Source organism: Myxocyprinus asiaticus, chromosome 20, assembly GCF_019703515.2.
Source record: "Myxocyprinus asiaticus isolate MX2 ecotype Aquarium Trade chromosome 20, UBuf_Myxa_2, whole genome shotgun sequence".
Classification (NCBI taxonomy): domain Eukaryota; kingdom Metazoa; phylum Chordata; class Actinopteri; order Cypriniformes; family Catostomidae; genus Myxocyprinus; species Myxocyprinus asiaticus.
The window spans coordinates 42,859,482-42,931,570 of record NC_059363.1 but is presented as its reverse complement, the minus strand read 5'-3'; the positions used below and the strand labels follow the sequence as shown (position 1 = coordinate 42,931,570).

Genomic DNA, 72,089 nt, shown 5'->3' with positions numbered 1-72,089 from the left:
TTCTTACAATTTTCACTGATGGTTCTAAAGATCCTGAAACTGGTCGAGCTTCAGCAGCTGTATATGTCCCGCATTTTCAAGATAAAATTGGTTAAAGAGTATCTGACCAAGTAGGAGTTTATTCAACAGAGATGGTAGCAATATTATTAGCTATCAGGTGGATGGAGGACACTCAGCCAATGAATGCGGTGATATGCTCAGATTCATTCTCTGCTTTATCAAGCCTTATTAGTGGGAGATCCTCAAGACAAGACAATTATTTTAAGTATGTATAGAGTAAATAAGTTAGGAATTAAGATGTGTTTCCTGTAGGTTCCAGCACATGTGGGAGTGGATGGAAATGAGGAGGTTGATCATTTAGCAAAGCAGGCGCTGAAATTATTACATATAGAAATTAATATCCCACTAAGTAAAGAAGTTAAGGCCAAAATCAGAACAGCTATAAAAGGGAAATGGCAAGAACTTTGGAATGAGGTGGGAAGAGGAAGACATCTTTATCATATTCAAAATCAAGTAGGAGGTGAAAGAGGGAATTTTGGTAGTAGAAGAGAAGACACAATCATTACAAGACTTTGCCTTGGGCACACAGCTCTAAGTTATTCCCTATATAGAATGAACAAACATGAGTCTGGGAATTGTAGATTATGTGGATCAGCAGAAACTGTAGAGCATGTCCTAATATATTGTACTGCTTATGAAAATGAAAGAGTATTTCTGTTGGAAGAAATAAGAGAATTAATTAATTAATTAATTAATTTTCTTTATTTATCACACATTATACATTTGCACATATACGGTGAAATTCTTCTTTTTCACATATCCCAGCTAGGCTGGGGTCAGAGTGCAGGGTCAGCCATGATACGGCGCCCCTGGAGCAGATAGGGTTAAGGGCCTTGCTCAAGGGCCCAACAGTGGCATCTTGGCAGTGCTGGGGCTTGAACCCCCGACCTTCTGATCAGTAACCCAGAGCCTTAACCGCTGAGCTACCACTGAAATGGGGATAGGAAATCTTACTCTTAAAACACTGCTGCATAATGACTTGAATCATCATAAAATATATAATGCATTAATGAGATACTTACGAAAGGTAGAACTGTTTAATAGGATTTAGAAGGTAAGATTTTTTATTTTTTGTTTTTTTTTCATCAATGGTCCACACTCCAGCCCAGTAGGTGGCGGGAATGCACCTATGGTTTGTTTGCCAACCGCCATAAAATGCCAAAAGAAGAAGAAGAATCCCGGATGAGTGTATTGGAGCATAATGTGATTTTATCTCCAAGATGGAGATTTAATAAAGCAAACTGGGAAGCATAAAAATATCTAAGTGAGGTAGAACTAACAGCAGTAGAACTAAATACAATGGAGGACATAGATAAATGTAATGGGAAAATATGTAAAGTATTGTATGATGTAACGGATACTGTTATAGGAAAAAAGGGACAATGTAAAAAGAGGAAAGCAGTTCCTTGGTGGACAGAACAATGTAGTAATGCTGTACAAAATAGGAAAAAAGCATTTAGAAAAATCAAAAAGACATATTTATTTGAAGCTTTTATTAAATATAAGAAAGCACAAGCTGAAGTAAGAAGAATAGTCCGAGCAGCTCAAAAGAAGTACTGGAGAGATTGGTGTAATACAATAGGAGAAGATATTGACATAAGTGAAGTATGGGGTTCAATAAGAAAAATGGGAGGAATATATAGAAATCAAACTTTACCAGTTTTAAAAAATGATGAAGGAAGAATGGCTGTGACAGATAATGAAAAAGCTGAAATTCTGGCTGAAGTATTTGTTAAAGTCCATAGTGATGATAATGTATCAGAGGATATTAAAAAGTATAGAAATCAGAATAAGAATCAGCACCCAGATGTGATGACGAAAAGAAATCCTTCTGGAGACACTTTAGATGCAGATTTTACTATATATGAATTAAAGATGGCTCTAGGGGGAGTTAAACATACATCTCCTGGAAGAGATGATATATGTTATGCAATGATCCAACATTTATCAGATAGATCTTTAAAAATTGTTTTAAATCTCTTCAACAAGATATGGAATGCAGGAAAGCTCCCTTCTTCATGGAAGCATAGAACAATAGTACCAGTAGGCAAACCTGGAAAGGACAAATCCATTCCAATTAATTATAGGCCAATTGCATTAACTTCTAATTTATGTAAACTGATGGAAAATATTATTATACATAGACTAAACTATATATTGGAAATAAAAGGACTCATATCGCCATACCAGAGTGGATTTAGGGCGGGTCGGAATACAATGGATGCTGTTTTAAGCCTAGAAGCCGATATCAGGAAAGCTCAAGCAAATAAATAATTATTGGTAGCGGTTTTATTCGATATTGAGAAAGCATATGATATGCTTTGGAAAGAGGGACTTCTTATAAAACTTAAATGTATGGGAATTGGAGGAAAGTTGGACAACTGGATTATGGATTTCCTTCTTGAAAGAACAATACAAGTTAGGGTAGGAGTTGAGTGTTCTAAGACATTCAAGATAGATAATGGAACTCCTCAAGGAAGTGTATGCAGCCCAGTATTTTTTAATATTATGATAAATTATATTTTTAGTAATTTTAAAGGTGACATAGGAAGGGCATTATTTGCAGATGACGGGGCAATATGGAAAAGAGGACGTAATATTACGTATGTATCACAACGATTACAAAAAGCAGTAGATGAAGTGGAGGTATTGGCAAATAATTGGAGCTTCAGATTATCAGTGGCTAAAACTCAAGTTATATGATTTACAAAAAGGAAAAATGTACCAGAGGTTAAATTGAAGTTATGCAAACAAGAGCTGGAGCAAGTCTCAGTAGTTAAATATCTCGGTGTATGGATGGAACCTAGAATGACATTTGCAATGCATGCTAAAAAACTAATCAATAAATGTAAAACAGGAATAAATATTTACGATGTTTATCTGGGGTTGAATGCGGAGCTTGTAGATTATCATTGAAAATAATATATTGTACATTAATCAAATCAAGTTTGGATTATGGAAGTATAATTTTCGGATTTGCATCTGAAACCTTTCTCAAAAAGATTGAAGCAATACAGAATCAAGCTTTAAGAATATGCTGTGGTGCGTTCAGAACATCTCCCATTGCAGCCATGCAGGTAGAAGTTGGGGAAGCTCCTTTATACCTTCGTAGGTATAAACTAAGAATGAATTATTGGGTTAATATAAAAGGTCAGTTAGCCCAACTGTGATACAGTATTATCCAGTATTCCACTGTGGATATTTCCAATGCCAATAGTAGACTTTCAAATACAAATAAAAATTAAGAATGAGAAAGATACCCCTAAGAACATTATTGTACAGCAGTATTTAGATCAGACTTATTCATCGTGGTTACATATATATACTGATGGTTCTAAAGATCCTATCTCTGGAAGAACAGCTGCTGCATTATATATTACAAAGTTTCAAACCAGTATTAACAAAAGAATAATTGATCATGTATCTGTGTATGCAGCAGAATTAATTGCCATGATGGTAGCACTCCAGTGGGTAGAGGATGTAAAACCAAGACTAGTAGTAATATGTTCTGACACTCAGGCAGCAATCTCAAGCCTTGCTAGTGGAATAAAATCATCAAGGCAAGACATTATTTATGAGATTCTTGCAAGCTTGTTAAGAATAAGTAGTGTAAGCTTAATAATGTTTTTGTGGGTTCCTGCTCATGTGGGAGTGGAGGCTAATGAAGTGGTTGATAAGCTAGCTAAGCAAGCTCTAAAGCACACAGAGATAGATATTCAAGTGACTCTTAGCAAGAAAGAGGTTAGAGGGAAAATTAAAGAATTCATAAACAATGAATGGCAAGAAGTATGGAACTGTGATAGCAAGGGCAGACATATGAATAATATTCAGCAGCAAGTAGGAAATGGAAGAAGTGTTTTTAGGAATAGGAAAGTAGATACAATTATTACTTGCATCCGAATACGGCATACTAGACTAAATCATTCTATGTTTAAAATAGGAAAACGTGAAACAGGTCAATGTAATTAATGTGATCAGGCAGAAGAAATGTTTTAATAAAATTTAAAAAATATGGAAAAGAAAGATTAAAACTCATTAAGGAAGTAAGAAACATGGGCATTGAATCATTTAATATGCAAAGCCTTTTGAAAGAGCATGCAGAACAAAGTAAAATATATAGTGCTATTTTAAAATATATTAAAGAAATAGGATTAGATGGAATAATTTAGTGTTTTTATTTTTATTTTTAGCGGCTTATTAGTGCTCCACACGCACAGGAAGTTGGTTTGCCAACCGCCATTAAACATCATTAGAAGAAGAAGAAGAAGCCAGGGAGAGAGAGTCCGGGTCACACACTCACAATTTGATTGGAGTTAAATGCTGGAAAGCTGTTGGTTTTATTGTATCTGATGAGTTTATGTTGACTGTTACCCCTGAAGCTGATGTGTGTGAACTAAAGTTCCTACTGAAAGACGTAGTGTGAGTGAAACCTTGAGAATAAAGAGAGCACTTACGTGGACTGCGACGCCGACTCCGACTCCCTCTTCCTTCTTTCCATCCCACTCTGGGTACGTTACAACCAATTATAACAACACTTGAATTTAAACGTACCTCTGAATTTATGTGATGCTTCAGTGACTTCCAGGTTCTTTTAACTTGAGGAGAAGATCCTCCATCAACAGAGATCCATCATCATGTTGCCAGCGTCGGTCTGTGCACATCCCAAACTTCCCGCGCACAGCACGCGCGGTGAGTCAGTCCCATTGGACGAATTTGAATAAAGTCCTACACTGTGAAATTACTTGTTGCACTTGCAGCTCTTCAGTTTTTCTTGTTTAAAAAAAGTGTGTATTAATTGTGCATAAGAGTTTGTGTTCTTCCTTTGAATAAATTAAATGTCCAAAAGATCCAAAATTTAATGATTTTATTTAAAGAAACGGCTCATTTATTTTATATGGGATAAAATTGCATTGTTTCTAAACCTGTTTGTAATTTTAATTTGTTTTATATGTAAAATAATAATCATCATCTTGATGCTCTAAATATAAAAACAAAAATCCAGAGGTCAGATATGGATATTTATTTTAATTTTATTTATTTTTTTCACCTGTTGTATGTGACCAGAGAACATGACTTATTTTACTGTATAACATTTTATTTTTATTATTTAAGTTCATGTTGGTGTTGGGTGATTTCAATAAACATGCAACTGAAATTGTTGAGATCACGTATGGGACAATGAAGTGAATTTCATGCACTTGAAGGGTTTGGCAGACTTGAACCACCGCATCCCCCACCAGGCAAATCATTTGATCACAGTATTTTGTACCTCTATTGGGTGAAATGGTACATACATGGACCCTATGATGGACAGAAATGTATTTGTACCTTATCTATCCCTAAAGGGTACATATTAATACCTTAAGGTGAAACTTTGACCCAGTGAGGGTACAACCACATAAGCTGTACCCTATGTGATCACAGATGGACCCCGACCGTTTTTTTTTTTTCTCTGACAGTCTATGTAAACTTCTGACCCACTGGAATTGTGATATACAGTTGAAGTCAGAAGTTTACATACACTTAGGTTGAAGTCATTAAAACTCATTTTTCAACCATTCCACAGATTTAATATTAGCAAACTATAGGTTTGGAAAGTCATTTAGGACATCTACTTTGTGCATGACACAAGTAATTTTTCCAGAAAAAGTGTCTCAATAAACAATTTATACAAAATATATAATATATTTATTTGATCATAATATGCATAACTATATACTATTTATTAAAAACAGGCTTACATAAAAGAACAGGCTTTTGTGTTGATAAAGAATAAAAAAAAGATATACATTTTCAGTCCAAAGTTATATAACAAAGAGAGAGAAGCTACTATTCTTCTTTTAAATGGCTTACTCCAAGTAATACTGGATTTAGAGGGTGACAAAGCAGCAGACCCAAAAGGGCAACTATGGCAAATATACCAGGGGACTACATATAAGGCACTTGAAGACCCGTAAAAGCATGTGACTTCAAAATACATTGAAATGTCTCAAAAACAGTAGAAAATAATCAGATGGCTTCCAGACTCACTGGATGGTATCACTGTCAGATTCAGCAGTGGCACAGGAATAATTATTTCATAATGTCTCATTAAGCAATGATAAAGGAGCAGTTAGTAACTTCAAAAGGACCTGTTTAAAGACCTTTTTTATTACTTAAACAGTAGCAAAAGGATGTACTATCAGGCTATAATGATACTATAGAGAGGAGATTAGGTATGAACCCAGGTGCGGGACCTTTAATCAAAGAGTGCAGGACAACTGGGCAAACTTTATAAATGTCTTTACTGTCACTTTTGATCAATTTAATGCATCCTTGCTGAATAAAAGTATTAATTTCTTTAATTTCTCTCCCCCCCCCCCCACCCAAAACAAATTCTTACTAACCCCAAACTTTTGAACGGTAGTGTATGATGTTACAAAAGATTTCTATTTCAGATAAATGTTGTTCTTTTGAACTTTCTAAATTTGAATTTTTTTACACAACTGTTTTCAACATTGATAATAATCAGTAATGTTTCTTGAGCATCAAATCAGCATATCAGAATGATTTCTGAAGGATCATGTGACACTGAAGACTGGAGTATAATGATGCTGAAAATTCAGCTTTGATCACAGGAATAAATTCTATTTTACTATTGTATTATTATTATAATTTTAAATTGTAATAATATTTCACAATATTACTGTTTTTACTGTATTTTTGGATCAAATCAATGCAGGCTTGGTGAGCAGAAAAGACTTTTGAACCTTTGAACAGTAGGGTACATCCAGCAGAATAATTCTAGCATTATTTACCAATGTAGTATTTACTACCCTAAAAACAACTGGATGATTGATGTGACACTTTGTGATAATAATGTTTGTTCCAAAAGACTTGTTTAAAATGCATGAAACTAGTTTATTAGATATTAAAATATATAAATTGTGACGAGACTGGCTGTCAGTCTGTGTGTTAGTGTTGGTGGGGATTTTTCAACGATTTCAGTGCAGTTACATGTTACGTCAGTAGGTGGCGGCAAGGGACTGTTATGAGTGAGTCAGTCAGCAGACTATTCAACCATTTCAGTCAAAAAGGCTGCTTTATTCAGGAACAAACAATGCAATGGTTATCAATATGTCAATCATTGCTATTTCAAGAATGAATCCCACATTTATATTCGGATGTAATTCCCGAAACTTTGCAGCGTGTACGTGGCCGTTGGTCCTCTTAGCAGCATGAAAAACAAGTTTTATACAAATTCTGAATGGATTATATATATAGCATAGAAAGCGCACAACGGGCGCTCCCTTTATAATCACTAAAAAGCTGTCACTCATCTTCATCGTGATCTCTAGCACCCCCGTAGAACCAGGCCTATTAATAATGAAAAATGAGTAAGCCTAAATGTTTCCAATTAATGCAAGGAATACAAAAGCCCTGACATGGAGTGGATAGATATAGTAGAAAGATATATATAGAGAGAAAATTACCCCTCAAAAAAGTCAGTAAGAAGCTTTCTCTTCCCGACTGCGAGTGGAGGTTTATTATTCTCCATTTTTTAGCTAAAGTAAGCTTCACTGGAGCAGCACCAAGCAAGCAGTCTTGTCAATGATGTCGTGTGCTTAGCGGTCTTTAGATGTGGGGCAGGGCATTTACATTTTAAAGAGACATGACAACTAGCCTATAAACAAACTTCATATAAATTATTGTAAATAATTAATTCACTAAATTTACTGTATCCACTGCATGAATTTAATCAGATTTGTCATTATTATTTTTACTAAAATATAAGTATCTTTTTACTTCTTATGGGGGGTCCCTAATGCCTTATGGGGGGTCCCAGATCCCCCCCAGCCCCCTCAATTCGAGCACTGGTTCATCCTTGGGAGCAATTTCCAGATGCCAGAAGGTACCACATTCCGCTCAGGAAGGAGACGCATTCTGTCTCCTAGAGGTGAACGTAGTTTGGTGCAAAAAAGTGCAAATTAATCCCAGAACAACAGCAAATGACCTTGTGAAGATGCTGGAGGAAACAGGTAGATAAGTATCTATATCCACAGTAAAACGAGTCCTATATAGACATAACCTGAAAGGCTGCTCAGCAAGGAAGAAGCCACTGCTCCAAAACCACCATAAAAAAGCCAGACTACAGTTTGCAAGTGCACATGGGGAAAAAGATCTTACTTTTTGGAGAAATGTCCTCTGGTGTAATAAAACAAAAATTTTACTGTTTGGCCATAATGGCCATCGTTATGTTTGGAGGAAAAAGGGTGAGGCTTGCAAGCCGTAGAACACCATCCCAAGCATAGGGGTGGCAGCATCATGTTGTGGGGGTGCTTTGCTGCAGGAGGGACTGGTGCACACAAATTTTGTGGATATATTGAAGCAACATCAAGAAATCAGTCAGTAAGTTAAAGATTGGTTGTAAATGGGTCTTCCAAATGGACAATGACCCCAAGCGTACCTCCAAAGTTGTGGACAACAAAGTCAAGGTATTGGAGTGGCCATCACTACCCAAAATGTTTGACCCAAGTTAGGCAATTTAAAGGCAATTCTACCAAATACTAACAAAGTATATGTAAACTTCTGACCCACTGGGAATGTGATGAAAGAAATTAAAGCTGAAATAAATCATTCTCTCAACTATTATTCTGACATTTCACATTCTTAAAATAGTAGTGATCCTAACTGACCTAAGACAGAGAATGTTTCTAAGATTAAATGTCAGGAATTGTGAAAAACTGAGTTTAAATGTATTTGGCTAAGGTATGTAAACTTCTGACTTCAGCTGTATATGGTGCATTGTGTTGTTAGAGAAACTCAGAAGAAAGAAAAATCTCATAACAGTGTTATTAAAAACTTACAGTAAATTAAAGTGTAGATAAAGTAGTAACTATGATTAGCTTGAATGATTGTATAATTTGTTTATTTTAGTTTTATTAATAAATTTATTTGTATATCACCACAAGTCTGTGGTGGCTAGACTTGAGTGTGAGGGAGTAGTGCCGAGCACATAAAGTAACGCGGCACACACCTCGTGCAGATTTGAACGAGATGAGGCCCAGTAAGGGGGGGTTGGTGAGATGTTGTACATTATACTGAGATTGGAAATTACTGATGATTTAAGTGATTAGCTCTCAGGGCCCCCTCAAACTGCATGGCCCCAGTCAATTGCCTGCCTTGCCTGCCCTATAGCTACACCTCTGTATGGGGGATATCAGTTTGCAGGAGCAAAACACTGGTACTTGCCAATACGAAAGCAATGGGTGCCGGTTCTATGCACATCATTCCCTGTATCATTGCGTTTCATCCCACGTTGAGCACTGTTTTACACTACTCAAAAAGCTAACCCTTGATTACTATTACAGATAATGATTTTTTTCACATAACGAAGGGAAATAAACTGAAATTGGTTTGTCTATAATCATCCTTAATTCATTTAGCCTATTCATCTCTGTTGTCATTATCTCCATCACTTCCCTTGGCCTTTTTCCTCCTTTCCTCCAGTTCTCATGTTTTCTTCCTTTTCAGGCTGCCAGAAAGGTACGTATGTCCTCTTCATTTACAAGAATGAAAGTTTGCTACATTATGCACGTTTATTGGTATATCACAAGTCTGTGGTGGCTTGACTTGAATGTGAAGAGGTAGCGCCGAGCACATAAATGAGTCACGCGGCACATGCAGATTTGAACGAGATGGGCCCAAGCAATTGTCTGCCTTGCCTGTCCTGTCGCTACACCTCTGATTTTATCCTGTTTTGAGTAAAAAAAAAAAAAAAAAAAAAAAAAAAAAAAAAAAAAAACAAACAACGTTTTTTTTTTTATCTAACTAAAGTTTTAAAGATGAAAATTTCCACAGTCTTTACAAAAAAAAAATCAGAAGTGTAAGGAATTTCAGAGCTTCTTATCAATAAGATGTGAGCTTAGATGACAAAGATTCAAAACATCATTTATTCAAGGTAAGTTAAACTAAATACTAGGTCATAGAGTACTGTAATATAAAGTTTTAAAATAATAAAAATAGAAACTCAAGATTGCACATTGACTGTATACCTTCAATATCAGAGAATATTAAAATATTTCGTATGACAATAGTTTCTGTGCTCCCTACCAAGACTTTTTTTTTACCTTTTTAAAATAATCAGCATATTCATGTTGCACACATTTCTGTAAATGTAATATAACTAATGTAATGCAAAGCTCATTTAGTTTCTCTTCTTAACTCAGATTATTGTACTGTAGATCTGTCCTGTAATAAATATACATTGACAGATTCTTCTTAAAACCAATTTAAAACCGAAATCAACAATTAAAATATAAAAAGAAAATGTATATTATGATTTTAAATAATATTTTCACTTCGAATACATCCTTAAGTTATTATTTTTTTTTATGATAAAACAGTGTTGTCAACAAACAAAGGTTCACTGTGGATCTTGAAAAGTTCATGAATTCTAATTATTCTGTATCTGGGTTCAATTTCAGATTACTACCATAGCTATTTCTGGAAAAAGGTCAAAATTATGCATGACAGTAAGTTAAACAAAAGAACTGACAGAGGCTGTCATAATTAAAACATTCCTGTCACTCTGTTGGACATCAGAGAACCTTCACAAATACAAACATGCTATAATAGACATGTATATGATTGCTATGCTATTAAAGCTATAATTTAGAAAATACAAGATATATTTTGTTCTTAGTTTTTTGAATTTTCAAATTAAAATTTTTGCTTTAAAACTACAGGAAAAATAATAAATAAAAAAAATTACCAAAAAAATGACATTAGAAAATGGCAGTGTCATTATTTTATTTTTACACAGAGACAGGGAGGTATATTACTCTGTTGCATTATATGCCGATGGGGTGTCCAGAAGTATTAAAGATATCTTAATATACTTATAGATTCTGATTCAGAACAAATTTTTTGTATCTGCATTAATACAAATAGTTCAATCCCAGAGGTATGGGGCTCTCAATGTGGCTACATCTGTGAAAAGTACAATTTTAACCATTTTCAACAGTCTGCTTCCATTCTGAGAGATTAACTTCATTAAAGATAAAGTGTTCAGTCCCCATGAGTTTCTACAGGTGTTTTATCCTGAACTGAAATAGCTGTAAACAACTAAGTTAGATAAGAAATGTAATCTGGCATTAATATTTGATGAGTTGACTGGCTTTGAATTTTGACAACGGAATGCTGACGAGTTTTAAAGAAAGATCATCTTTAGATTTCTTTTTACAAACCTGGTCAAAGGGAGTTTGCTTCCATCAGCTCTCATCTGGGTGACCTCACGACCTGCAGCAGCCAGTCAAATCCCTCCTGTGTATGTTGGTTTGTTCACAGAGGTGCAAGGATTCACTGACAAACAGAAAGAGGAATACTTCAGAAAGAGATTCAAAGATGAGACTCAGGTCTCTAAAATCATCTCACAAATGAAGACATCTCGCAGTCTCTACATCATGTCACATTCCTGTGTTCTGTTGGATCATGGCCTCTGTACTTCAGAATAATCTAATTGAGAACAAGACAGAAAACATTAACACGACCCTCACTGAAATGTACATTCACTTTCAGATCATACAGATGAACATAAAGAACCAGAAGAGTGATGGAAAATTTGTAAGAAACTATAAAAAGTTCTTGGATGCAAATAAAACTGTGACTTTGAAGTTGGCCAAGCTTGCGTTTGAACAACTGAAGAAAACATTGTCTTCTATGAGGAAGACCTGAAAGAATGTGTAATTGATGCAAGTGAAGACTCAGAGTTTGCAGGTATGATCACAGAGATTTTCAAGAAGGAAGCAGGACTTCATGAGATGAAAGTCTTCTGCTTTTTCCATCTGAATGTTCAATAGTTCCTCGCTGCACTATGTGTTCCTCTGCTACTTAAACAAGAACATGGAGGAGCTTGTTTTTCTTTGAGAAGCCATACAAGCACATCACACTGCATGACTTAATTAAGGCTTTTGTTAAAGCTATGCAGTGTCAGAGAGGACACTTGGATCTGTTTCTGCAGTTTCTATAGAGCATTTCACTCAAATCCAATCAGAAACTACTCAAAGGCCTGTTCACACACACACTGAAGACACCAAACGGAGCATGAAAAAAAAAAAAAGAATACTTTAAACAAATAAAACCATTGAAATTCCAGTTAAAGCTTCAATCATCCACTTTTACTGCTTACTTGAGCTCAAGGATCAATCTTTATCAAAGGAAATCCAAGAACGCTTGCATTCAGATGTGCATCCAGGAAAATAAATCTCACCTTCGATGTGTTCAATGCTGACCTAGGTACTGCTGATGTCAGAGGAGGTGCTACATGAAGTACACCACATCACTAGAAGGCTACAGGAGACTAGTGCCAGCTGTGATAGGCTGCAGAAAAGCTGCATGAGTAACTTTGTTGACATCTCTGCCTTCCTTGAGGAGGAAGCAGGGGCTGGGTGAACGCTTCACAAAAGACTTTAAACACAGACACAACATAAGTGCTTTATCACAATAACGGCAACACACACTGCTGCATGCGTCTTTTTCTCTCTCTGGCGTCCCTGGCTTCTTATTTCCTCATGGTCTGGCCATGCCCTCCTCCACATCACATACCCCCTTGGAATTTGGTACTAGAAAATCACTTGCCATTATGTCAAACACAGCTGAAAGCTATTTGGTTCGTTAAATGAAGCTTAACATTGTCTTTGTTTTTGAGTTACCACAGTATGCGATAGACTGGCATGACTAATTTGCTGATAATTTACTCATCCTCAGGCCATCCAAGATGTATCTGAGTTTCTTTCTTCATCAAAACAGAATTTAAGACTTGTAGGATTTCATTTCAGGCCTCCTCCTCTAAACAATGCAAGTGAATCTCCTCCATTTTTTGACAGTCCAAAATGCATATTTAGGGTGCATCAAAATAATCCACACGACTCCAGTCAACAGAAGCTAGAACCGCCACTGTGCGTAGGGCACAAACCCCGGTCGTGGAACACTCGCTGTGTCTGAAATCGCCCCCTATCCACTATACAGTGCACTATTTTGGGTGTCTGCCATTTTGTAGGAGTGTCTGAATTCTGAGAGGGCTCCCTCTGGTGGTCAGCTGAAGGGATACCAGCCTCATTCATTACAGAACCCCCCCCCCCCTACGAACAATTCCCGGTGTTCTTCTTCTGGGTTGTCTCCTTGGTCGTGGTGCAGGACGATTCGGGTGCACTCGGTGGAAGTCATGGATCAATGATAGGTCCAGAATGTCTTCGGTGGCTACCCAAGAGCTCTCCTCTGGTCCATAACCTTCCCAGTCCACCAGGTACTGCATCTAGCCCCCTCGACGACGTGAGTCAATGATCTCTCTGACCATGTAAGCAGGTGATCCGTCGATCTCCAATGGAGGCGGTGGCTCAGGATCCGTGGTTCCGGGGCCAGATGTTGGGTGGACAAGTTTCAACAATGACACACGAAAGGAAGGAGAGATGCGGTAGTTAGCAGGAAGCTCCAGTCGATAAGTTACAGGATTGATCTGTCTGATAATTCTGAACAGACCAAAATACCTGGGGCTGAGCTTCCCGCAGGGTAGCTGTAACTTGGTCACGTGTAGATAGCCAGACTCTCTGACCAGGCTGGTAGTCGGGGTGGGGACGCCTCCGTCGATCAGCTTGGATCTGTTGGAATCTGACGTGTGCACCGTCCCAAAACCGGCTCGCTCCGTCTGATCCAATCATCCACCGCTGGCACCGTAGAGGGTTCACCTGACCAAGGGCACATTGGAGGTTGGTACCCCAGCACACATTGGAAGGGAGTGAGTCCAGTATAGGAGTGAGTGAGGGAGTTCTGGGCATATTCCGCCCATGGAAGGAAGTCGCTCCACCTCTGTTGTTCACGACTGCAGTAAGACTTGAGGTATCTGCCTATCTCCTGGTTTAGCCTCTCCACCTGTCCGTTTGCCTGAGGTAGGCGGTAGGTGACAGTGAATTGAAATCTTGTGAAGAAGAGTGACCATCGGGCTCCCTTGATGTATTCGAGGTTCTTATGGTCGGCGATTACTTGAAATGAATGAACAGATCCTTCAAGCCAGTGGTGCCACTCTTCTAATGCAGCCTTCATGGAGAGTAGCTCTTTGTTTACAACATCATGGTTTCTTTCAGCTGAGTTCAGTTTATGTGAAAAGAAAGCACAAGGATAGTTTTCCAGGGTCACCATGGCATTGAGAGAGAACTGCCCCGATGCCGCAGTCTGATGCATCCGCTTCCATGATGAATGGTTGGTTAGGATCGGGGTGCTTGAGAATGGGGGCGGTCGTGAAATCTTGAGGATTTCGAGGGCTTTTTGAGCAGAGTCACTCAATGGTAGTTTGGATGGTTTACTTTTAAACAAATTACATTAAAGGGGCAGAGATGAGACTGCAGTTGCAGATAAACCTCCTGTGGAAGTTCGTAAAGCCCAGGAAATGTTGTAGCTCCTTAACAGTATTGGGTCTTGGCCATTCTGTGACTGCCTGGATCTTGGAGTTATCCATATAGACACATCTATTACTGATTATATACCCCAAGAATGTTGTATGGGTAGTGTGGAACTCACATTTTTCTGCTTTTGCATAGAGTTGGTGTTTCTGTAGGCGTGAGAGGACCATCTTGACATCCTTGATTTGCGGTGCTTTATCTTGGGAGTAGATGAGTATGTCGTCGATGTAGGCAATGACACACTTGTTGAGGAGGTCTCTAAAAATCTCGTTAATGAATGATTGGAACACAGCTGGTGCATTGGCCAGGCCATAATGCATCACCTGTTATTCATAGTGCCCCCTAGTGGTTATGAAAGCGGTTTTCCACTCATCTCCTTCTCTAATACGAATTTGATTGTAAGCACTTAAAGTCAAGCTTAGTGTAGATGCGTGCTTAACGGAGTTGTTCAAGGGCAGATGGAACAAGAACATGACATGGTGACAGTAACATGAAGACAATTTGACTGACAATAGTCTGACCATTGTTTTAGCTCACCCTGGTTCCAGGAGATGATGGGATCGTGGATAGCCAGCCATGGATGACCCAGGATGAGGATATGCTTGGGTGAGTTGATGACATAAAGAGAGATTGTTTCTGTGTGAAATAATCCAACTCGTAGTGTCACTGGAATGGTTTGGTGAGTGATGCCTTTGCCTACAGGTGCATTATTCACAGCAGTGATGTTAATTATGGGTATGCACGGTACTGTTGAGATATTGAGTTCTTGTACAAGATCTTGAACAATCAAATTTACAGCAGCCCCTGAGTCGACGAGTGCAGAAACACATTTTACTTTAACATCAAAGGGGAGTTCGATGGGAAGAGAAAAACTGTGGTGTATGGGAGAGAAGATATTCTTGGTGCTCACATTTGTTCTAGAGTTTAGATATTTCTTGCCTTTTTGAAGGCATGCAGAGTTTCGATGACTCCTTTCACCACAGTAGTAACACAGTCCCTCCTTATGATGACGATCGCGTTCTTCATCAGAAAGTCTAGCATAGGCGATCTGCATCGGTTCAGGAGCTTCAGGGCATGCCTGGACTTGACTATGGACTGATGGTTGTGACTTGGAGCTAATCCTTGAACATGGTGAATTGTGCAGTAAATTATCAATCTTTATAGCCAATGAAATGAATTCAGTGAGCATTGAATCCTCACACTTGCATGCAAGTTCAGCCTGCAGGTTGTAGTTCAGTCCCTCTCTGAACACAGTTTTGAGTGTGATCTCATTCCATCCGCTTTGGGCTGCTAATTCCTGAAGTGTATGGCAAAGTCAGCTGCAGAACGTGAACACTGGCATACATGAAGCAGCTGAACAGAGACATCTTTACCTCCTGCTGGGTAACACTTCATGGATCTGGGAAGTGAAGTAATCGGATGACATTTGAATTTGTCTATCATTCTCCCAAACAGCTGAGGCCCAGTCTAACATTTTTCCGGTGAGTAATGTGCATTATGATGACATTTCTTTGAATCCTGGCTGAATGACTCTTGTTGATATTTTAAATTGACATTAAAATCCCTTACATTTCTCTGGCGAGCCATCAAACTTATCAGGAAGAGCAAATCTTACCAGTGTAGCTTGTGGGGATGGAAGAGAGCAGATGTAGTGGGTGAGGTTCTCATTTGCAGCTCTTAATTTGTTCAGTTGTTCTTGGTAACTTGTGAGAAGTTCGATCTAGTAAGCGAATGCAGCCTGGAGCTGAGAAACTTCCGCTGGATTCATTGGTGGCGAAATATTCTGTGAGGGAGTCGACATGGAGGCGAAGGTAGAATCCATATGCAGGAAGTTTATTAACAAACAGCAAACAAGTCCAAGACACAAGGCAGAGACGTAATCGTTGATGCAGGCAAAGCAGTCGTTAACAGGGAATCAGTCCAACCAGGCTAACAGAGGAAAACTGTAATCCAAAAATCTGTAATCAATGAAGCAGGCACAATGGTCATAACAAGAAGGCAATAAACAGGTAGTGGGAATAACGCTTGGTAAGGCAGTGAAACTTCGCAAAGTAACAATGGAAAAGCATGGCTATTTATATGATGCAAACAGGAAGTCACCATAGAAGAAACGGTACAGTATCAGTATTCGGGAGAGGGCTCCCTCTGGTGGTCGGCTGAAGGGATACCAGCCTCATTCATTACACATAAGAGCCCAGTTACATTACCACCCTGAAAATGTAACTGGGCTTTTCATTACACAGAAAAGCCCATGTTAGGATTACAGCCAAAACTTACCTCAGCGTGCTGCCTTAAGTTAGAGCTGTGATTTTAATCTTGAAATATCAGCTTGTTTTGGTGTTAAATGAAGGCACTGCATGACGAAACTATTATTTTTTTCAATGTGCGGAGTGAAGAAAGTGTTTCACTTTGAAGAGTTTGATGCTGCAGCAGTGATTGAGTGACAATCTGTGACAGCGGCTCAGCGCACGCAGCTGTGTGAACTTCCGCTCTCGTAAAAGTCCCATTCAATAATCTCTCAATAAATTACACATTAATTAAAATTAAACCCAGTAATTTATCGACAGGAATGCCACCCATTATAAAGAAGTAAAAGTAAAAAGATTTCATTAGAAATGTACTTGAGTGAGAGTAAAAAGTACCCACTTTTAAACCTACTCTAAAAGTAAATTTTTTGTTACTCAAGTAAATGTAACGGAGTAAATGTAGTGCGTTACTACCCACCTCTGAGTGTATATATCTATACATTCACTACCAGTCAAAAGTTTTGAAACACTTACTCATTCTTTATTCTAATTTTTTTCACATTTTAGAATAATAGTAAAGTCATCAAAACTATGGAACAACATAAATGGAACTATGGGAATTATGCTGTGACTAAACAAAATCCAAAACCGTGTTATATTTTAGCATCTTCAAAGTAATCACCCTTTGCCTAGAATTTGCAGACATGTACTCTTGACATTTTCTCAACCAACTTCTTGAGGTATCACCCTGGGATGCTTTTTAAACAGTATTGAAGGAGTTCCCATCTATGTTGGGCACTTATGGGCTGCTTTTCTTTATTATTTGGTCCAAGTCATCAGTTTCAAAAACTTTTTTTTTTATTAAATTTTAGTTTTATAATGAAATAAATTTCATAAAATAAAGCAGAAGGAATAAATAATTTAATATGAGGGTATTATTTAATATGAGACGACTGAATGGCAAACTTAACAGTGCAGGTAGTCTAGCGTTAGCTTACCTTTCATGAAACAAGAAAGGCTAACCTAACTAAGAAACACTGATTACCAACGTAGCTGACCAGCGTGCATATTTATACTATAAACAAATGTATAACGGTGAGTGATTTCAGAAAAAGAAATAAACATACCTTTATTGATATAACTAGCTCTTCTGATTGGCCAAAATTCTCTGATTTCTGAACAGTGCCCGCCGCTGCCTCTACAGATGCACAAATCACTTTTGCTCCATATTTTACATAGATATGTGGTGCAAAAGGGAGAGCACGCGAAACTTGTCATTTGCAAGCGAAAAACAGTGTTTGAGACTCGTAGCAGCAGATTCAAGCAGTTGTAGTTATGTACTTATGTTTGTGTTAGAAAAATATCCAAGAAAAAAAAAATTATTTGTGAGAAAATATTCTACAATTGTGCAAATCTCATTGGATGAATTCACATACTGATTTGCGGATGAGCAAAATTTGTCCGTGACTTCACGTTTTTTGATGCGGCTGTGTGAATGTGTTTTGCACCATATTCACTGCAGCAACTGTACCAAAAATGTGAGTGTATGAGTTTCTTAATTTTTCATTCGTAGAATAGGATTTGTGCACCTGCAATGAAGAACTTGAGAAGGTGTAACTGTTGTGTTTGTGGGAGAGAAAAAAAAAATCTACAAGTTTGCAACTCTTAAAATATTTTTCTCTGTGACTTCAAATTTACTGGTACACATGCGTGGCTAATCTCTACAACAAAAAATTCCACTGTCACTGGTGCTCAGTTGATTTGCTCCAAAAATACCTTCATAGGGATACTTTATCATTGGTAGCTTCAGATAGTGAGCCATGGTCACGCTCGAATGAGGCGCTCACCAGTGTTTCTCATGCAGGCTGTTGAGAGACTGAAGCTCGAATTGCCCATCCTGATGCCAACTCGATGCCATGAGCGTTTTTTATGAAGTTGGCACAACTCTGAGTTCCGTCGCCCAGTGCCGTTCTTCCCGGAGCTACACGATTAGCTTGTTAAGACTTGGCACTCTCCCTACACAGCAAGAGTGCAAGTCCCCGGTGCGGTCACCTTCACAGCACTTCACCGCACTGCTCAGAAAGGCCTGGTGATGCTGTAGCGCAGCCAGCTTGCGGTCCTCTTTGGGAAAGCAAGCCAAGAGAGTGTCTTGGATGCCTCAACTATCTCCTGGAAGGTAGAGACTGAGCCCCCTGTCAAACTACCTCAATAATTTTCTGCTGCTAGTGCAATAGGAGGACTTGGCATGCGAGCACAGGGATCTGTTGCTTATGCACTTGGAGCGTTTGGGTCTCAAGGTCAGGTTGAGCAAAGTGTACTCTTGTGTCTAGTCGGCAGGTTTTCCTCTAAGGAATGGAACTCGACTCCTGCATTCAGTACACCCTTCAGTGCTTGAAGAGGTTAAAACTGAGTGTATCGTTGCTGCTGAAAGTGTTTCAACAGATGTTGGGGTTGAGCCCTCTTGGACCCCTCTTGGATTACTGCACTTGAGGCTTCTCCAATGCTGGGTCAACTCGAGGGTGCCTTGACACAATCGCTAATGTCTCCTTGTGACATGCCTCTGTATAGCTGTGTTCACAGTATGGAAAATGGTGCTCATTCGTACAGTCCTCCTGGCTCTCGAAATTTTTTGGGCAGACATGCAGGGCTTTCCCGTTCTGGTCCGTACAGACAGTACTGCATTAATTGCGTACATAAATCGCCATGGGGGAGTACGTTTATGCCCGATGCTTCCTCTGGTGCATCATGTTCTCCTCTGGAGCAAGAAACATCTGGGTTTCTTCAAAGTAAATCTTTCTTAGATTAGTACACCGAACACAGAGCACATGTGTCACTCAGGGCAACAGATAGAATTTGTGAGAATGGAGCACAAAACCGCTCTGAAACCACATGGGTAATACACTGACCCCGTTTACATGTTTTTAAGAAAGCACTACACACTACAGACAAAACAGCCTTGCACATAGGTGCAGCACAGCGGGCAGCGTGTTGAGACTATTTATTTAATTAAATCACAGCCCTCATGGTTTGAAAATTGCACTGGGTCATATCGTGATTTCGATTTTGTTTTGGTTAATCGTTCAGCCCTACTTCTGGGCTTAGGTGAAAGGGATATACTTGGTTATGGTATACGGTTCCCATGATGTCAGCTATGGATTCTGTATCGAAGTGACCGATTTGAAAGGTAATGTTTCTGTTATGACTCTAACCTTGGTTCCCTGATAGGAGGGAATGGAGACACCGGAGAGAGGACTGAACTCCTCTCTTCAGTAGAACAATCCTGATGAAATGGCACGGTGCTCTGTGCTCTACGCCATTGATGAGGGGTGGAGTGTCTCACACCATCTGCCAATAGATTGATGTGATTCCATGGGGGCTTAATGCTGCCTTCATGTGCTATCGGAATTATCATACTTCCACTTCTGAAGTGGTAATTACGAGTTTGTCTTGTTCACGTGCTTTGTTGTTGGAAAAAACAGGAAAACACAGGTGATGCTATGTTCATTCATACATATTTCTTGAGGAACTTTTATTTTGACACCATAATACATATCATTTAGTTAGTTTGCTGATGATAATGGAATTTTGGTCAAACACAAGCTATTTTCACTGTGTAAAAATGTACAACATGCATAGAATGGTTGCTGATATTTATAAATGAACATGACCAAAACAGCAAGTGCTAACAATTAGCTGTATTTAGAAAAATGAACAAAACCTGTCATTCATGACAGAAACTTTACACTCCTCTGCCATGTTGAAAGTTTAGAACTCTTCCCATCTCGGAATATTGGGAATCAAAATTATCTCTGAGTTTCCCAGTAGTAATTATGACTTGAGGGGTCATTCATGTGCAACTTCCGAGAGAGAAAATTGTATTTACGATAACTCCGATAGCATGTGAAGGCAGCATAAGTGATCGTCACTCCTAAGGGAGTTCCCATAGCATCAGCTACTGATGCACTGTCTTATTCCCTTCTGTTACGGAACCAAGGGGCAGGTGCCCATTGAATATCTTGAAATGCCCAAAATGTTTTTCTGTTATTTCACATTAGTTATTTATTTACTATTTACTCTTAAGTTTTAAGGTAAGAGGATCTTTTTCTTTATTACATATTCAGTTTTAATACAAAATAAAGTTTTAGGAATCACTGGCAGCATTAGTATTTGTTTAACAGTTAAAGTAATAGTGAGAAACGCTAACTGGCTAATAGTTATGCATACAATCTAAACACTGTATATTTGCCACTATGATGTGGCTTCTATTCAGTGTACAATCACTCTATAAGAGCAAATGTAAGCATAATATAAATGGATCATAACACTGTAAGGGGGAAAAGAAATGAAAAATTAGCAAACAATTGTTGAAATATGAGACATTTTCAGCAGAACACATATCTAAGAGGTACTCATTTTTTCAGTCATTATACTGTATACTGAATGTGTGTATAATTATTTGTTCTGTTTTGTTCTGTTTAGACTACAAATTGTAATCTCACTGGTCATTGCTGTGAAAGTTTGGCTACAGTTCTACAATCATCAAACTCCTTCCTGAGAGAACTGGTACTGAGTAACAGACTGAGTAAATGACCTGCAGGATTCAAGAGTAAAGCTGCTCTCTGATGGACTGAAGAGTCCACACTGTAAACTGTGGAGATACTGAGGTTGAAATAAAAGGTATTTAACTGGTTGTGGCATGGGGGGCGTGGTCATGTGTCAGTCTGCAGGAGAGCGGTAAGGCTCATCACCTGGGTTGTAGTTATCTCTAACACCTGTCTCTCATTATAGTGATGGTGGAGAGAGACCTGAAAAGGCAAGCTAGAGCGTCAGAGGAGGGAGAGAGTGACCAGAAAGCATGACGACCATTAACTGAGAGAGTGTTTTCATTTACCTACAAGCTACAATGCTTCCAAGTACTGCTCCAGGCACAAGCGGAGGACCGGCAAGTGCTCTGGAGCCTGATCGCCAGGGAGGGGGCTGGTGCTGCAACCTCCCTGGAGCCTACCCCACCTGTGTCTCTAATGAAGATGGGGACAAATGATGATCCGGAGGCCTTCCTCAACCTGTTTGAGAAGACAGCTGAGGTATGGAGGTGGCCTCCCGATCAGTGGGCGGCCCGCCTGTTGCCCTTACTCTCCGGGGAGGCACAGCTAGCGACTAGCAACTTCCTGATGCCAGCCTCCTTGATTACAGCCACCTGAGAAAGGCCATTCAGCAACGGGTCGGTCGAACCCTGGAGCAGAGTTGGCAGCTATTCCGGTCCCTGAGCTTCGGGAAGCACGGCCGCTCATTCACTTTTGCGCAGCAGCTCTGTGACGCCTGCCGGAAATGGTTGCTGGTGGGGGGAACCTGCAGCGCCGTGGAAGTCGTCAATCTGGTGGTACTGGAGCAGTTCATCTCCAAACTTCCTCGAGGCATGTCCGAGTGGGTCCAGTGCCACCGCCCGGCATCGCTGGAGGAGGCCATCCAGCTGGCAGAGGACTACATGGCAGCGTTTCCGGGAAGCAGCGAAGCAGTGTCTTCTTCTCTCTCTTCTCTCTCTCCACCCCGTGTCTCACGTTCCACCCCCTCCCATCCCTCTCAGTTCCGCCCAGTTCTGGCTCCTCGGAGGTGGGAAAGTACCCCGCCCAAACCCCACCCCTGGTCCAGAGGACCCTTCCCCTTGTCTGTCCCTCCTACTCCCCCTGTCTCCCTCCGCTATCCCCCCCAGGTTGGTGAAACTGCCTCCACGAGTGCGGAAGGAATACCTGGGCTGGTCTGCTGGAGCTGTGGGGAAGCTAGACACAGTCAGGATTGGTGTCCGGTGATGGAGGTAGGGACAGTGGTCCAGATCCCCGATGCTCCACAGGCCACCCCTGATCAGGCAGGATCGTATCGGATACCGGTAAGAGTAAAAGGGATACACATCAAGCTTTGGTGGATACATGTTGATCTCAAATCTCAATCCACCTACGCTTGGTGCAAGGCAGGGCATTGGATAAGAATAAATGGGTGAGGGTGAGGTGTGTGCATGGTGACATTTACAAGTATCCAGTGGTTACCATTGAGATAGGATTCAGGGGAAAAAGGCATAGAGTCGAGGCTGCAGTTAATTCCCACCTCACCCATCCACTAATTCTGGGAACCAATTGGCCTGGCTTGAAATATCTATTAAGGGTAATGTGTGTGGATGGGTCCTGCAAAGTAGTGTTGCGGTGTGTGACATGCAACACTATGGCTGGAGAAGCGGTGCCAGGGCCGTCAACATCAGCTCTGCATCAGGATGATGCAGATGAGGAAATTCCCGTTCTTAGGGGCTTCCCTGAGGGGGATTTCCCTCTGGAGCAGTCGCATGATGAGTCCCTCAAGCACACCTTTGACCAAGTGAAAGTAATTGATGGTCAACAGCTCCAGCCTAAAGTTGCGCTCACATACCCGTACTTTTCTATTATCAAAGAGCAGTTGTATCAAGTGATGCAGGACACTCAGACCAAAGAGAATACAACTCAGCTGTTAGTACCAAAGAGCCGTCGGGAAACACTCTTCCAGGTGGCTCACTATAACCCAATGGCTGGCCACTAGGTCACGAAAAGACTTTGAACCGTATAATGGGCGTTTCTTTTTGCTGGGCATTCACGGTGACGTACGCAAAATGAGCATGCAGTCATCACTTTGTATTAGTTCTGGTGGAATATGCAACGTGATATCCGGAAGCAGTGCCCCTGCGCAAATCTCAGCACATAGTGTTGCGGAGGCACTCTTCAGAATTATCTCCCGAGTGGGTATTCCAAAGGAAATCCTCACTGATCAAGACACAACATTCATATCCGTACACTTCATGAACTGTACAAATTATTAGGCATTAAATCGATTCACACCAGCGTTTATCACCCGCAAACCAACGGGTTGGTCGAACGATTTAATAAGACCTTAAAAAACATGATTTGTAAGTTCGTACACAAAGACGCTAAGAATTGGGATAAGTGGCTCGAACCCCTGCTGTTTGCAGTACGAGAGGTCCCGCAAGCCTCCACAGGGTTTTCCCCATTTGAGCTACTGTATGGGCGCCAGTCACACACAATTTCCACAAGCAGTGGAGGATGCCGCAGACCACCATATTTGACACATCCTGCCGGGACTGTACAGCAACACTTTAATCCAGATACCAGCCCAATCAGCTGGAAGAGGGATAAAGAGGAGCTGGGGACGCCAGTTAGAGAGAGAGGGAGACGCATGCAGCAGTGTTCGTGTGTGTGCGCGCTTTTGCATTATGCTGGAAAGCAGCCTTATGTTGTGTGTTGTTTATTAAAAGTATTTTTGTTAACCCGGTTCCTGCTTCCTCCTTTCCCTACCAAACATGAGGCTTGTCTGCCACAAGTATATATATATATATATATATATATATATATATATATATATATATATATATATATACAGTTGTGCTCAAAAGTTTGCATACCCTGGCAGAAATTGTTAAATTTTGGCATTGATTTTGAAAATATTACTGATCATGCAAAAAACTTTTATTTAAGGGTAGTGATCATATGAAGCCATTTATTATCACATAGTTGTTTGGCTCCTTTTTAAATCATAATGATAACAGAAATCACCCAAATGGCCCTGATCAAAAGTTTACATACCCTTGAATGTTTGGCCTTGTTACAGACACACAAGGTGACACACACAGGTTTAAATGGCAATTAAAGGTTAATTTCCCACACCTGTGGCTTTTTAAATTGCAATTAGTGTCTGTGTATAAATAGTCAATGAGTTTGTTAGCTCTCACGTGGATGCACTGAGCAGGCTAGGTACTGAGCTATGGGGAGCAGAAAAGAACTGTCTAAAGACCTGCGTAACAAGGTAATGGAACTTTATAAAGATGCAAAAGGTTATAAAAAGATATCCAAAGCCATGAAAATGCCAGTCAGTACTGTTCAATCACTTATTAAGAAGTGGAAAATTCGAGGATCTCTTGATACCAAGCCAAGGTCAGGTAGACCAAGAAAGATTTCAGCCACAACTGCCAAAAGAATTGTTCAGGATACAAAGAAAAACCCACAGGTAACCTCAGGAGAAATACAGGCTGCTCTGGAAAAAGACGGTGTTGTTTCAAGGAGCACAATACGACGATACTTGAACAAAAATTAGCTGCATGGTCGAGTTGCCAGAAAGAAGCCTTTACTGCACCAATGCCACAAAAAAGCCTGGTTACAATATGCCCAACAACACCTTGACATGCCTCACAGCTTCTGGCACACTGTAATTTGGAGTGACGAGACCAAAATAGAGCTTTATGGACACAACCATAAGCGCTATGTTTGGAGAGGGGTCAAGAAGTCCAATAGTGAAAAGAATACCATCCCCACTGTGAAGCATGGTGTTGGCTCACTGATGTTTTTGGGGTGTGTGAGCTCTAAAGGCATGGAGAATCTTGTGAAAATTGATGGCAAGATGAATGCAGCATGTTATCAGAAAATACCGGCAGACAATTTGCATTCTTCTGCATGAAAGCTGCGCATGGGACGCTCTTGGACTTTCCAGCACGACAATGACCTTAAGCATAAGGCCAAGTTGACCCTCCAGTGGTTACAGCAGAAAAAGGTGAAGGTTCTGGAGTGGCCATCACAGTCTCCTGACCTTAATATCATCGAGCCACACTGGGGAGATCTCAAACGTGCGGTTCATGCAAGACGACCAAAGACTTTGCATGACCTGGAGGCATTTTGCCTGCAAGAATTTGGGGCCTCATAGACAACTATTACAAAAGATTGCATGCTGTCATTGATGCTAAAGGGGGCAATACACAGTATTAAGAACTAAGGGTATGCAGACTTTTGACTTCAGACATTTTTGTCTTTGTTGCCATGTTTTGTTTTATGATTGTGCCATTCTGTTATAAAATATGTAAAAATGGTACATATATTACCAATTCTCCAAGGGAATGCAAACTTTTGAGCACAACTGTATATATATATATATATATATATATATATATATATATATATATATATATATATATATATATAGATTTACACACCTTTCAATCAATATACACATCTAGTTATTGCTTAAAGAGCTCTAAATAGCTAGGACAAGTTATAATGATAAAACGATAGCTTTTTAATCAGGCATTACAAACGGCTACCCCCTGGGGTGTGCGGCGTGTTTCGAATGGAGGTGTTTAACAGCCAACCCAACAAGACGCAACATGCAAAATGCTGAATCGAGGCAAATTTATGGCCAAAATGATAGGGACGACGGAAGTCACTAGAGGAGTAATCGCAGGAGTACATCTTTCAATATCAATTGAGGAAATCAAAGAGGAAATAACTTAAAAGGCTAAACATCTAATATCATGCAAAGATAATAGGAGACAGGACAGTCTCTGTATAATGATACAGTTTCGAGGTCCGTTACCTAATTGGGTATTTTTAGGTATGATGATCTAGCAGGTAAGGGAATACATAACACTGTCCTTAAGGTGCTTTAAATATCAGCGGATGGGACATGTCTGCAAAAGCAAACAAAGAAGTACAAAATGTGGCGGAAAACATAAATATTAGCAGTGTAAGGGAATTGTAAGACAATGCTGTAATTGTGGTGGGTTGCACAGTGCTGCATACAGAGAATGTGAAGTGCAAAATCATGCAAGAGAAATACAAAAATACAAGATGATAAATAAAACGTCCTACGTTGAAGCAGTCAAAGCATGCAATAGAATGTGTGGTGAAACCTTATAATGCAAACATCGTATGTCTTCAAGAAACCCGGCTACAAGCACAATATGATTTTACAGTGAATGGATATTGTGTTAGGGCAGAGGAGGAGGAGAAATTACTTTTATTAGTAATAGCTTGGTTTATAGTTTATAGAGAAGTAAAAGTATCTAAGGACATAGAGTGTTATGTTGTGGAAGTATACTGTATATTGATGGTGGAAGTATCACTGTATTCAACCTATAGCCTATCATCCATGTAAACTCAGCAAAAAAATGAAACATCCTCTCACTTTCAACTGCTTTTATTTTCAGCAAATTTAACATGTGTAAATATTTGTATGAACGTAAAAAGATTCAACAACTAAGACATAAACTGAACAAGTTTCACAGACATGTGACTAACAGAAATGGAATAATGTGTCCCTGAACAAAAGGGGGGGTCAAAATCAAAAGTAACAGTCAGTATCTGCATTAAGTACTGCAGTGCATCTCCTCCTCATGCACTGCACCAGATTTACCAGTTCTTGCTGTGAGATGATACCCCACACTTCCACCAAGGCACTTGCAAGTTCCTGGACATTTCTGGGGGGAATGGCCCTAGCCCTCACCCTCTGATCCAACAGGACCCAGACGTGCTCAATGGGATTGAGATCCGGGCACTTCGCTGGCCATGGCAGAACACTGACATTCCTGTCTTGCAGGAAATCACGCACAGAACGAGCAGTATGGCTGGTGGCATTGTCATGCTGGAGGGTCATGTCAGGATGAGCCTGCAGGAAGGGTACCACATGAGGGAGGAGGATGTCTTCCCTGTAATGCACAGTGTTGAGATTGCCTGCAATGACAACAAGCTCAGTCCGATGATGCTGTAACACATTGCCCCAGACCATGACGGACCCTCTACCTCTAATCGATCCCACTCCAGAGTACAGGCCTTGGTGTAACGCTCATTCTTTCAAAGATAAACGCAAGTCCGACCATCACCCCTGGTGAGACAAAACCACAACTCATCAGTGAAGAGCACTTTTTGCCAATCCTGTCTGATCCAGCAAAGTGGGTTTGTGCCCATAGGTGACATTGTTGCCGGTGATGTCTGGTAAGGACCTGCCCTACAACAGGCCTACAAGCCCTCAGTCCAGCTTCTCTCAGCCTGTTGCGGACAGTCTGAGCACTGATGGAGGGATTGTGCATCCCTGGTGTAACTCGGGCAGTTGTTGTTGCCATCCTGTACCTGTCCCGCAGGTGTGATATTCAGATGTACCGATCCTGTGCAGGTGTTGTTACACGTGGTCTGCCACTGCGAGGATGATCAGCTGTCCTTCCTGTCTCCCTGTAGTGCTGTCTCACAGTACGGACATTGCAATTTATTGCCCTGGCCACATCTGCAGTCCCCATGCCTCCATGCAGCATGCCTAAGGCATGTTCACGGAGATGAGCAGGGACCCTGGGCATCTTTCTTTTGGTATTTTTCAGAGTCAGTAGAAAGGTCTCTTTAGTGTCCTAAGTTTTTATAACTGTGACCTTAATTGCCTACTGTCTGTAAGCTGTTAGTGTCTTAATGACTGTTCTACAGGTGTATGTTCATTTATTGTTTATGATTCATTGAACAAGCATGGAAAACATTGTTTAAACCCTTTACAATAAAGATCTGTAAAGTTATTTGGATTTTTACACAATTATCTTTAAAATACAGTGTCCTGAAAAAGGGAGTTTATTTGATTATCAACCATATCTAGTGCAGATTACGAAGTCTAAATGTCTAGAAGTCTGGTGTTTTAACGCACGCAATACACTTTGGGGTAGTACTTACACTAACACAAATGGGGTAGCATTTGAGGATTTTATGGAAGATCGCATATTGGTATGTTTAAATGATGAAACTGACACAAGGATTAATATAAACATAGCTAAGATGACAAGTCTGGATCTGACACTAGTGTCTGCCTCTTTGGCGAACAGATGTGAATGGTATACACTAGAAATTTAAATGGGTAGTGATGATTTTCTAGTGTGCTGAACAACTGGTGTAAATGTATCACATCATAATATGTCATATGGGGTAAATGGTGCTTTAATAAAGCATATTGGGAGATGTTTGAATAATTTTGTATAACAAATATACAGTAAATATCATAAATATAAATGGTTCATTGATTAAAAAAAACATGCTAAACATGCTGATAGTATTTTAGCATGCATATACAATGCTGCAGAGTGTAGTATTCATAAAAGTGCAGGTAGTAAAAAAGTTAAAACTGTACCATGGTGGACAGAGTAATGTACAAAAGCAATTTGAATGAGAAATCATGCATTTAAAACCCTAAGAAAAAAATCTATTGATCTATTGGAAAATCAGAGATTCAAAACAGTTAGTCGTCAAATCATTAAAGTGGCCTAAAGGGAGACGATATAAATCGACCAGTTAAATTGATGTAAGGAACATGCTAAAGAGGATGGGTGGTGAAGTAAAGTTTAACTCTATACCTGTAGTTACAGAAAGTGGAAATTGTCATATAACAAATAAAGACAAAGCTAATGTGACTGGAAGATCATTTGCTGAAAATATATACATTGAATCCAGACAGTGCATTTATTAATTAAAGAGAAGAACTTTTAGAATGCTATCGAGACATTAAAGTGCCTATGAAACCATCTGAGGAGGTATTAGATGTAGATTTCAATATTTCTGAATTAAATGTGGCAATAAATAGATGCAAAAGTACAGCACCTCGGGAAGATCAAGTATGTTATATTATGTTTAAACATATGTCAACAGAAACTTTGATGGTGATATTAAACCTATTTAACAGGATTTGGAAAGGAAGTAAAATACCATCAAGCTGGAAGAAAGCACATGTGCTTACTTTTGTGAAGCCTGGTAAATATCCTACAAGCCCCAAAAGTTATAGACCAATAGCACTCACTTAAAACCCTAATAAGTTTAATTTACTCAATAATTTTAGTTGAACTGATGCAAATTTAGATCATACAATAACACATCTCAAATAAAGAAGATTATAACCGATTCTAGGTCAATCATTAAGTAAGGGATAATGTACAATCAGCCAGTTGTTATCGCAAAATAATAAATCAGGATCCCGACACGACATCAAAACTCCACGAAAGCTCAGGGGTCTGTGCACAAACTGAAGACGGTAGCCTGTCTGCACTGTCTGCAACACCCATTGTGATACTGCGCATGCGTGCCACCTGGGGAGAAAGGCAGAGAGTTTCCCTGCCTGATGAGACAACTGAGGGGGCAGACACTTTTTTTATCTCCTTTTCTCCCAATTTGGAATGCCCAATTCCCACTACTTTAGTAGGTCCTCATGGTAATGCGGTTACTCACCTCATTCCGGGTGGCGGAGGACAAGTCTCAGTTGCCTCTCCTTTTGAGACAGTCAATCCGCGCATCTTATCACATGGGCCGTTGTGCATGACACTGCGGAGACTCCGCATGTGGAGGCTCATGCTACCCTCCGCGATCCACGCACAACTTACCACATGCCCCATTGAGAGCGAGAACCACTAATCGCGAACACGAGGAGGTTACCCCATGTGACTCTATCCTCCCTAGCAACCGGGCCAATTTGGTTTCTTAGGAGACCTGGCTGGAGTCACCCAGCACACCCTAGATTCGAACTCGCGACTCCAGGGGTGGTAGTCAGCATCTATATTTGCTGAGCTACCCAGGCCCCCGGCAGACACTTTTTTTAATGGAAAAGGACATTCCACTCTTGTTCACTGTCTGACTTTTTATTGAACATTCTAGGGAGGGTGTTTGGAACAAGTGCTTTTGAGGCACATGATGAATGCAAACACATTTGGCAGGCAATGTCACAAGTGGTGGGGCTGCCCTTTTGCAGAATCCTGCATGCAAGAGGACCTGAATGCAGGTCCCGAACTAAAAGCCTCTTGTGCAAAACATCCAAGCCAGGGCTGCGGCTTCCTCTCCTTCACAGAGGAAGAGCCATTCGGGGCTGGCGGACAACGTCCCCATGCAGACTGCCTTTGCTTCGTTGGCTGAGGAGGCTTTTGGGCAGCATTGTTCTGACTGCCTGAGGCCAGACGTTTTGTTGCCGGGGAGCGGGAAGCTGGTTGAATGGAAGACTACCCGTGATAAGTCGCTTTTTGAGGAGTCTGCCTCACCACATCTTTCCGATGCAGTATAGTATCCTTTAGTGACTCCGCTCTCTTCTTTTTGTACTCAAAATGAGCTTGGAATGTCTCCAATTCGTCACCAAGCAGGCCAGATGTGGAAATTGGAGCACTCAAGAAGGCATTATGATCTCCTTCAGGTAGATCAGTAGGCAAGCATTAACCAGAGGTGCCTCTGTGCCACGACTGTGCTGGCCACAGCTCTTCCCAATGACACCACCGAATATCTCACTGTACAGAGAATGTTGGTTGAGCTCGGATTTCGCTGAGTACATTCTCACAGTTCTCCCCCACAAACATCTTATCGTGAAGCATGCATAAATGCAATGCCTGATAGGTCTGGAACAAGGTGACAGAACTCATTGATCGAGCCACGTGTGCCTGCGCAGTGGACAGCTACTTGTACGGACCCGAGGGGAGAGTAGGTGCACCCGTGATGCCGCTATTTTGAGCAGGGGCTAGGTGTGCAGCAAGAGAAAGCTCCTTAGGCTTCAGTGAGACTAACCCTGCTTCTGCCACACCATCAAAGTCCATATATTTTTTTTTAAATCCAGGAGCCAGCATGGGGAACTGTCACCGTAACCTGTACTGTCTCCTCAAACTCAGTTTGGGTGCCCACCCTGTCACCCCAGCTGGTCACGGGGTCCATTACCTCCGTATTGGACAGAGCAGAGTCCACACAAGCTGAAAGGAGGGGATTGTGCCTAATTATGGCGTAACCGAGTGTTTTCTCGACAAAAACCACACACCGTTCGAGAGTGGAGCAACGAAGCTGATGACAGTGTGCACATGCTTTGGGTTGTGTCAGAGCCGACCTGGCGTGGACTATGCCGAGACTCACTGGGCAAGACTCTTGATTATCCCTTTCAGAGATAAGAAACCTACATGCCATAGGACAGGGCAAGACTTAGGCAATTTGGTGTTAGGTTTTGGGCTGCCCATCTCAAACTGTTAGCTGTGCTAAACTGTTGAATTGATTCACAACCAAACAACATTGTGTTTTGCAGCTAAAATCCTCCACAAACAGTGCCCAAGGAAAGAAGGTGAGCTCATGACCAAGGACTGTTAAATTGCCAGGAAGTTTTTGCAGTACAGAAAAATTAGTGGAATATTAATAAGCTCTGGGTATATATATATATATATATATATATATATATATATATATATATATATATATATATATATATACTGCATTTAAGCAATATCACACAAGCATGAGTACCTATGGTTCTTCATCAGCACTGCTGTGATGCGGCCGCAGGCCGAGTGCCGTAGGTAAGAACAGTTCAATGAACAAGTAAATTTTTAAAAATGAGTCAAAACTGAGTACGGTCACATAAAACGCATTTGTGCATGGAACTACTTTGTTACGCGATGGATCAGAATCTGACATTGCTGGTTCAAACCAAATGATGCATCCAAGCCTCTCAAAAACATCACTTCAGAACTATTTGTATCACAGCTTGGGCTGTGTCTAACATGTTACTGGAGAAACAAGGAGTGTGTGTGTGTGTGTGTGTGTATGTGTGTGTGTGTGTGTGTGTGTGTGTGTGTGTGTGTGTGTGTGTGTGTGTGTGTGTGTGTGTGGAGAGAGAGAGAGAGAGAGAGAGAGAGAGAGAGAGAGAGATTGAGCATGTGTGATCACCTGTTGATGATGCTGTAGTCTGTTAGTCAGCTTTCTGAAGATAGTGTCATTTTGGTGAAATGCATCCTATTTTCTCAGTGGAAAAATAGCCGTCCAAGCGGGGGTATTCCTCCCTATTTCGCGGTAGCTGGTGCGAAGGGTTGGGAGCAATGGAATACATGTAACGGGATTATGTATTTAAAATACAAAATATAAGTAACTGTATTCCACTACAGTTACAATTTAAATAATTTTAATAATTAGAATACAGTTACATTCAAAAAGTATTTTGATTACTGAAGAGATTACTTTGCATTTTGTCATTTGTTTCATGTAATATTTAGTCCTTTCAGATGGAAAACATTTATACATATAAATAATGCGATCCAAAGAGCATTTGAACAGTGGTGAAACAATTTCTTGTGATGTGCTAAATTCATACGAGCAGACAGAGAGTAAGTTTGAAGTAAGTTTAGAAATAGAAATAAAACTTGTGTAAATTGTCAGCTTTACACTAAGCTAAAATGCTATTTCAAGCCATTTTACATGCACGTTACCAGGCACACGATCATATTTTTTATCAAGAAAATTCACGTTAGATCATAATTTCTTTTTTTCCAGTAAGACCTATGATATTAGGGCAAAAATCATAATCTTGATAATTTTTGTATTGTTTTCCTGTAAAAATATCTAAAAATTCTTAAAACAAGATCAATTTGATTAATCTTGTAATGTATTTTTAACGTGTATTTTGTCACTGTACTGGCAGAGTTTTTATACTCAAAACAAGTGAAAAAATCTACCTGTGCTGAAGAAGTAATCCAAAGTATTTAGAATACGTTACTGACCTTGAGCAATCTAACGGAATACGTTACAAATTACATTTTACAGCAAGTATTCTGTAATCTGTAGTGGAATACATTTCAAAAGTAACCCTCCCAACCCTGCCGGTGCGCAAGAGTCTTTCACCATACAAACCGCAATGTCCTCTGCCATTTTGTCCAGTGTGGAAACTCCGGTAAGAGGTAAGCGCCTTGAGTTTGTTTAATTAATCAGTCTGTTGTGTCTCTCAGCTGTGATGAGCCTTAATGCTGAAGTTGTTAGTTTAAAGCCATTTAAAGCTATTTCCTAGCTTAAGTAATGTAGTAGTAATACGAGCGATCATGGAATGCTGTTGAATATAAACACTGAGTGACGCTGACTCACTTCACGTCGCTAACTGGCTCATATTACACATAAAAATGGTCTTTTGCCTCCACCTGCTGGCTAAAATATGTAATGTCACAAAATTAAATGTAAAGAGACAGATGGCTCTTAACACATCTGCACTGCTCTTACACTTTAGTTTAGAACAGCACGAATACAAGCGAAGTGATACACACTGTGAAGCGTCCGAGTGCTGATGGTATGAGACCATCAGTTCTCATGGAATGTCTCTTGTCCAATCAGATTCAAGGACTGGAATTAACTGTTGTGTATATATATATATATATATATATATATATATATATATATATATATATATATATATATATATATGTATACACTGGCAGCCAAAAGTTTGAATAATGTACAGATTTTGCTGTTTCGGAGGGATATTGGTACTTTAATTCACCAAAGTGGCATTCAGCTGATCACAAAGTATAGTCAGGACATTACTGATGTAAAAAACAGCACCATCACTATTTGAAAAAAGTCATTTTTGATCAAATCTAGACTGGCCTCATTTCCAGCAGCCATCACTCCAACACCTTATCCTTGAGTAAACATGCTAAATTGCTAATTTGGTACTAGAAAATCACTTGCCATTATATCAAACACAGTTGAAAGCTATTTGGTTCGTTAAATGAAGCTTAACATTGTCTTTGTGTTTGTTTTTGAGTTGCCACAGTATGCAATAGACTGGCATGTCTTAAGGTCAATATTAGGTCAAAAATGGCAAAAAAAGGAACAGCTTTCTCTAGAAACTCATCAGTCAATCATTGTTTTGAGGAATGAAGGCTATACAGTGCTTGAAATTGCCAAAAACCTGAAGATTTCATACAAAGGTGTACACTACAGTCTTCAAATACAATGGACAACTGGCTCTAACAAGGACAGAAAGAGATGTGGAAGGCCAGATGTACAACTAAACAAGAGGATAAGTACATCAGAGTCTTTAGTTTGAGAAATAGACGCCTCACATGTCCTCAGCTGACAGCTTCATTGAATTCTACCCGCTCAACACCAGTTTCATGTACAACAGTAAAGAGAAGACTCAAGGGTGCAGGCCTTATGGGAAGAATTGCAAAGAAAAAGCCACTTTTGAAACAGAAAAACAAAAAGAAAAGGTTAGAGTGGGCAAAGAAACAGACATTGGACAACAGATAATTGGAAAAGAGTGTTATGGATCTTAACCCCATTGAGCTTTTGTGGGATCAGCTAGACTGTAAGGTGCGTGAGAAGTGTCCGACAAGACACATCTATGGCAAGTGCTACAGGAAGCGTGGGGTGAAATGTCACCTGAGTATCTGGACAAACTGACAGCTAGAATGCCAAGGATCAGCAAAGCTGTCATTGCTGCACATAGAGGATTTTTTGATGAGAACTCTTTGAAGTAGTTTAAGAAGTTCTGAATATTTTTTTTCAAATTGCAATAGTAATTTTTCATGTTATTAATGTCCTGACTATACATTGTGATCAGTTGAATGCCACTTTGGTGAATAAAAGTACCAATTTCTTTCCATATGAGCAAAATCTGTACATTATTCCAAACTTTTGGCCGCCAGTGTATATATAAATTATATATACTGAATATATGTAGAACAACATTAATTCTCTAATTTACAGATTTATACTGATGGATCTAAGGCCCTGGATACTACAGTACATGTATTGGTGTTGGTGTCTTTATTCCAGAATTTAAATCATGCATCATCAAAAGGTTGCCAAATGGATTATCAGTACATAAAATCGAATCAGTTGCATTGTTGGTTGGACTTCAGTGAGTTGAAAATGTTACAGACCAGACAGAGTGGTCATCTATTCAGACATGTCAGCCCTCAATAGTCTTGTATCATTTCAGGCTACTAGAAAAGAAATACTAACTGATATACACATGATTATGAAATCACTAAATAATATGAAAATTGATATGGGTCATTCTACAGGAGTGGTGCAAAATGCTGTCCCCCGCATATATATATATATATATATATATATATATATATACACACACAGTGTATATATATATATATATATATATATATATATATATATATATATATATATATATATGTATATATGCACACAGTATATATATATATATATATGTATATATATGCATACACAGTATATATATATATATATATATATATATATATATATACACAAGGGCATAGGGCATATATAGGCAACTGACACATATTTATAAAAGTCAAGTTGAGTTCTAACAGAGGTAGTAGAAATAATTTATGTAATAGCTTTACAAATCTTTAAAAATAGTGGTTTATATGTTCTTTTCTATTGGGTGGTACATGTCCCCCAATCTACCCCTGAAAAATACACTTAAAAATTAAACACCTCAATGATTTTTCATATTTTTTAAACACTTAAACATAATGCACCTTGTCAAGTCCTACTGATATTTAGTTGACATAAGTTTTCTGCCTTTAAAAAAATAAAAAATTATAACAATAATGTATTTAGAGTGAAAAATTGCTGTCCTACATTTTTTTTGTCAATACCGAAACAAACACAAAAAGTCTCTCTGGACTGAAGCAAAACTTGGCTACACCCCAAACTATGTGACCAGGAAGACAAATTATGCAATTTCCTCTCCCTGGACCATGTGGTGAGTAGATGTATTTTAACATTTTGAATAGTGTTGTAAAGTCAGAAAACCTGGATGTGTTTTTAAAAAGTGTCATTACCGAACTTATTGTTAGTCTTATAAAACACAAAATGTGACATTTGAAAAAATTACATTTGTGACTTTCCTGTTCAAATGAGTAATGTCTAGAATTCTACTGTGCTGACATTTTAATATAAGGGCAAGATTAGCTTGAATTGTCAAACCCGAAACAGTCAATACCGAAAATTTTTTTGCTATTACTGAACAAGCTATGGTTGTTTTGGTATTTACGTATTTGTTTTGGTAGTGATATTAAGTTGTTCTTTCAGATTTTATTTTTAAATATATACATAATTTATACATATAATATATACACTCACCGAGCACTTTATTAGGAAGACCTGTACACCTACTTATTCATGTGATTATCTAATCAGCCAATCATGTGGCAGCAGTACAATGCTTAAAATAATGCAGATATGGGTCAGGAGCTTCAGTTAATGTTCACATTAACCACAAAATGTGATCTCAGTGATTTGGACCGTGGCATGATTGTTGGTGCCAGATGGGCTGGTTTGAGTATTTCTGTAACTGCTGATCTCCTGGGATGCACAACAGTCTCCAGAGTTTACTAAGAATGGTGCCAAAAACAAAAACAAAAAACATCCAGTGAGTGGCAGTTCTGTGGACAGAAATGGCTTGTTGATGAGCGAGGTCAACGGAGAATGTCCAGACTGGATCGAGCTGACAGAAAGGCTACAGTAACTCAGATAAACACTCTGTACAATTTTAGTGAGCAGAATAGCATCTTAGAATGCACAACACTTCGAACCTTGAGATGAATGGGCAAAAACAGCAGAAGAATTAGTCTGACACTTAATTAAGACCATAATGTTCATAATAAAAACTGCTCAGTGAGTGTAAATCTATGTACAGTATGTGAATACTTGTAGACTGATACAGGCAGATAGACACAAGAGATGCAAATGTGCCCAAGAGTACAGCTGAGCTCCTATGTGAATACTGGCAGAGGAACAGGGATGACCCCATAAGCTTTCAGCAATTAACTTACAAAAAGAAAGAGAATAAAAATTTAAGACAAAAGCAAGAGGGAACATTTAAAAATGTAAAAGATTTTACAGACAGGGAGAAGAGATACACATGTGCAAGATGGAGCGCAAGTCAAAAACATCATAGGGCACGGAAGAAAGCACAGAAAGAACAAGGGACCTTCTGCAGGGTAACAACTCCACCTTGTACGTCAACTGAAGGTGTACGTACACCAGACCACAACATACTTGAAACCTAAACATACCTAAACATACTTGCTAAAAGTGTCATTAAGTGACTTGATGTGTAAAACAAATAAGTAAAGGGTGTTCCATGAAAATAAGGTCACTACCAAAACATCAAGGTCACAACCAAAACAGTTTTTTTTTTTTTTTTACAAAACAATTAATGTTATACCATGATTTATATATATATATATATATATATATATATATATATATATATATATATATATATATATATATATATATATATTTATATATATAGTGACCAGGATGGGACATATATTCTATGAATATCAATATGGTATCTTTAATATTTTACATTTAGCAAAGAAAAAAGTTATTGATTTTTACAGTAGTTGCATAAATTAAAGTATAATAGGGAACAGAAAATAGTTCTGAAATTACTTAAAAGTTAATATAGGCACCAACAAATTTCCTAAAAATGATTATTTTATGTTGAATCAACAAAAATGAAGAATACTTAGTTATTTCCTATTTATTACAGTTTTTTTGTTATGTTTCGGTATTGACAAAAATAGGGACGCTGTCTAAAATTAGGAATAATTGTGAAAATTCATTAAAAGATTTCAGTGTACCCATAGTGAATTTATGAATTCCAGATTCAGTGCAATACAAATGTAAAATACATTTGGGAAGAAATTATTACAAATTTGTAAAACTCATCCAACCCTGAATTTGCGCCACTTCTGTAGAATTACCCATATACAATTTTGTTGGGTGCCGGCACACATAGGAGTGTATAGTAATAAGATTGTAGACCAGATGACATTAAAAAGGAACTTGATATATATACAGATTCCTTAAGGGCGAGGAGAAATTAAATCAGTGAATGGCAGATGAAATTGGACTCATGTCATACAGGAAGAACACCGTTTTATAATATATAACCATCAGTTAAACACACATACTGTTGTGAATGTAAGTGTTATGCTAGGTGCGACCAGTAGATGGCGCCTCTAGGTTATGCTATGTGACCTTACCTCTGAGTCAGCCTTGTAGACGGAGTAGTAGTACCTCCCGTTTATGCATTGTGGTTGTGCTGTTGGTGTGTGCCGTTCTGAGACCAGGGAATGAAGTACAAAGTTAATTACACACTGTTGTATCATATCGTGGCTGCACAAGAAATATCACTAATATAAAAATATTGTAGCCTATTTTTAGGACTTATGCATTTCAATTTCATCACAAAATTACATGAAACTGAATTCTGTAATGTTTAAGAAATTTAATTAAACTTAAAATATTTAGTTTTTTACTCAATTCAATTTGTTGGAATTTTGTTATGAAATCAAAATGTGTAAATCTTAAAAAAAAAAAAAAATTTTTTTGTGTGTGTGTGTGTGTGTGTGTGTGTGTGTGTTTGTGTGTATAGAAAAGAGGAGGAGGTTTTACCTATATTGCATTTTGGGAATGCAGGACTTAAAGGAATAGTTCACACAAAAATTAAAATTCTCTCATCATTTTCTCACCCTCATGCCATCCCAGATGTGCATGACTTTCTTTCTTCTGCAGAAAACAAATGAAGATTTTTAGAAGAATATCTCAGCTCTGTAGTTCCATACAATGCAAGTGAATGGGTACCAACATTTTGAAGCTCTAAAAAGCACATAAAGCCAGCATAAAAGTAATCTATACAAATCCATTTATGTCTTCAGAAGTGAAATGATAGGTGTAGGTGAGAAACAGACCAATATTTGAGTCCTTTCTTACTATAAATTCTCCTCCCTGACCAGTAGGTGGCAATATGCACGAAGAATACAAATCATCAAAAACACAAGAAGAAGAATAATGTGAAAGTGAAAGTGGAGATTTACAGTAAAAAAGGTGTAGTGTTGATCTGTTTCTCATCCACACCTATCATATCGCTTCAGAAGACATTGATTTAACCTCTCGGGTCATATGGATTACTTTTTATGCTGCCTTTATATGCTTTTGGAGCTTCAGAATTTTGGTCACCATCCACTTGCATTATGGACTTACAGAGCTGAGATATTCTTCTAAAAATCTCTGTTTGACTTTTGCAGAATAAAGAAAGTCATACACATCTGGGATGGCATGAGGGTGGGTAAACGATGAGAGAATTTACATTTTGGGGTGAACTATTAAATGCATCTTTATTTTTAATAGGTAAACATGATACAGGTTGACATAGGGTTAGATAAACACTGATGATGGCAGGTATTATAGAAATAATGTACATTGTTTTAACACATATTGCACACAAATGATTGGCAGATATGTGGTGTGGTCTAGGACGGTATGGGAACTGAACATACCGCCTGCTGTTGTTTTCTGTAACAACTGTCTAAGTAGAATAGATCAGCCATGTTGTTTGCACAGAAAACAGTTGGAGGCAGTATATGCCTACGTTGAAAGCTCTACTTGGCGTTCAACATCTTCAGTGTAGTCGTGGCCGAGTGGTTAAGGCGATGGACTAGAAATCCATTGGGGTCTCCCCGCGCAGGTTCGAATCCTGCCGACTACGACTGTTTTTTTTTTCTTTTGAGTTATTCACTTTCAACCAACAGTAGCATTTGTTTTTATCGATTGATATTTCTTAAAAATAAAAACAGATTTTTTTAGATGTCGTTAACAATCGAAATAAACCTTTTTCTGTTTAGCATGTTTAGCTCGTCAAGCAGCTGGCACGGAAAGAAACGCAAACATAACTGTTGATCTCGTGACTTTACTACGTCATATTGGATTTCAATCTCTCCGTGTCACTTCTAAGTAATTTCACAAGACTAGGACCGTCGCTGCTAGTGTACACGTTAAACAATGCCAGATGGACTTATCACAAACAGGTAATTCGGCTGAAAACGTCAAAGGTTTCATTGTGTTGCTCTTAACATGGAATGAGATTCTTGCTATCTTACGCTAGTTTCAGCATTGCACGTTTACACTTCAAACTAACGGTTGGCTGTGTGACGCTTCAATAAACTTCGATTATAATCAACGAATCTGCGTGCCAGATTTGTTGATTATACCGAGAGTGTTCTAGTTTGTGGTGTGAATACATTATTAAGAGTCAGCAGTAAACGGATTCAATCTGTAATTTAGGGGAGCAGGTAGAATTAGCCTTTACAACACTTTTTGTTTTTACTCATTTATAATAATAATAATAATAATAAACGTTTGAAGCTTGGACATTTTGCCTCAAACGTCTTTGACGTGTCAGCAGTCATCATTACCAATTTCAGGTCCATTTAACTTAATCAAGTCGCATGCAGTATGTCCACTATGCTATACTATAGTAGTATACTGTGCTAAACTACAATTGGCTTTATTTGCAAACAGCATTTAAACATCAGACGACATTTAAACAGCAGGCAATACACATTTACATAGAAACTACATATTTTAATAAATTGTAAATCCTTCCTTTTTTAAATCAACTACATCAGTGAAATACTTAGCTTAAAACCTACCCTTCATCCACATGTTATTCTCATTGTTAGCCAAATGTATGCACTGTGTATGTTCTCACAATTTCAGCCAAACAGGCACTGGACCCATATTACTGCTGTCCTGAAGACAAATGTTATATGCATAGTATGCATACAGTATTGCATAGTTTTGCATACAGGAAAAGTGCAGCTTTTTTATTTTATTTTTCATATTTCTACCAAGTTAGATCCAGGGTCAGAAATTAAGGGGGTCTAGGTGCAAAAATGCCCCTGAAATTCAAAATGCTGGAGCAAGTAATGCTTTTTCTGTTTTATTTATATAGATCACATCTGATATAGTTCTTAATATTCTATTCTAAGCCTAGTTATACACATTATCACATAAATATGGTTTGGTGTTGATTTTAATTTTATGGGCAGGAGGTAAGATAATCTGAATCTAAATATTCAAATTGAGAATGTATTTTAATGAACTGATTAAATTATATGAATAAAAGGATGACCAAAAAAATAAAATAAAATAAATGCCCCTGAAAATCAAATCCAGAGGACAATTGTTGCCCCTTTATTGAAAAGTTAATTTCTGACACTGGTCAGATCTGTGGAAAAATTAATGTTCCTAAACAGAGATAACAGTTTAAAATAAAGAATGATTTGATGGAATTAAAATCATGACCTTAAAACCAAAAATTACGTTAGGAAGACATTTTTACTTAACTTGCTCAACAGGTTTTTTGAAAATATGTGTGTAAACTATTGCTGTTACTTTCCAATATCGTGGGAGGAGGGAGAAGATTGTCGAGCATGTGCACATATGGCTACGATGAGTGCATTGTTACACACCCTAAGATCGTTCCAAACTCATATATCTTCATTTCTTATGCAGAACGCAAAAGGAAAGAATGATCAAGGGCAGTTAATAGTGACTCACTTTAAAGCTGAATTATTCTTGTAGGCATTCAGTTTATCCCTGCTATTTCCCTTTATTCCATACAGAAACTGCAGTGAACAGATGAACTGTGAAATGATTTAAATTGGTCAATCTTTTCCTAGTTATAACAAATGATGCAGTGTTATTACTAATGTATACTGTTACACTAATATAGATTTTGAAGTATTTAAAATAGATTTATAGTTATGAATAAACTTTTAACACAAATCCACAATATTTACCCTTAAATACATAGGTTTGTAGTCACCCTGACGTCATTTTACCTCCTTTACATCATCCATTTTTTATGGAGGTACAGTATGCCGCCACCTCTTTAGAATTCCTCAACCCTTTTCTTATGAATCATCTAACAATAAAAACATGCCAAAATTGCAAAAAAATTAATAATAATAATCAAATTATTTAATTACCAAAAGTGTATTTAATACTGTCGCAATATATATTTCCACTTCAATAAATCATATTTTATGATTATTTCATATCTATTTAAGTTTAATATCACAGGATATCTATTTCTTTGTTTATTACAAGACAAATGAGTGCCATATTCTTACAAAAGACTACTATATCATGTCGATTTTCTGCACAATAATGGTGAATTATCAGTATCCCACATGCATGTACACATACATTTTATACATGTTATTTGTTCCTCAAGGTGGCGATGATGTTTCAGTAATTGGCTTGATTTACATTTGACATTGTTATTTGATGAAGCAGGAAGTGAACTATAGCAAGTGTAACACATGAACAGGATGATTTGGCTATGGACATTTGGGTGTGTTACTGCAATTGTGTAAGTTGTGTGTCTATTTAGACTCAAGTGCCTGAGAAAATGCAAATGTGTAACTTTTGTGTTATGTGTAGTAGCTCGATATGTGTTTGAAAGCTAGTTGCATCTCATGAAATTTCATTGTGGAAGTAATGAATCTTGTTATGTAATGAAAACAGTTATGAAACAAGATTTTTTTTACTTTTTTCTACATATTTCTTTCTTTTGGAAATAGGCCTTTGCAGAATGAGTCCACTGGAATTGACCTGCACGTGCCACTGTATCAGGAGGTCCGAGGATCGATGATTACAGGACATGTGGAATATCAGATTGTTGTTGTGACCCGCCTTGCTGCTTTCAAGTCTGCAAAACACAAACCAGGAGATGTTGTGCAGTTTGTTGTAGGTGACTGTTAATGTATTACAGTTGAAGTCAGAAGTTTACATACACTTAGGATGAAGTCATTAAAACTATTTTTTCAACCACTTCACAGATTTCACAGATTTCATATTAGCAAACTATAGTTTTGGCAAGTCGTCTAGGACATTTACTTTGTGCATGACACAAGTAATTTTTCCAGCAATTGTTTACAGACAGATTGACTATATTACAATTCCAGTGAGTCAGAAGTTTACACACACTAAGTTAACTGCCTTTAAGCAGCTTGGAAAATTCCAGAAAATTATGTCAAGTCTGTAGGCAATTAGCCAGTTAGCTTCTGATAGGCTAATTGGAGGTGTAGGCTAACGTGGAGTGGTGGTGGCGGCGTAGTGGGCTAAAGCACATAACTGGTTCGATCCCCACAGCCACCACCATTGTGTCCTTGAGCTTAACAGCACTTAACTCCAGGTTGTGCCGGGGGTATTGTCCCTGTAATTGTACACTGTAAGTCACTTTGGATAAAAGCGTCTGCCAAATGCATAAATGGAAATGGAATGTAAAGGTGTACCTGTGGATGTATTTTAAGGCCTACCTTCAAACTCAGTGCCTCTTTGCTTGACATCATGGGAAAATCAAAAGAAATCAGCCAAGACCTCAGAAAATAAATCGTGGACCTCCACAAGTCTGGTTCATCCTTGGGAGCAATTTCCAAATACCTGAAGGTACCACGTTCACCAGTACAAACAATAGTGCACAAGTATAAACACCATGGAACCATTCAGCCAGCATACCGCTCAGAAAGGAGAAGCATTCTATCTTCTAGAGATTAATGTAGTTTGGTGCGAAAAGTGCAAATCAATCCCACAACAACAGCAAAGGACCTTGTGAAGATGCTGGAGGAAACAGGTAGACAAGTATCTATATCCACAGTAAAACATGTCCTATATCAACATAACCTGAAAGGCTGCTCAGCAAGGAAGAAGCTACTGCTCTAAAACCGCCATAAAAAAAGCCAGACTTCAGTTTGCAAGTGCAAATGGGGACAAAGATCTTACTAATTGGAGAAATGTCCTCTGGTCTGATGAAACAAAAATTGAACTGTTTGACCATAATGACCATCGTTATGTTTGGAGGAAAAAGGGTGAGGCTTGCAAGCTGAAGAACACCATCCCAACCATGAAGCATGGGGGTGGCAGCATCATGCTGTGGGGGGTGCTTTGCTGCAGAAGGGACTGGTGCACACAATAGATGGCATCATGAGGAAGGAAAATGATGTGGAAGCAACATCTCAAGACTTCAGCCAGGAAGTTAAAGCTCGGTCACAAATGGGTCTTCCAAATGGACAATGACCCCAAGCATCCTCCAGATTTGTGGCAAAGTGGCTTAAGGACAACAAAGTCAAGGAATTGGAGTGGCCATCACAAAGACCTGACCTTAGTCCGATAGAAAATTTGAGGGCAGAACTGAAAAAGCGTGTGCGAGCAAGGAGGCCTACAAACCTGACTCAGTTACACCAGTTCTGTCTGGAGGAATGGGGCAAAATTCCAGCAACTTATTGTAAGAAGCTTGTGGAAGGCTACCCAAAATGTTTGACCCAAGTTAAACAATTTAAAGGCAATGTTACCAAATACTAACAAAGTGTATGTGAACTTCTGACCCACTGGGAATGTGATGAAAGAAATAAAAGCTGAAATAAATAATTCTCTCTACTATTATTCTGACATTTCACATTCTTAAAATAAAGTAGTGATCCTAACTGACCTAAGACAGGGGATGTTTTCTACAATTAAATGTCAGGAATTGTAAAAAACTGAGTTTAAATGTAGTTGGCTAAGGTGTATGTAAACTTCTGACTTCAACTGTATTTTATTGTTGTGAAAGATTCAGGAACAGTACATGCCAGATCATCATGTGCTAGTTTTTATACCTGAGACTTTAGTACAAGTTTAACTGGGTAAAATGCTTGTGTTGGAAGAAATGAGACAACAATAGTTATATTATAGTCTTTGTGCTTAAACATTACCTGAAGTACAGTAGTATAAAACAGCACTTCACATGATTTTGTTTTAATGTACTGAGGACAAAAGGATATTTAATCATCACTTTTTTCAAAGGGTGCTGCAGAAATATAAACATCAAAAAACATTGGTCTGGTTTGGTCTTAGAAATTGAGGTGTCAGTTTGCACAATGCAGAGATCAAAAAGATCTCTTAAAGAGCTCAGAAAGTCAGTCAGTGATTATGAGTCTGGAAGGACTTTTATGGCCATTTTCAAGGCATTTGTTTTCAATCACTCCACAGTCTGAAAGACAGGAGTGTTCCCTTTAACTCTACAAAGAAGGGGTGACAAAAATGGGAGGGAAAAATTCATAAACATTCTTTCCCCCTTTTATTTAGGGGGGCAGTCCTCTACGCTCTGTATGGAGCCAATTTAGGTAATTTATTAAGCATTTGAAAAAAGTCATTTGAATGTGAAAAACGGAAACATAAATTAAAGTGCTCTCTTTTCAGGTACAATTAATACTGGAAAGATTTAATTCAACTACAAGTGTTCTTTTTAAGTTTCAAGTGCAAGTATTGTTTTTAGGAAACAAATTTTAAACTTGTAAAGTTTTTATTTTTTTCCCCCCAGACAGATTTTTGGCCCTATTATGACATGGATGTGTGGATATGAAAATTGGTTCTGGCATCTGTGAATAGTAATTTGCTAGATAGTGTAAGCGACAGACTCGGATTTCTAGCTGTAAAAAAAAAAAAGAAAAGTATAAACTAAAATACTTTTTTGAACTTTAGTTACAGTTCTGGCTCCATAGGACTGTACCTTCACAGCGCTACTGAGAAGGGAACTATTAGTGTTCCCCTAATAGAGCGCAACAGTACCTGCCCACTTATTCAGCTGTCTGGGTTCCAGAAGTATTTTCCCCATTCATTTCTTCCATAGACTTTTCATAAAATCTTTCATAAAAGAGTTGTAAGCTATAAACCAAACTAACCAGCTCTGAGGTGAATCATAACATCACAAACTTTGTTTAAAGGCAAGAAAGTATTTGAACATCGGACAAAAAGACAAAGGTACAAGGCCTTACATTCTTTCTTACAGTCTCTCATGAGGGCACAGACTACAATCCCATGAAGCATTGCTAATGATGTAATTGAATAAAAATCTATGGGAAAATATAAAACTATTGATTTTAGATGGTTGATTAGTATAGAAACAATATATTTTACGTTTATTGCAAAATATTCTGAAACGTACAAATAGATAAGTAGTTTAAGGATGAAGAGACACTGACTCGATTACGTTATTCACAGTGCGTCATGGGCGGTCGCTCTGAGGCACATTTCGCAGGGGTTCTCTGATTTGTGAAGCTTTCTCTGCTGGATCATGGGTAATAATGTAATTGTTTACCATGAATTCTGTTTTCAAACATGATTGTTAAACAATGAAGTTGAAATAACGCAGACGGATGGCTTCAACTGAAGCATATATCATCGATGAACAACCTTGCAGCTTACGTATGTCTGCCTTTAAAGGTTTATAAGTTATAGTTAAAAATCAATTAGTCTTTGGGATAAATGAATGGGATTTTTACTTCCGGAACCACACTTTTGCGCTCTATTGCGGTAAACAGTGAACATGCCCCAGCTAAAGACAGAGCTAGTAGTTGTACTCCATGGAGTGTTTCACGGGAATGTATCCACATGACACACATTGTTTTATAAACATTATTTTCTTCAAATAAACTGAATAATTGACAATACAGACAAGGGGTACCTGGTTTATGGACTGCACGCCACTGCTGAAAGATGAGTTTTTTTTTTTATTTAAAAGGGGCACTCATGCTGCATCCGAAAATCATACTTCCCTTGTATATACTGTAGTATGCCAATGGAGTGAATGTCCGAATCCTCAGTATTCATAAAACAGTAAGTGATAAATACCCGGATGACATACTGTTTCTGAAGTGTGGATCAACTGTACTCTTTACAGTCCCATAGTCCCTCGGGAACTGAACTGGCCAAGAAGTGCTTTATCAAATACAGTACCAGTGGCGGATTTCGGCATGGGCGACATCTTGCGGGCGGTGGGGGGGGGCGGCACAAGGCACCCACACAGACAAACACAGTCAACAACTTTGGGGGAGTGTTGAAGCGGGTCTCGCCCAGGGCGCCATACAAGCTAGAACCGCTACTGTACAGTACATACATTGACATTACACTGTTTCATACGAAGGGCAATTATTTCTTTTTTTTTTTTATGATGTAGCAGTTGTCCTGGAAATATACTGACACCTAGCGGTGTGAATGAAGCATCACAAAAAGGCTAAAGTTTTTGGTTACTGATTTTTAAAAAAAATGTTTTATTAATTTCATTTTGTTAAAGATTACGCAATTCAATTTGATGGAATTTTTTGTTATGAAATTGAAATGCGTAAATCTTAAAAATAGGCTAAAATATTTTTCAGTGAATGTTGCTTAAAGAATGATTTGATGATTATTTGTAACAGATAATATAAAAAGTATTTGTATTTTTTTCTACAGGTCTCCAAAAAGTACAGTGAACTTGATGAGTTTTACCACAGCCTGATGACTAGATATCCTAGTATCACTCTGCCTTCAATGCCTCGCAAAGCACTGTTTGTGGGTGAGACAGACCTCCGTGAGCGCAGGGTGGCTTTTGACGAGCTTGTCAAATTCATTTCCAAACACCCAATGCTGGCAAACTGTTCAGAGTTACTGGAGTTTTTAGGTTGGTCAAAATGATTTAATGGTGCTGTAAGCGATGTTGGTGGACTTATTAGCCTTTTATTTTGTATACCTCTGTATATACTATAGATAGTATTTGTGTTCTCTTTGATTCTTGTAGGAGCAAAGACAACACTTTCTGATTTTAAAACCACTAATAAGCCTGAAAAGGAGGAGGAAGATTGCCTGGATTTTTTTGGAAGAGATGAACCATCCAGCTTTGTGTCAGTGTCACACACAAAAAGTGTAAAACCACCTCAGCCACATGAAGAGGAGGAATTATTCGACCCATTAGGCAGTGAGCGGTAGGCACCTTCAACTCCAGTATTCTGCCATTAACAAACAAATGAAAAAAAAAAAAAAAAACTAAACTATTTGTGTGTGTGTGTGTGTGTGTGTGTGTTACAGTGGCTTTTTATTGAACTAGTCTGATTTGAATCCCTCACAAACTACAAGATAACTTGATACAAAACTGACTTTTGATACTATAGTTAAAGTCTTTTGGGTCTTTACAGCTGTTAAGATAATGGGTATGCTTTAAGACAGAATTGAAACTCCAATAGCTTTTCATCATATAAAATAATCTATCCATGTCACTGCCCTGAAATTGCTATTAACTATTAAGGAAAAGAAAGACCTATATCCTCCAAAAGTGTGGTGTGCTCCCTCAGATATTTGACCATGATCAACACAACTTCCAAAATAAATAAATTAAAGGTATACCGATATATCGGTTTTATGATAAATCAATGCCGATAGTTACTTTTTGGAACTATCTGTTATCGGCAAAAATCCGTGCCAATTCATTTTTGACTCTTGTGGCCTCCATGCCTGTGCCCTTCATAGTAAGGAAAAACATTGTTTTATCATTCTATAAATCAATGTTAAAAAAACAGCTGGGGGCCTGGGTAGCTCAGTGGTAAAGACGCTGGCTACCACACCTGGGGTTTGCTAGTTCAAATCCCAGGGTGTGCTGAGTGACTCCAGCCAGATCCCCTAAGCAACCAAATTGGCCCGGTTGCTAGTGAGGGTAGAGTCACATGGGGTAACCTCGTCGTGATCGCTATAATGCAGTTCGTTCTCGGTGGGGAGCATGGTGAGTTGAGCGTGGTTGCTGCGGTGGATGCTGTGAAGCCTCCACATGCACTTTGTCTCCGTGGCAACGTGCTCAACAAGCCATGTGATAAGATGCGAAGGTTGACTATCTCAGACGCGGAGGCAAAAGGTATTCGTCCTCCGCCATCCGGACTGAGGCGAATCACTATGCGACCATGAGGACTTAAAAGCACATTGGGAATTGGGAGAAAAAGGGGAAAAAAAAAATAAATAAAAAAAAAACTATCGGCTGATTAATCCGTTATCAGCCTTTTCCACCACCTTAGGCAAAATCCACTACCGGATGATCTCTAAAATGGTATAGATAAATACAGTTTGAAATAATCTAAATTTAGTCAGTCCGATCGAGTCACTTTTATTTTGAAATGATCTTAATTGAATATTCTGTCATAATCTAGCCACTCTCATACCATATTGGTATGCAGGAGCAGAGTAACAATCTGAAACTTTATATTTAGGTTGCATGCGTTAACATATGCCATGCATTACAAATATATATATATATATATATATATATATATATATATATATATATATATATATATTATATTATATTATATTATATTATATTATGTATTACATGAACCAAGATTAAATGCTGTAAAAGTATTGTTCATTGTTAGTACATGTTAAATCATGTTAACAAACAGTCTTATTGTACCGATTCATTGTATAAATTATATTATTGCACTGATTCACTGTATAAACAGCAATCATATAATGCTGTTCAGCAATGCTGTTTGTGGCAACTAGTGTCATCGATAGCTTACCCTAGAAGTATTATAATATACTGTTCCCTTTTTCTAGGTCATGGTGTCTACACTCATGAATGTAATTTCAGTGCAAATAAAAAGCTCTAGTATTTGGAACAAATGTCACATTTTGCTATCATTCATTATCATTATAGGGCCCGATTTGGGTATAAGCTGGGTAACTCCACTTTCTGCGTTGTATGATTGTGTAACTTCATCTTAGGTATAAGAAACACAGGAATACTAGGAATGTGTCCCCAGTGGCCAAGTCTGACACTATACCCAAACCCAAAACACTGTTTGATGAGGAGGATGACCCAGACAAGGGACTATTTACACCTGAAGTAAAGGGTAATTGTTACATTTTCTACTTTTTAACCCTACTTAGGTAACTTGATTACAAAAGATTGTTTAATACTAAAAACATATGCATGTATAGAGAGTCAAAAATATGTCAAGTCAGTTTTATTTGCATTGTGCCTTAATGCCCCTAGTGCGCCTGTGGCAATTAAAAAAGTATTTAGACAAACTGTTGAAAAGAACAGTCATCATAATAATTGAATAATTATCATTTTAAAAAAGCAACAAATTACATTTATTTTCTTTCTTTGTTTACATTTTTGTCAAGCTTGTCATACTTACTGGGATGTCTCGATACCATTTAAAAAAAAAAAAAAAAAATTGAGTACAGATATGTCCTCTGGTACTCTAATATTAATTAATTCATTAAAACTTTAATCAAATGAAAATAGAAGAGTTAATTTTCAACATAATATTGGATTATTTTTATCAAATGAAGTACTTTTATACAGAACCTCAGAGCACAATCCAAAATACAACATTGGGGTTATTTTTGTCAAATAAAGTGCTGCATAACAGAGCATCACAGATGTGAGATATTGTTTAAATATAATACAATTACTATTGATTTATTATAACTATTATTAGTAGTTGTAGTATTACAGTAAATATTACGGTATACATACAGTATATACAGGTGCTGGTCATATAATTAGAATATCATCAAAAAGTTGATTTATTTCACTAATTCCATTCAAAAAGTGAAACTTGTATATTATATTCCTTCATTACACACAGACTGATATATTTCTTATAATTTTGATGATTATAACTGACAACTAAGGAAAATCCCAAATTCAGTATCTCAGAAAATTAGAATATTACTTAAGACCAATACAAAGAAAGGATTTTTAGAAATCTTGGCCAACTGAAAAGTATGAACATGAAAAGTATGAGCATGTAAAGCACTCAATACTTAGTTGGGGCTCCTTTTGCCTGAATTACTGCAGCAATGCGGCGTGGCATGGAGTCGATCAGTCTGTGACACTGCTCAAGTGTTATGAGAGCCCAGGTTGCTCTGATAGTGGCCTTCAGCTCTTCTGCATTGTTGGGTCTGGCATATTGCATCTTCCTCTTCACAATACCCCATAGATTTTCTATGGGGTTAAGGTCAGGCGAGTTTGCTGGCCAATTAAGAACAGGGATACCATGGTCCTTAAACCAGATACTGGTTGCTTTGGCACTGTGTGCAGGTGCCAAGTCCTGTTGGAAAATGAAATCTGCATCTCCATAAAGTTGGTCAGCAGCAGGAAGCATCAAGTGCTCTAAAACTTCCTGGTATACGGCTGCGTTGACCTTGGACCTCAGAAAACACCCCAAACCATCACTGACTGTGGAAACTTTACACTGGACCTCAAGCAACGTGGATTGTGTGCCTCTCCTCTCTTCCTCCAGACTCTGGGACCCTGATTTCCAAAGGAAATGCAAAATTTACTTTCATCAGAGAACATAACTTTGGACCACTCAGCAGCAGTCCAGTCCTTTTTGTCTTTAGCCCAGGCGAGACGCTTCAGACGCTGTCTGTTGTTCAAGAGTGGCTTGACGCAAGGAATGCGACAGCTGAAACCCATGTCTTGCATACGTCTGTGCGTAGTGGTTCTTGAAGCACTGACTCCAGCTGCAGTCCACTCTTTGTGAATCTCCCCCACATTTTTGAATGGGTTTTGTTTCACAATCCTCTCCAGGGTGCGGTTATCCCTATTGCTTGTACACTTTTTTCTACCACATCTTTTCCTTCCCTTCGCCTCTCTATTAATGTGCTTGGACACAGAGCTCTGTGAACAGCCAGCCTCTTTTGCAATGACCTTTTGTGTCTTGCCCTCCTTGTGTAACGTGTCAGTGGTCGTCTTTTGGACAACTGTCAAGTCAGCAGTCTTCCCCATGATTGTGTAGCGTACAGAACTAGACTGAGAGACCATTTAAAGGCCTTTGCAGGTGTTTTGAGTTAATTAGCTGATTAGAGTGTGGTACCAGGTGTCTTCAATATTGAACCTTTTCACAATATTCTAATTTTCTGAGATACTGAATTTGGGATTTTCCTTAGTTGTCAGTTATAATCATCAAAATTAAAAGAAATAAACATTTGAAATATATCAGTCTGTGTGTAATGAATGAATATAATATACAAGTTTCACTTTTTGAATGGAATTAGTGAAATAAATCCAACTTTTTGATGATATTCTAATTATATGACCAGCACCTGTATACAGTAGTGAGATATTTCTATCATACTTTTATTTTGGAGTGAAGTCCCCTCCATTTCTGTGTGTTTTTGACACCTGCCCACATATTCACAAGCGCTCACATTTGAAGCGCACAGCACATGCAAACTATATATTTATCTCATTTAGTCGCAGCCTTTGTGGTTAAATAATCACACAAGAACATAATGTGATTTTAATTTGCGCGCTGAATGTTTAAGGAATGACATACGTATGTTAGATAATATTGGTTTTTGGTGCTGGAGCATTTATATGAGCATGAGTACGAGTACCTGAACGCGGTATCGGACCATCCTTACAATAGTCCAAAAATGTGGTAGTGCCAGTCTTGCCATCTGGGGGTAAAATGCCACATGTCACTCCGACACTGTATTATTTTTTGGCTTCCGTTAAACACAAAGCAGATATTGTTCTTAGGTTTCTGCTTTTAATTTGAAAACATGGTCCATACAGCTTGTGTGCTATAATTCAAGTCTCTGAAGCCATATGATAGCTTTGTGTAAAGAAAAAGACCAACATTTAAACCATTATTCAATAAAAAAACTTGCCTTCCTCTGGGGCGCGCAAATCTCATTTGTGCTTGTGTTCCATTCAAAAAGGGCGGCTTTGGACACGTTATGCCAAGTTTGATGTCATACATTTGACCCATCGTAACGTGACCCCATTTATGCACTACTGAACAACGCATGAGATTTGAGTACTAATAACATAAGGTTTAGTACAAAATGACAGAATTTTCATATTGGGGTGAAATATTCCTTTAGGACTGACCAACATTTAGAGTTGGGGGTTGCTACCTCTTTAACAACTAATATGTCTCTTTTGTGTCTTATTTCTCCCCACAGCTGATATGAGGCTGTTTGAGGACCCACACTTTGGAAGGACTGACATTTTGATGTGTTCTAATGCCAGTAACAACAGCATTCAGTCTACTGACTCTAAAATGGACGAAGACATAGATGAGCTTTTCAGGTTGGATCTCCGTTAATAATCGCTGTTTCTTACGAGTTTTAAATACTCAGTCATTGCATAGCCATGAAGATTAAAGAACACACAGGTAAATAATATGAAAAAGCATACAGTGGCCCCAAAACATATTTCAACACTGAAGCCACACTTAAAAATGAATGAATATACATACATACATTTTCTTTAAGTATGAAAACTCAGTTTTCAGACGTATTGACTCCTAGAAGTTGCGTAAAGCTAGACAACCAGACCTAATGATTTTTAGTCAGCTCTTGTCATGCAGACTGATCTCACAATGAAATCGGAAACAGTAGGTTGAACTTTTCTTTTGCTAAAATTGGTCTGGGCTTACCGAAATGCGAAACACTACCCCCAGTGGCCAAAGCGGTACGTTTTGTTGGGCGTATGGGCACGTGTGAGCTCCATTTTCCGAGTGTAATGTCCATGGAGGGGCGCCAAAAGTGAGTTGTGAAGCAAGTTGTTTTCAGCTGCACAGGCTGTAATACAGTGAAGAGGAAGACATGTTTTATAAACTGTATCCTTCTACCCAAACCTCTAATCAAAAGCTAACATCAGTGGAGTCAAAATTTAATGTTTGGGGGAAAATGCAGCCTCTGAATTGCGCTTATCACTGATTATGTGCAAAAGATTACTTTGGTTTCAATGCGGGATTTGAACCGGGGTCGTCCACACTGGTGACGCAGCACACTTCTGGTTGCACCAGAGGGGAAGGTGAAAACACTGCAGCCGATGCAGAAATGTCTGATATGAGATGCCACTTGTCTGTGAGTCAGCACAATGTGGCCAATCCTAGGGTACTGGAACTCTCGGAAACAACATGCCGGCTTCCCATGTGATCATGTGGGAACTGTCTGTTTTAATGAACAGGTTCAAAAAATGTTAAAGGAATATTCCGCATTCAATACAAGTTAAAAGGTTTGTTCACCCCAGAAATGAAAATTATCTCATCATTAACTCACCCTCATGACATCCCAGATGTGTACTGTAATATTTATGTCCTTTTTCCTTCACTTTCACTTTTTCCTTCTTCTGTTGTTGGTGATTCACATTCTTTGTGCATATCACCCTCTACTGGGCAAGGAGGAGAATTTATGACAAAAAATTACTTAAATATTGATCTGTTTCTCACCCACACTTATCATATCATATCTGAACATATGGATTTAACCACTGGAGTCATATGGATTACATTTATTCTCCCTTTATTTGGATTTTCAGATTCAAAATTTTGGCACCCATTCACTTGCATTGTGAGGACCTACACAGCTAAGAAATTCTTCTACAAATCTTCATTTGTGCTCTGCAGAAGAAAGAAAGTCATACACATCTGGGATGCCAGGAGGGATGAGAGAATTTTCATTTTTGGGTGAACTATCACTTCAAGCTCAAACAAGAGCATTTGTGGCATAATGTTGATTACTACAAAAATTAATTTTGTCTCATCCTTCCTTTTCTTTAAAATAAAAAAGCAAAAATCTGGGTTACAGTGAGGCATTTACAATGGAAGTGAATAAAGGCCAATCTGTAAATGTTAAAATATTAACTGTTTCAAAAGTATAGCCACAAGACGTAAACAATATGTGTGTTAACATGATTTAAGTGTGATAAAACTGCATACTTTTCTGTGTAAAGTTATATCCAATTTTTCAACTTCGTTGACATGACGACGTAATGCCATGAACCCAAACAACTTAAAATGACTGTAAAAACAACTATTTACAGCTCAAATAATCCACAAGTTTAAACAGAAGAATTAATACAAGTGCTTTTATAAAATAATAAGTTTCCCATTTCTGCCTTTAAACCCCCCAAAAATTGGGCCCCATTGGCTTCACTATAATTGAGATTTTTTCTTTTTTTTTTCTTTTTTTTTTTAAAGAAAAGCAGGGACAAGTCGAAATAAATATTTGTGCTAATCATCATTATGCCAGTAACAGGGTGCAAATTACAGGGGGGTTTGACCCCCCTAATCAAGGCTTGATATCCCTCGAAGGATGTCAAAACTAGATGTTGGGGGGTGGGGGGGTCATAGAATATACTCGTAATATGAAGCTTTATTTGTAAATATGTACATTTCTATAGCTCTGCTTGATTTTAAATTGGAATCTGGGCCACCCCTAAAATAGGTCATACCATTCACACTGCCTGAGTGGTAGTAAAGTGTATCATTAAATCATAATCCCCAACATCAACACTACCTCGAACACCACTGCATCCTAGAATGAGATTTCTTTTTCCTGGTTAGGGTGGAAGTGGATTTGGACAAACTCCTGACTGTCAGCAAGACGGCCAAACGTAGACCAGATATTGCTCTGAAACCCAAACCTGAAGTGAAAGGAAAGTCATCCCCTGTGACCCATACTACTGGGCTGCAGCAGAGCAGAGCTGAAGCTATGGATCAGATGGATATCCTCCAATACATCCAGCAAAATGAAATGCCAGCCAGTGAGGATTTGGATCTTTTCTAGCACTTATGTTCTGGAACATACCAGCTCAGTGACACCAACGTGACTCAACAGAAACACTCAATGAATGTTGTCTATGAACCCTTGCCTTGCACTTTACATCCAGAAAGACATATGAAGGTGAGAAGAAAGAAAAGAGCTCCCAACTCATTTTTCAGTTGTCATTTTTCGAGGTGTCCTTTTGACATCCTCAAGGTGCCTTAACATAAAATACCTTAGAGTAAGAAAGCATTTTGAATGTGTCTCACAGTATTAAAAACAGTGATTAGAAATACAGATTACTGGATAAACATGCATGTGTTTATAAGAAGTAAAGACTTGAATAAAATTAACATTCTACGTCTGCTTAACATCTTGAAGTAACACAAGGAATGTTACAGATAGGCTTGCATTCTTAGAGCATTAAAATGATTACCCAAAACATTGACTATCAAAGACTTTGAATCGCTTCGTACTGATCACAAATGTTATCGAGCAATGCCAGACAGTCATTTGTGTACCACACTACTTGAATGACATAATACATTTTTTCAACAATTACGTTTGATGTTTTAGCACTACTTTCAACATTTACACAGTCATTAATTATGGAATTTTATGGAAATAAAGAATTTTCAATGCATTTGTCATTTATATCACCTTAAATGTACAACCTGTATTGCGAAAAAGTTAGGACAGTATGGAAAATGCTAATAAAAACAAAAAGGAGTGACTTGTCATTTCTATTCACACTGGGCTATATTGAAAGCACTACAACAACACATTATTAGATGTTGTATCTTGTAAATGTATGTATTTTTAATTATATACACTTATTTCAAATCAGATGATTGCAACACACTTCAAAGAAGTTGGGACAGTTGAGTGTTTAGCACTGGGTAACATTACCATTTCTTCTAATAACACTCATTAAGCATTTGGGCACTGAAGACACTATGGCCCTGTTTCCATCTGATATTAAGATGCGTCTCGGGTGATCTGATCACATGTGGTCAGGTGAGACATCACTGTTTACACCTGGCCACTTAAATGTGTCTCCTGTGACCACTTGTGATCGGATTTGGAGGGGAGGAACTCTGTTTCATGAGGACGTTCAAAAATTACTATGTCACTGTGTTACTGCATGATAATAAACCGCGGCGAAGTCAGAAAAGACAAAGAAAGTGGAAAAAACTGCACGCCATTTCTCCCAGATGCATCTGAAATTAAATATAAGCACAAAAATCAACATTTCGAGCAGAATTGACCATTATTTTAGTGGATTACCTGTATTAACCTGAGCTGCAGATGTTCGTGCTTCTCATAAGTGTCCCTGCATGTTGATTTCAGACACACTGAAGAAGATCTGTGAAGTTATTATGCTTGTGTATATATGCACTTTCTTAATTGAACTTATCTCCTTTTAAATCACTTGTAACCAGCTAAATTTAAAATCTTGTTTTATCACAGCGGTTCATTGACAGGCAAGGGGTGGTGCTTCGCTGCTGCCAGGATGCATACAGGACAGATTAGCGTTTACACCTCAAACGTGATGCGGTTTTGACCACATTCATATGTGGGGGATTTATCCGATCAGAAAACGTTTTAGACCCCGTTATTTATATATATATATAAATTATTTGATGTTTTACCTTATGAATATATATATATATATATATACACACTGTATATATATTCATAAGGTAAAACATCAAATAATTTGTTGTTCATCAGATTCATAAAAATAAAATGTTGCAGTGCTTTCAATATAGCATAGGGTGATTCAAATTTGCAAAACACTCCTTTTTGTGTGTTTCATAGTTTCCCAACTTTTTCATAAGTGATGTATTTAATTTTTGATTAATTAAACTTTATATAATAGAATATTTTTGTCCCTCCTTTTGTGCTTGTACAACATTACATGTCTTTATATATTCTATAATATTAGAAATGTATTATGAAAAAATGGCACTGCTGTGTTGATCACATGCAGACATCCGCCTGTCATTTCACCGCCAGACACTAGAAGGCACACTTACCTGAATTTTATGTGACCCTTGTTCTCTGGTTTTACGCAAACCTTACGCAAACATGTCCACTGTTGTTTCCCATGAAATAAGATTCAGTTTAAAAGAAACTGCTAAACAATCAGCTGAACGATCAACACCAATGTAAACAAATATGGCACTACTGTGAATAAGGTCTATACCCAGATTTTGAACAAATAGTTTGTGTTCTATCTTTCTATTGAAATAACAGAAGTTCTAATCATGCCCCGTGTTATCTTGAGGTAATTTATTATAAATAGTTGTGTACGGGTTACCACTTAGGTTCAAGTGTTTTGGTACCAAAAAAATAAAAAATAAAATTTGATTGTTTTCTCTTTATGACTTTTACATAGTGTAAATACAGTCCTGTGGCAATAAGAATGCATTTTTGTGTTGTACCTCAGGACAACATTTTAGAGTATTTTCTCTACTTTCCATTTACACCCTATGCTTTGATATAATGTAAAAGACATAAAAAAAAATATTTAACAAGGCTGTTTAGATTGCATGCGGTGCATTACAATCACTTCTGGTGTAAACTGAGTAAAGGAGGAAGATGTTTTACGTCTGTTGCAGAAAACTTTTTAGGAATAGTTAGCACAAAAAAAAAAAATTCTGTAATAATTTACTCACCATAGTGTTGTCGTTGTGTGTGTGTGTGTGTGTATATATATATATATATATATATATATATATATACACACACACATCGATCAGCCACAACATTAAAACCACTGCCTAATATTGTGTAGGTCCCCATTGTGCCACCAAAACAGCGCCAACCTGCATTTCAGAATAGCATTCTGAGATTATATTCTTCTCACCACAATTTTACAGAGCGGTTATCTGAGTAATCGTAGACTTTGTCAGTTCGAACCAGTCTGACCATTCTCTGTTGACCTCTCTCATCAACAAGGCATTTCTATCCGCAGAACTGCCGCTCACTGGATGTGTTTTTTGCACCATTCGGAGTAAATTCTAGAGACTGTTGTGCATGAAAATCCCAGGAGATCAGCAGTTACAGAAATACTCAAACCAGCCCATCTGGCACCAACAATCATGTCACGGTTCAAATCACTGAGATCAATTTTTTTTCCCATTCTGATAGTTGATGTGAACATTAACTGAAGCTCCTGACCCATATCTGCATGATTTTATGCACTGCACTGCTGCCACACGATTGGCTGATTAGATAATTGCATGAATGATTGTTGGTGCCAGACGGGCTGGTTTGAGTGTGTCTGTAACTGCTGATCTCCTGGGATTTTCACACACAAGTCTCTAGAATTTACTCCAAATGGTGCCAAAAACAAAAAAACATCCAGTGAGCGGCAGTTCTGCAGATGGAAATACCTTGTTGATGAAAGAGATAAACAGAGAATGGCCAGACTTGTTCAAACTGACAAAGTCTACGGTAACTCAGATAACCACTCTGTACAATTGTGGTGAGAAGAATATCATCTCAGCTGTTTTGGTGGCTGAGGGGGACCTACACAATATTAGGCAGGTGGTTTTAATGTTGTGGCTATCAGGATGGAAAGCCTCGCAATCTAATTAACATCTGCTAAACATCTTAAAAATATCTGATTTACATTCTAAATCATAAACGTCTCAAAGACATCTCATGAATATCTTATTGACATCAGAGAGGAAACGTCTTATAAATGTATTGTAAATTAGCAGAAAAAACCTAAAAAAAAAAATATGCCTCCCAGATGTAAAAACACACATCAAACAGATGTCTGGGTTATGTATGTGTGCTGTTAGGGTTTTGTACTTCCAAAAAAAAAAAAAAAAAAGTATTCTTCTTCTCTAATTACATCACCCAGACATGTATTTGATGTGCATGTTTACATCTGGAAGACATTTATTAGGTTGTTTGCTCATCTGCAATGTATCTAAAGACGTTTCCTCTCAGACGTTCAGCAGATGTCTTTGAGACGTTTAGGATTTGGAATGTTTGTAAATCTGATCTTTTTAAGCTGTGTAGCAGATGTTAATTAGAATGTGATGCTTTCCAGATGAAAAGATCTAAAACAGACATCTCAGAGATGTAGGTGTGCTAGCTGGGGCTAATCATGTGTTCTCCCCTATATATTTTAAAATTAAACTAGTTTTAGGACCATGTACACTTGTGTAATCTGAGGAAATTGCCCTCGCACATGCAAATAAAATACTTTCTACCATGTAGAACAAATTTACCAACACATAGGTTACTGAAACAATTAAAACATGGTTTTATTATGGCTTGTTTAACAAAAGACTGCAGAAGCATCACTTTTAACTCATGAGGTAAAACGACATGTATATGTTTACATGACATTTAATTATGTTGTGTTAAACAAAATATTAATACAGCCCAAATTCAGTGGTGAATACTGTTAAAAAAAAAAAAATAAAAAAAAATTCCTTTGCATTACACTGAGACCCAGTACAATATAATACATGTTAAGCAGCCTTATGCTGATTATGGTGGTTCCTTTAAGCAACTAAAAATGTTTTACTTTTCAGTCCATGATGTGTATTCAAACAATGTGAGTTTTGCACGCAACAAAGAAAAGTGACGTTCAACCACAGGTATTTCACTGCTGGCGATGTCAATCACACTTATATTGTTTCTTCATTCATGAAGACGTTAGTTTGCCTCAAAGCGATTTACAATGCAGTGGCACAGCATCAGATTCGTGCTATACGACAGCCGGCCATCAGTAAACAATCCCAGCCGGACAATGGATCGCACACGGGGAGACTCTCGGCTCCTACACCAAATAAATCTGGCAGGAGGCCCATCATCCCCGTCTAGGCTCTTTGCACATCTGAGGGCCTGAACGAGACCCTATCTCTCAGAAATGCGGACAAAATGATCTCACAGCAATTTACAGCAGTTGGCACAGCCGCCAGACGGTCTGGACCTCTTCTGCAGCGCGGCCCGCGTGGCCGTCTCGAAAACCTCGCGAACGCCGTCCTTCGTTTTCGCCGAACACTCCATGTAATCATACGCGCCGATCCGTACGGCCATGGCCCGGCCGTCCTCGGTCTTAACCGGCTCCTGTTTCATCCTGGCCAGCTCGTTTCTAACGTTCTCATCATTTCGCAAGTCCTTCTTATTTGCCACTAATATAATCGGCACGTTGGGGCAGAAGTGCTTAACTTCTGGAACCCATTTCTCGGGGATGTTTTCCAATGAGTCCGGACTGTCTACGGAAAAGCACATGAGAATCACGTCGGTGTCCGGGTAGGACAGAGGACGGAGGCGGTCGTAGTCCTCCTGCCCTGCGGTATCCCACAGTGCCAGTTCCACTTGCTTGCTGTCCACCTCGATATCTGCCACATAGTTCTCGAAAACGGTGGGCACATAAACTTCTGGGAACTCGTCTTTGCTGAACACGATGAGCAGGCATGTTTTCCCACACGCACCATCCCCGACGACCACCAGCTTTTTTCTTATAGCAGCCATTGAATCTAAATGTTCAGTCCCACAATATAAAAAACGGCGATTATTAGTTGAAATGCCTACTAAAACAAACACACTGATTCTGCGTTTGAATCAAGCTCGCTTGTCTTTACAGAACCTTTCATTCGCGTTTCGGAATTCCACCATGAAATTTTCATCAAACTCGGAGTTCGGATGCGTCCTTATAAAGTGCCTTGTTTCTTTCCTAATATAGCACACCAATTGGAAGCTTCAGTATTGCAGCTCGTCTTACAAGAAGATAACTGGATTGGTCGCTAGTTTATAAGGGGAGGGGTTTACTCCAGAGACAGCTTGGAATAATGGACTGCGCCCATAGAAATTAAGTTGGTAGAAAGGAATATCAGCGGGGCGGAGCAGTAGTAACCATACTGTTGAACGTGTTATAAACTTTTTGATTATTATTATCTTGGAGTGTATTTTTTTGTATACATAAGATTAAAACTCTTGTTTGTTTTCCCAAATTTGAAGGCATTTTAGTTTAATTGTCTCATACTAAACAATTATATTTCATTGTGAAATATCACCCCCAAATCAAAATAAATAAATAAGAAAGAATATTTTGTATCAAGCAAATTTTTCATTTACATTATTTAAATCACATTGGACCCTATTCGCAGACTGTGTTGATGCATTTTCGCATTAATTTATCAGCATAAATCATGCAAATTTATTTTTAAAATGTTAAATTATTTAATGTAAATGTAAACAGTTATTCTTTGTGTTCTATTACCCTTGCATTATTAATAATAATATAATAATAATAATAAAGTCAACACAGTTGCCGTGAGGCTTCAAATACATTTGCTGAGGAAGTGACAGTATATTTGGCATCTTTCTCTCTTCTGACTGCCGTAATGCATCTCTCTCTCTCTCTCTCTCTCTCTCTCTCTCTCTCTCTCTCTCTCTCTCTCTCTATTTTATTTTTTCCTCTTTTGGAAAGTTATGGAAATACAACAGTGGGAAAGCAAAAATAATATTTGCTATGGTCTCCCATGTACCTCTATTTTTTATGTTAGTAACAACAACAACATTGTCGCAACAACAACAAGCTAGAAAAAAAAAAGGAGAACAATATGCTGCGGAGGCGAGGGCGTGGTCGAGCATTCATTTGGGGAGAGAGGAAGCGGTAAGTGTTTTCACCTGAGATGAATTGCTTGGAATTGCTGTTTCTATGTTCACAGTGAGAGACGGGGGAAATAAAAAGGAGCTAGACCTCAGAGTGGGAGAGGGAGCCCAGCTGACAAGTCTCTCGTGTGTGTGTGTGTGTGTGTGTGTGTGTGTGTGTGTGTGTGTGTGTGTGTGTGTGTGTGTGTGTGTGTGTGTGTGTGTGTGTGTTAGCCGCTGCCATCCCCAGAGCGTTTGAGTGTATCTGTGAAGTTTTAGCGTTACGCCGTCAAGCGAACGTGTTTTCTGTTAATAAATTTACCTTTGAGTTGGATTTGCCGTCTTATGCTTCCTCATTCCTTGAACATTGTTACATATGCATTAATAAAAAAAAAAGGGGAAAAGGGTTTTAAAATAACAGTAAAAAAAAAAAAAAAAAAAACATTTGCACACACCCAGAGCATAACTAGAAACCAATACTGATGGCATTAGGGTAATGCTATATAAACTCAGAATCTACATAAAGGCTATCACATTTTTAACATTTCACATGTTATTATTCAGAAAAACAAGTGGTGAAATTTGGCTTTTTATTAAATTCGCTCTGCCTGTGATTTAACTTATATACACACATACTGGTCTGATCAGCTTCCGAGTTTCTTGTACCGCTTCACATTTTCTTTCCACTATAAAAGCAGATCCAAATGACCCTGCACTCTGACCCCAGCCTAGCTGGGATATGTGAAAAAGAAGAATTTCACTGTATATGTGCAAATGTATAATGTGATAAATAAAGAAAATTATTGAAAATTATTAATTATTATTATATTGTCTGTAGGTTCGCATGACTCCAACAAGAACTGAATACCAACAGAGTAGAATTTAATAAGAATAAAAATATTACAAGTATTGCCACACTTGGATTTACCAGAGATTCTATTATAATGAGATACCAGCCTTTGCAGCTCTACCATAGGAGGGCTTCACTTACATGAAACCTTAGATGATACCTCAGAGAACCATACACTGAACTGAAGAACCTATACTGAAACATAAATAACTTTTTTAATCTCCAAAGATCCATGTAACTCAGATCAAGTACCCAACATCATAAAAAAAGGTTCTTGACAAGAAGAAGGTTCTTTGTGGAACCTAAGGTGCTACAAAGAACCATTTAAGAACCTTTTTTTTTTAAGAGTGTAGGAGAAAGCGTAATGGTCAACTAATGTGTTTCGACAGTAATGGTGCGTTCATGTCATGACGGAATTACGTAATTACGAGATCCCAAGTTGTAAAAAGCATTCACGTCTTCGTAGACCTGGTAATTACAAGTTGTAAACTCTGAATTCTATGAAAGCTCCGACTCAACAGGTGAAGGAAGTGAACACATACTGTATTTCTGTTTGATACACCATTTTATTATGCTATTGGTACCTGGAGCATTTTTTTTTTCTTGGACATTTTGCAAGAATATATAGGTCAATTAATCAATTAATGAGTGATAAACATTTTGCTTATATTAAAAAAAAATGTGAATAGCTCTGAGTAGAATCTATGGTTGCTTCTCATTTCTTAAACTGTAACTGTGCATCCTCATTTCCTCGCTCCTCCGTCCTTGAGCCTGTGACCTGGAAACCGATCAAAGTCCACCATCATGAAGGACGTATCAATTCTCTAAATGCACAATGAGGAGGCAAGGATCGAGGACTGAGAAAGCTTCCCGAGGATGCTTGAGCGAGGAAGCCAAGGAGGATCCAATGAGAAATACTTTTTATTTGAAGCACCTGATGCATACAGAGATTATCCTCCCCCTTCACATCTCATACAACAGTTTTAATTCATGTTTCACCTTTGCAGTTTAGATAAACCATAATCGTCACATACTTTAATTGCGCATCTTGAATTATTCGTTTTTATTATGAATACATTAATAAATCAAGTTTCAACAACGTAACGGCAAGCGCTCCAGTGTTATGCAGATGTGCAGAGACGGTGCTTTGAAATGACGCTTGAGTGAACAGGACATTCCATTTTACAAATCCAACTTGCTTTGATTCCTTCATCCTCATTTCCTTTCCATCCTTTCCTCATTTCCTTAAAGGGAGGAGCTAGGAAGCAAGGAAAGGAAACAAGGAAAGGAAACAAGGATGCACAATTTAAGAAATAAAAAGCACCCTATGAGTTGCCATCTTGTAATTGACCCTTCGCTAAGCCCTGCCTCCCTTGGTTACCATTGCTCGCTTTGACAAGCTCTGTAGAACTCCCCATAGGAATGAATGGGAGATTGCCGTGAACACTGTGGTTTTTGGCACAATATTCTAATAAATGGAATGGATAATATTTTTATGTTGTAAGTCATATTTATCTGAAGTTTTTTGTAAAATTATTTGTTAAATTACACAGTAATTTGATTGAGAACTGTGGAGACTGTGAATCAGAATCGAGGCAAACGATTATCACAGTCACTTGAAAAGAGAAAAACATCATTTGATGGTGATTACACACCTGATAACATTAGCATAAGTGAACAAAACTGTTAATAACATCTCATAATAAACTCACTATGATGCTGTGAACTCTTTATTACAATAGCCTTTAGATCAAAGTCAATACAAAATGAATTAACATTAAGTTATTGGCTTTAATTTACCTTGGAGCAAATGTAGGTGTTATGACACAGTTTAGACCATAGCATGCTCTATGAATAAGATTTATTCAAAGAGTTTTTTTTAAATAAGAAAGAAAAAACACTGCGTGTATATTACAAGTGACCTGCAACAACGTGCTTCATATGTTTTGGATCATTTTGATAAAATCCCACTAAAACAACTCAAACACACATTACACCCCTAGAATGTCATTGGGAAATAGCAAATGTGTGTCAAAGAAATGGCTCATGGCAACAGTTGCTAAGACAGGATTGGTCAGGAACACATTTAAGGCGGGGGTTAGCAAAGGGTCATTTACAGTAATTTAGAGTCCGACATGATGTGAACGCACCATAAGTCACAGTATGCGGGTACCATAAATGAATAAGGACAGCCATAAACCAACCTGTTGCCTGCCTGGCTTCTCTTATAAAACAGCAATTTTATCATAGTAAACTCATAGTTTACTCCGAAAGGATCACTTAGTGTAAAACACGTTGGAGATTAGCAAACATGCAGTCAATTCATTAAGTAATGAGCTGTTTTGTTATAAAAGCAGTTTATTCAGTGTACTGATGCATCTCCTCCATTAACATTCATTCAAAACGAACTTCCTCTGTTCTCCTCGCCAGTGTCCCACCATGTTACGCTTTGTTTTGCTAACCTTGAATGCTTCCCCTTGGTAGAGGAGTTCTGGATTTTACTAATGAGTAGGGATGTGGTTCGGTTAACCGTTCGATGCGCCACTAACCGAATAGTGATTTTGGTGTTCGAATATTCAACACATGCAATAGAGCGCAACAGTGACAGCCCACTTTTTCAGCTGTCTGTGTTCCGGAAGTATTTTCCCCATTCATTTCTTCCATAGACTTTTAATAAAAGCCTTCATAAAAGAGTTGTGAGCCATGAACTCAACAAACCAGCTCCAAGGTGAATCACAACATCACAAACTTTGTTTTGAGGCAAAAAAATATTTGAAAATCGGACATAAAGACAAAGGTACAAGGATGTGTACTTATCGTGTTTCATGAGGGCACGGACTACAATCCCATGAAGCACTGCGAATTATGTCATTGAATAAAAAAGGATGGGAATATATAAAACTATTGATTTTAGGTTGTTGATTATCAGTATAGAAACAATATATTTTATGTTTATTGCAAAATATCCTGATATGTACAAATATATAAGTATTTTAAGGGTGAAGGGAGACCGACTCAATTACGTCATTCACAGTGTGCCATGGGAGTGGGCTGTCGCTCTGAGCCACGTTTCTCGGGTTTCGTTGGACACGGTTCTCTGATTGGTGGAGCTTTCTCTGCTGTGTCATGGGTAATGTAGTTGTTTACCATGAATTCCATTATCAAACACAATTTTTAAACAATGAAGTTGAGATAACGCAGACGGATGGCTTCAACAGAAGCATATACCATTGATGAACAACCTCGGAGCTCATGGTAGGTCTGTCTTTAAAGTCTTTATAAGTTATCTTTGAAAATCAATTAGTCTATGGGATAAATGAGTGGGATTTTTGCTTCCGGAACCAGACTGTTGCATAGAGGTCTTCAATCTGACCCGAACTCGACGAGTTCCAACAAATCATCAGGTTTTCTGGACAGATTTGCATCAGTTTGTTAAGTATAGGGTGAGTTAGGGGCTGTTCAAACATGCTTCTGTGTTCGTCTGCACTGTTTTTCCGTACAATGTTAACACGCACTGGACTGACGTCTTTGTTTTGCTGAATCTTACAGTTTTTTCTTTCAACATCTCATGACATCAAGTAAATTTAAAAAGAACGTAATTTTTTATAAATGTATCTCGAAACACATGCGTTGCGTTTCAGTCGTTGTGCTGCATTCTGAAGAAGACAAGGTTGCAAAAAGGGACTTCATTTGACTGTTAAACCATTAAACATGAGTTATATAGCAAAGTTATAGCGCTTGATAAACGATAAGATCTGGTGTGCATATTTACGTACACAAATTAGACAAGTCCAATGTCATTTGATTTGAAACCATTTAAAAATCAAAGCACCACGAAGAGTCTATTAAACCACAGCAGTGTAACTCCACACACATGGCAATACTTGTGTTCACTGCCTCACGGAAATGGGAACCTGCCCAGGCAGAGTGCATATACAGGCAGTGACAGTTTGATTATTTTTGTTTGACTTAAATGTGAGATTTTATCATTTGAACATCTATGCATTGTGCCATTATGGCTCATAGCTCACTGTGTACTTTATTTGCTGCTATTTTAAGTAGTGTTTCAGAAAATTCCATTGCAATAATCATTCTTTATTTCCATGCCCGAAGAAACCTTGTGGTTTATCTAATGTTTAAAACCATAACCGTTCGTAACCCTACTTTTGAGCATAGACACTATGATATCTCCTTTCATCAAACACCTAGACGACACACATTCACAGTGCCCCCCAGTGGACTCAGATTCAGAGGGAATGTATAGTATAATTCAACGCTGCTTACGGCAGGTAAATGCGCAAAGGAAAATGTATTTGCTATATTCGAATAGTGTATTTAATAGTCGACTAGCTGATGCAGCATGAGTACTCAATTTGTCGATTACTTGTGCACATCCCTAATAAGGAGTTTGTTAAGTAGTAGCATAGCCAGAAACTTTTGGATGGGTGGACCAAGAGAAATTAACCTTTTAAAATGTGTTTAACATTTAATTATTTTCAAAGGTGTATCTGGGTTTAAGGACTTTCGCAAAGGTTTGTCCTGTGTACTTTAAGAATATTAAAAGATCAAAACTGTTTTCGTGTTTGAGTTCATTCGGACAATATTTCTGGGGAAGAAAATGTCAGATAGTTATGGATATTGTTCCACCGCCATGGGTGGCGCCTAGGGGTGGGCTACAGGGGCTTGAGCCCCGAATGTTTAAAGTAAAGCCACAAACCTTTTTATCATCTTGTAGATATGTCAAAAGTAGTTGCATTTTGGTATGAAGTTTATACTAAAATATGCCCATGCCCCTGATATAAAGTGCATGAACACAAACTGTGGGTGTATTGTATGTTAATGAAGTACCGCAAAGCGCAATTTGCTATTTTCCTGCGAAATAGGTCATTGCGCTAAGATGTTTCAGAACCACGTCTTAAATTCCTACATTTTGCACTTTGGAGTTTCCACCAGTAGGTTGTAGTAAAGTTCATGTCCAAACTCTGAAAATATAGTGGAACATCAAATTATGTCCATGACAATCACTGTTGTATCCATTTTATGAAACAAAAATGTATGAGATTTGTGTTAAAATATCTATAGTTAAAATCTTTTTCAATTTTTATTATTATGTTTATTTTTACAATTATATTTATTATCTAATTTATACTGATAATTGTCACTATCACATTTTCAAGAGCCATATCATTTTAAGGATAGAATTGAAATGTTGATTGATTCAAATGTTTTTGTTTCTCCTTTACACAGTGCTGCAAATCAAACATATATTGCATTTAGAGTTGTGGATGCCTTTAACTCCTCTCCATGTCAAAAATATAGCAAGGCTTGCTGGGTTGAGTAAAAGTTGAAAAGCAATAGACTTGACACTACTGTTCCCTCAGCATCACAGGTTTTTGTCTGTGGGTGCCACCTCCAGTACGAGTTGGAGGAAGACTGTGAGTTTATCCAGTATCCCTGGGAACAGCTTGAAGTGAATGAAGGGGATGTAAATCAGCATTCCACTCAGGATGAAGAGTGTCACATAGAGGTACTCAATCTGAGGGTCATCAATGATGGGTGCCAGCACCAGAAACACAGCGGCCATCAACACCAGGATGGGGATGATGATGGGCACCTAGGAAGGGTAAATGGAAAGACGTTGCATGAATGGTAACTCATTTGTCATACTGTCTACTTCTTGAAAAGAAGCATGATGTTAGCTAGAAATAGCAACTAAAATAGACAACTAAAAACCTTTAGGTAAAACTTTACATGATGAAAGAACTTTGCTCCAATGGACATTTTTTAGTTTTGTTTGAGCTTGTTTTGTTAATCAGTTGTCACCATTGTCGCTGCTGGTTTTAAACATAGTGGCAGATATTAGCTGAATGTAAAATGAACATTTGAGCAGTGTCAGTGAGATTTAGGCCTGTGATGGTCTCACCGTTATTGCCCGAGGAAGTTCAGGTTTCTTGATTTTTAAATACAGAAGGCCTGAAAATGTGACCCCATAGAAGAACCAGGCAGTGAAGCTAAAACACACATGGAATAATGTTAGAAAAACAAAGCATATTCAGTTATTAGTTCTGTACACAAGGTCTTAGTCCTAAAAGTGCAAAACTTAAGTTCCATGAGTTAGTTTGTGGTATTGGTACAGTGCTTGCAAGGCAGCATTGTGTTGATAGCCCTCTAACATTCTAGTTAGGGGTTTGTTCTTAGTCCTCAGTACGAAACTTCTGCAATTATTTCAAACCAAACGACTTAATATACAGACTCCTTTCAAAATTTGTTTTGTCAGTGGCAGTCCAGACTCGCATGGTGCACGAGACAAGATCAGACATGAGATGCTCCCCACATCATTCCACTCCACAACTCAAAACACAAAACATTAGAGTTGGGGTGATCGAGTTTGTCACAAGTCCAGTTTTAATGGACTTGGACTTGTCACAAACTTGGATGCATTTTTACTCGGACTTGTCTCAGACTCGAGCCTTTGGGACTCTGGATTTTTTCCGAGTCCAGCCGAGTCCATGACATTTGTGATGCAATGAAAAAACAAAAAAACAAAAAACAAAACAGAAATGAATGAACACATCTCTGTTTGTCTGCATGCAGCTGTATTAGCCCCTGACCTCATAAATGTAGCCAGAGTCATTTTGTTTAAGCAAACACACGCACACACACATATGTACGTGCACAGGCACACTCATCAGTCAACCAATACACTTGAATGTTACTACAGAGACTACTGTATAACATTGACTAACGAGGTGGCTGGCGTGACGAAAACATAAAGATGGGTATGTATTCAATGTCATAGAAACTAAACAAGGCAGTTTCACACGACACAGGACATGACAACTGTTAAAACTGCATGTGGTGTTTGTGCTCGCATTGCAGTTTCATCGTGGTTAAAAACTTAAAATCAAGAACTTCATTGAGTCAAATCACCCACATCATGTCTTTCACAGTTTACTAAAAACAGCATATCGAAATAAAAATTCATAAAAAATTTATTAATATTGGTTATTAAGTCTTTTTAGGCATAATGTATCTACACATGTAGGCTTCTGTAGTCTCTTGTGGTCCACGCAGTGTTGTCAGCTTGAACTGGTCCATAAGTCAAGTCATTTTTATTTGTATAGCGCCTTTCAAAACACACATAGTTTCAAAGCAGCTTTACAGAATATCATGCATTAGCAGAAAATGAAACCGTAATATACATAAAGTCTTAGAGTCATCATTGTGTAGTTTGATTAAATATGATTATGAGGTGTGTATAAAAATAAGTAATTAAATAATAATTCTATTTAGAAACCCAGTGAGCAAGCCGAAGGCGACTGTGGCAAGGAACACAAAACTCCACAAGATGTTGGTTAATGGAGAAAGAAACCTTGGGAGAAACCAGGTGTCACAGATCCACCTGACCTTCCTGCCACAAACACTCAACCTTCCCGCTCCCCCGAATGCTGATCACCCGCACCTGTCTCCAATCACCGTGTCAATCAGCTCCTCTATATAACATTCCACTCTCCCTTCAGTCTTTGTCTGGTATCAAAGCAGTATACAGTTCCCTATCTGTCACTCACTCGACATTGTGTCGATGTAGTGACACTAGGGGTCAATCTTGGGAGCCCCAAACACCTCTGATTTTGAAAAAAGGCCAATGGGAATTGGCGAGTGGAATTTGCGTGCCACTCCCCCAAACATACAGGTATAAAAGGAGCTGGCTCGCAACCACTCATTCAGATTTTCTCTTCGGAGCCGAGCGGTTGCGTTCAGTGCACTGAATTCAGTCCCTCCAATATTCACCTCAAACTGCTGGATCTACGGTGCATTTCAGCGGCTTCTCCCTCTCTGCACCCGTGAGCCAGTCTCATCCCGTATATTGTCAGGTATGAGCAGGTGAGTTCCGGGAAAGCTGGCCGGGAGTACTGCTTGCACATAGCACCTTTCCCCTCCCCTGAGGTGAAGACGTGCGCTTTTGACTCCCAGTCGTGTTCACAAGTTGTGATCCCTGGATGACTTTCCTCCTTAGCCCTGTGGTAGATGAGTTTGCGGAGAAACTCGCTGCTGGCCCAGTATATGTGCTAATGAAGCCCTGTACTGGGGTAGGTGCTCCATATGCACTGGTTCCCCATAGGTGACCCCATGTGATATATCTTCTGCTAAATCATTTCCCTGTCGGTAAACTGCGTCTTCCTTGGGCAGAGGTTCCTCTGCCCCCGGTCACCATGTTTGTAGAGCTCCTGCCCCCTTGGGTAGGACCTACCATGGGACTTCTCCACATGACATACTTCCGCTAAGACTTGGTAAGACCATGTGATGTATTTTCCACTCTAAATGGACCTTGTCTCGGCTCCTCAGCACAAAACCTGAATGAGTGGTTGCGAGCCAGCTCCTTTTATACTCCTTTTATAATTCCCATTAGCCTTTTTCAAAATCAGAGGTGTTTGGGGCTTCCAAGAGTGACCCCTAGTGTCACTACATCGACAAAATGTCTCGTTCCCTCCATCAGGGAATGGAGGTTACGAAATTAACCAGGATGACTCTTACCTTCTACTTACCTGACTCTTCAGACACCATTCCAGTGTGCTCCCTCGACGATTCCTCTCCAGCGCTTTTCCGTAGTTTGTTCCTAGTCTCCTCTCCTGCGTCTCCTTCCCTTGGTGTTATCCTTCAACCCAACTAATACTCCTACCTGCAAATACAATAACCTCCATCAAGTACTTTTGTCTGTTCCAGAACCAATCTGCTCATTCACCACTCACCTGCCATTTGCTGTCTGTGTTTGTGTTTGTTCAACAAATACCTGCTTTTGGGTTCACCACCATCTTGGAGTCTGGGTTACTGTAACAGGATACCAGACCAACAAGAATCATGAACCCAGCAGGTCCGGATCCCATCCAGGAGCTGGTTGACACACTCCGTCGAGCTCTAACCACCTAATCTAACCCCACTGCCCCGCCGATCTCGAACCACACTTCTGCAATTTCTTCACCGGTCTATTCTGCTAGTCCCTTGGTCAATCCAGCGCCTTACTCCGGATCGGCGGAGAACTGTGGCTGCTTTTTGCTTCAGTATTTTCTCGCCCTAGAAATGCAGCTGCATCTGTTCCCCACAG

General features: G+C 38.5%; 3 protein-coding genes and 1 non-coding gene across 5 annotated transcripts in view; 2 read left to right on the top strand and 2 right to left on the bottom strand.

The window, feature by feature from the left end:
• Positions 1 to 39,771: 39,771 nt before the first annotated feature.
• On the top strand, positions 39,772 to 39,853 carry trnas-aga (transfer RNA serine (anticodon AGA)). The gene has a single exon. It is a non-coding gene; the product is annotated as a tRNA-Ser (tRNA).
• Positions 39,854 to 39,917: 64 nt separating this feature from the next.
• Positions 39,918 to 56,152, top strand: hs1bp3 (HCLS1 binding protein 3). 2 transcript variants are annotated; one of them, XM_051646284.1, is made up of 7 exons: positions 39,918 to 40,172; positions 42,735 to 42,900; positions 47,422 to 47,629; positions 47,747 to 47,930; positions 49,717 to 49,844; positions 52,921 to 53,047; positions 54,284 to 55,453. In XM_051646284.1, exons 1-7 carry the CDS (start codon positions 40,147 to 40,149, stop codon positions 54,333 to 54,335), a joined length of 891 nt encoding a protein of 296 aa, XP_051502244.1. In that variant the 5' UTR covers positions 39,918 to 40,146; the 3' UTR covers positions 54,336 to 55,453. The 2 variants fall into 2 exon arrangements, with proteins under 2 accessions (XP_051502244.1, XP_051502243.1); XM_051646283.1 differs by having other exon boundaries at positions 39,964 to 40,172; positions 55,311 to 56,152.
• Positions 56,153 to 59,770: 3,618 nt separating this feature from the next.
• LOC127410999 (rho-related GTP-binding protein RhoB) lies at positions 59,771 to 61,211 on the bottom strand. Its single transcript, XM_051646310.1, has one exon. It carries the CDS (start codon positions 61,012 to 61,014, stop codon positions 60,424 to 60,426), a length of 591 nt encoding a protein of 196 aa, XP_051502270.1. The 5' UTR covers positions 61,015 to 61,211; the 3' UTR covers positions 59,771 to 60,423.
• A 6,555-nt stretch (positions 61,212 to 67,766) lies between these two features.
• zmp:0000001267 (b(0,+)-type amino acid transporter 1) overlaps positions 67,767 to 72,089 on the bottom strand; it is a 23,716-nt gene continuing 19,393 nt past the window's right edge. The window contains exons 5-6 of the mRNA XM_051646250.1: positions 68,910 to 68,997; positions 67,767 to 68,600 (exon numbers count right to left, since the gene is read on the bottom strand). Coding sequence (XP_051502210.1) covers positions 68,370 to 68,600; positions 68,910 to 68,997 — 319 coding nt within the window. The 3' untranslated portion in view covers positions 67,767 to 68,369. The remainder of the gene's footprint in view (positions 68,601 to 68,909; positions 68,998 to 72,089) is intronic.

What these genes read in the sequence shown, in the direction of transcription:
- hs1bp3 (XM_051646283.1), top strand. Translation starts at nt 40,147, where the DNA reads ATGCCAGATGGACTTATCACAAACAG. An exon ending in GATGGACTTATCACAAACAG is followed by an intron (nt 40,173 to 42,734) that starts GTAATTCGGCTG and finishes TTTTGGAAATAG; the next exon opens with GCCTTTGCAGAATGAGTCCA. An exon ending in AGAGTTACTGGAGTTTTTAG is followed by an intron (nt 47,630 to 47,746) that starts GTTGGTCAAAAT and finishes TGATTCTTGTAG; the next exon opens with GAGCAAAGACAACACTTTCT.
- LOC127410999 (XM_051646310.1), bottom strand. Translation starts at nt 61,014, where the DNA reads ATGGCTGCTATAAGAAAAAAGCTGGTGGTCGTCGGGGATGGTGCGTGT.